Below are 72,089 nucleotides of genomic sequence, written 5' to 3'. Positions count from 1 at the left end.
GTTTTCCTAGTTGTTTTCTTGATAATTTTCAATAATATTAATTTCGCTGTTTGTACGCTCTTGTAGCTAGTTTATCTGAACTTCTACTTTGTGCCTTATCATATCATAACGAAAATTATCAATTATAAGGAAAATAATGATAATAAATAACAACCAGCTAGGTTGTGAATTTTTTAATGATAATAAATAATTCATTTTTTGGATACATTTCTTTTTTGAAATTTGATATTTAACCCCATGCTTTAATTAAACCCAAGGTGCAGCTTGATACAAGATTTGGTGACCTGGCCGTAATTCTTATACTAGCATGCTGGTTATTAGAGAATTCATCTAAAAAGCTCACAAATGATCTATAATCTATAATGTTTTCTGTTTTTCTTGGTAGCTAGACGCACGCCATAGCTTATAAGCTTAGTGACTTTGATTAAAGCAGAAGTGCATATGGTGACTTGGATTCATGAACATGGTGAAAGGATGAGGCTATTCTTTTAAGGTAGAGGGTATCAAAAGTAAGACTGGATCGTGGAAAATCACCTTCTAGATTATTTCAACGCACACAGTGCAAAAACACTTGGTGTGTATTTAGTGATGTGATTGAAGATGTTTTTTAAAAATATTTTTTTTTAGTTTGAAAAACTATGAGAAATTGATTATATTTTTATATGTTTTTTTTATAATTTTTGAAACAACATCAGATTTTTTTTTTATCTCTTTGATTAAATCATAATCATATAACAACAACAATAATAATTTAGTAATTTTTCAATTGAAAAGCACTTGTAACTATATCACCACCAGACATTTACTTGTTAATTAAAGCATATATTGTGTTTATTGATTGAAGGAATAGCATTTCACCATGGAAAGGGACTCAACGGCAAAAGCACATTGTGAAAAAGGCACACATAACAAATCTTCGTGCTCAGAAAAAGAAAAAAAATAATTAAAACAATTCTTCAGTACTGCTCAGAAAAAGAGAAAAATTAATTAAAACAAATCTTCAATGTTTCAAAACAAAGGGTTTTTTTTTTCATGAACAAGCTGGTTATAAAAAAAATTGCATAAACCATATTTTCAATAAATCAGGTTTATTTATAGGACCCGCATCGAATTTTCTTGCTTGCTTGGTTGACTATCAATAATTCGGTGTCGGCCAATGCAATTATTATCAATAATAATCAAGACATGAGAATATATTAAATAAATTTGATCATTTACTCTACTAGCTAGGGCGATTTGCATTTCACTTACTTACCAAAAAAAAAGATTTGCATTTCACTTGTCATATTCATTAATAGTTCTTACACTCTTAGATAAACATTTGGTAAGAAATGGAGACAATTGAGATTTTCATTAATCCTATTTTGAAATGGTAAAAAATTATTTAAAAAATAAATTTATTTTTATTTTCCTTCAATAAAATATTTATCCTTTCTATTATAAGATACTAACTGAATACAAACTTATAAAACGAGTTTGATGAAACTAAACAAATAGTACGCAGGAAATAGTTATTGAATTTCATTATCGAAACACATAGTTCATGAACAGCACAAGAACATAGAGAGTTTCGTGTCTCATATTCGGCACCGAATACTGGAAAAAAGAAAGTTATACCCACGGTCTAAAATAATGTTCATGTCAACAGGGATCTAGTCCCATATGCTTTGATGCACTGTTTGAAAATTGAATTGATAGATCCATATGCTAGAGTATAAAATAATACATAATTAAAGAAATATAAATGAGAGATTGGTAACGAGCCTCGTGTGGCCATGATGTAGAAAGATATTTAATTATTCTAGTGGCAGGAACAAAACGAAAGACATAGTTTTCAACCGGTCAACTATCTTCTGTAAATCGTTGTTTATAGATCATTAGGGTTTATAAAATGTGAAGGAACATATCTAATATTTCAAATTATATAATTAAAACAACAGTTTATGTGCTGTTCCGTCACAGAGCCCGAACATAATTAGTCCTATATCCAAAATAATCAAACGAATTTAATTAATTAATTGAACAAATTATAGCCCATAAGCTTCATTATTATTCACAATATATATAAACATGGATCTAATTATCAATTAATTACCCCTATTTCTCTTGAAGAATCCAACCAACCTATTTTTATAAAATATTAAATCTATACCTAGTGTGTTTTTGTGGTGGTGTGGTTGAGGTTGTAACAGTGGTGTATATTTACTTTTGATAAAAGTAAGAAGAGTGATAAAAAAGATGGTTACGTGGATATTTTGAAAAAATCTAGATTTTACATTAATTTCTTCTCCTTACTTTAGCAAAATGGAGGGGCCGGTTTCCGATTTATTTTTGAATTATTTTTAGATATTGAATTATATTTAAATTTCAATTTATAACATTTAAAATAGTCTTAAACATGAGATTTTTTTTTAAGTTTCTTCTTCGACATAAAGACTTCTAAACATATACAATTAATCAAGTTTTTCCTAGTTGATATATGAAGATTTTATAATTATTTTTCTTAAGAAATTTAGATTCTTTGGAGATTTTTTATTCAATGAGAACAGATTGGATTTCAAGGAGGGTATAGGAGTTGTGGAAGGGATTAAGAATTAATTTAAAAAATAAAGAAAACAAAAAGGTGGTGTTTAAGACTTTTGAATGACTTTGCAGGCATTTGGGAGACCACCTCCCACTTGTAAAAAAGCAAAGAAGGGATCCGAGCAAACCCACTTTCTCTTATAACCCCTTTGACTTCCACCAACTAGGGCATAAGGCAATCATACCATCATGACATGGGAAGAACACTTGTTTGAGTGGGAGTGCATAAACTTGTGGCTTTCCCTTCTCTCATAAGCCCTTGTTTGTGTCCCATCTCTTCTTTTCTATATTGATGCTTGTCTTCCTAGCTACACTCAGCTTAATTATTTGTAACATAATCTCTGTTTGCTTGGGAGTTTTTCCAAAGGGATCTCTTTGAACCACCAACCCCACGAAGACCAAGACATCATGAACTGGTTTCTGATGCGAAGAACCCCGAAGATGCACCACCAAAACAAGTTCATTCGTTAATTAAGAAAAAAAAAACCCTGAAGTATGTATAGACTGATCTTGTAAAGGATTCTCTAGCCAATGTTATGATGCAGTAGCTAGTCCATTATAACTTGTAGCAGTGTTAATTTGTTAAGGATGCCAGATAAAGTGTAAGAAAACTGTGTAGTACACTTTAAAAGAGATTTGGCTGAGCTTGTAATCAAGTCTTTATTAAAATCTTGTTTGTAAAGCCTGTCTCCAACTTCTAAAATCATAACTTTCAAACCCTTGCTTTGGAACCAATGAATTGAGTTAGTTTTTGTATGAGACTCTCATTAATTACAATAACTTTCAGTTAAGGGTGGACATCATATATATTTAGACCTTTCAAAGCCCATATCAACTTTTGAATTATTAAACAAGGCACATAAAACTTTTTTTAATATGAATATATAAAAGTTGTCTATATTAATTTGAGGGGGGGGGGGGGATCGAAGAAGAAAGAAAAGGGACGAATATATAGAGAGGCATGAATAAGTTTTTTTTATTAATAATTAAAGAATAGAATAGTTGGTTTTCAAGTTTTAAGGTTCAATTTTTTCCTATTTCTGTCTTGCATTAAGAACAATAAAATGGGAGGAACATATATAAATCTTAATTAGAGAGTTGCCTTAATTATTTGTCAAATGGAAATGCCCTCATTATTCCTTGTCAAACAATTGTAAATCCAAGCTTTTTTATTAAAAAAAAATAAATTTCAAGCAATGTATAGAAAAAAAAATTAAAAATAAATTTGCTCAACTAGGCTAGGCCCCAGGCCTAGGCGAGCACAGCTCCTACTCGCCTCGGTCAAGAGCGAGCTGCCCTACCAACTCACACTCATGAGCTGGATTGGTTCCAGCTCGCCCAAGCCAACCTCAAGTGAGCTAGCCACAATGCCTGACTTGACTATTTTCTCCAGTTCTCTATCTATATATTTTCATTGGTACTGATAATTTTTATGTGTAGTACACAATTTTCTGTCTCGCACATACAAATTTCTTGCAGGATAAATGTCGTTTTATCACCAATAGTTACATTTCTTGTTATGCTTATCAGTCATGAACACCAATGAAAATTATCGTGAAACCTATAATATTTATTAATGAATATTGCAAACAATAGAAAACAAGAAAGAACACAAGATTTAACATGGTTTGACAAAATACTTACATTCACAGGAGTAAGGAGTTTTTATTTCACTACATGTCAATTTAGGGTTACATAATGCATATTTACAATAGACCCATAGGACACTTCACTCCCCTCGCTCCATTCCACTCCACTTCGGCATATGTCTATGCACCACAAACTACAATACAAATAAATATACTCACCATTCAAGATATGGCACCCTAACTTTCTATCTAATGAGGTATAAACACAGAATTCATAGCACGACATCATACCAACTAATAAGCCAAAACAAATAAGGATTAAAAAAAAAATACCCAAAAAGAGTCCCAAATGTTTTGACTTGAGCAGTTCAGCGCACTTAGGCCTTAATAAAAATGCTTAGGAGCACAAGTTTGTAAGTCTAGACCTGTGCGCCTGGGTTTTGATCATTTTTTTTCTTTAAAAGATAGACAACATGTTGTTTGCTTTAAAAAAAAAAAATAGAGCAAGCAACGTGTCGCCTGCCGTACTTAAATTTAGGTGATTAGATTGTCACCGAAAAAATAGGACATTGGTGTTTTACACCTAAAAATTTCTTTTCAACCATAAGTTGACCCAAAAACACTAAGAAAACACCCTAGAGATCTAAATAAATCGGTTTAAGCTTTTAAATAACTTTAAAAAAATCCAAAAACAAAAAAAAAATCAACCTAAAATCTAAAAAATTCTTGAGGTCAAATCTATTATCTCATGCTTGAAGGTGAAAAAACATCAAAGTGAAACTTTTCTCATCGAAAAGAATTTATTGACACCAATATCGACCATTTTGCCTAGTTAAATTTGGTGTCAATCGATGTTTTTCCTTACAACTTAAATTCGGTGACCCCTTCCCAGGACTTTAATCTAGAAACAAAAGAATAAAAAAATAAAGTTTTGAACCAAAAATGAATTTTAAAAAAACTGAAAGGACTGAAAATGAATGAGTTACACAGTAAAAGTATCAAAGTTAATTTTTTGAGTAAATTTCAGAACACTCATCTAGTTCCTCTGTATTTTTAACTTCGGTTTTCTGCAATTGCACAGTAAAAGCATCATGGCTTTCAGTTTTTTTTAAAAAAATTAATGTTAATGTTAATTAATGTGTTGTTGAAAATTCAGATGACAACAATTTGAATTACTTACCAGATTTCACTATTTGTGCAGTGCATTTGTAGACTGAGCATAAAAAAAGGCTGTTAAATCATTGAAAGCACTATGCCAAGGACCTCATGCTGGTTCAGTATGGAGCTTGTTCAGACACTCGGGAAACAAAACCAGAGCACAAGCTTCTATTTTATACAGGGTTGCTATATGGGCCAGGCTCGCACAGCTGCTCTCCCTGCACTTTAAGGATTAATGGCTTCGGCATGGAGGTAAAGTAATTCAGTTGTTGGAACCATAGTTTTGAAACCCGGCTCGGTTTAGCGGGTCGACCTGGAACCTGGTTGATCCGGGACTGAAACCGGGTCGGGTTAAAAAAAAATTCATGACCCGGCATGACCCGGCGGGTTGACCGGGTGACCAGGTTGACCCGGAAAAACCCGGTTAAAAACCCATTACAACCCGTTGACTATTATTTTTTTTTACTAAAATGATATCATTTTAAATTTTTTTAAATAGGGATTGACCCGGCCGACCCAGTGACCCAGTCAAAACCAGAAACCCGGACCTTGGACTGAGCCCAGTTTAAAAACTATAGTTGGAACTAGTTAAAATTTATTTAGAAAAACACTAGTTTACAGGTCTCTAATTAATTTTTAAAAAATATATAATAAAAAATATCTAGGCCACGGTAAACTATTTGACATTGTTAATCATAAAATTTTTAGACTCGATCTCTTACCTAACTCAGGTTTAAAATTAAATTGTATTAAAGTTGTCTCAATATTACCCAGTTAACTTGGTTAGTTAAAAAATAACTCGATCAACCGGTAAAGAATGAGAAAAAAATAATAAATTAAAAAAAAATCTCTCGACTCAACTCCTTATTTGGTCATGGTTTAAAATTAAATCGTGTGAGAGTTTTCTTGATATGATACAGTCGACGTGTCTGACCCAAAACAATTTAGCCAACCGGTAAAGAAAGTTTGAAGATGAAATTGAGAAAAAAAAATTCATAAGACAAAAAAAATTATAACCAAACTTCTTACTTAACTCGAGTTTAAAATTAAATCATATGAGAGTTGATTTGATATTACCCAATCAATTTTGATGGTCGAATATATCATGATGACTATTAAATAAATTTTAAAAAAAAACATTAAAAAGAAAAATAATAAAATTAAAAACAAAATATGCATCCGAAAAGTAAAGCTGGTGAACCGCACACCAAATATTATTGTATATTTAGGTAATAAAAATGAGTAATATTTCTAAATGAAATGGTAAAAATGATAAGCAAATACTAATCATTAGTCTAATCTAACTTTGTTATTTAACCACTACTATTTTTCAAATAGTATTCAGGATATTTTCTTATATAAAAATAAGTTTCTTTTTGGATAGTCTCAATAATATATATCAAAATATTTGAAGAGGGTTATTCTAATTTAATATTTATGTGTGTATATATATATAATGACCGATTATGGATTATTACATTTTCTTAGTGAAATTCTTTTTTTAAATATACAAATCAATACTATTCTACTTCCTGCTTTATGTGGGGGTTAAAGGGAGTGTTTTGAACATAAAAAAATATTCAATATCTCAGCTACCACTAATTTTTTGATATTATTATTAAATTATGTCTAGTGAGTCAAACTAGAGAATTCCTGACTCAATTTCTTACCAGGTTTGGATTTTAAATTAAATTATATAAAAAAAATTTAATGTAATTCAATTGACTTATCTTGTTCATAAATAAAAAAAATCAAATAAAAAAAATTAACAAAAAAATAAAACAAAAATTAGATGCGCAGATTCAAAGACAAACATCAATGATATGAGCTAGTGTATGAAATTAATTAAGATTGAGCTAGCGTATGAAAATGAGCTAGTGTTTGAAATTAGCGGCTTGACTTAAAAAAAAATTGAAGCCAATATCTTAAAAAAAAAACATTGAAACGATGACTTTGTGCATTGAAGGTTTATATATATATATATATGGATTCTGCACAGTAGAAGTGTTAAAGACAAAAATGCACAAAGAAGTGATTCATTCATGAGGTTTATTGATTCCAAATGATTTGACAAGACAAGAGGGGCATGTGAGAAGATGTTGATGTAGACAAATGACCTGACCTTTCAACCCAGCCCGTCCGAACAGGCAGCTGGCAACTGCAAAGCTGCACCCATGCATCAGGCATCAGCAGAAGCAGCAGCAGCAGCAGCAGCAGCAGGCACACACCTATCACTCTATCTATAGATCGACTTTTTACCCCAAAAAAACGGCTATGAAACCGTACTCCTACGACCACTACAACGTAGAAACGGTCCCCATAACCCCCTAAAGAAGTCTTAAACTCACGACACATGTCAATAACTGTATCAGTCCCCTCTCTGGTTTATACAGTTACCACACATCACAGACATGGATTAGTACTTAAGTTTTTTTTAGGGTTTTGGCAGATTTTTGTGTGTGATAGGCACTGACTCCCACGTTCAAAACTGTCACAAGCTGTCACACATAGTGAGCTAGTCATGTAGAGAGGAAGAGCGAGGGAGATAGAGAGAGATCTCACATGTCTCTTCTTCCTTCCTTTCAAGTCTCTCTCATTCCTTTTGCCTGGTTGGCATCGATCGATCTCCTCGATGCAGGCTGTAAATTTTGTGTCTTTCGAGAGTCTACGGTTTTAACTTCAGTTAATGGAACTGTCCGGAGGAATCAGAATGTATATTGGATAAACTTTAGGGCTATTCTTGTCTTTCAGCTGAGATACTGTTTAATTTCGTTTTGTCTTAGTCGTCTAGGGCCCGAATTTCCCAATCTTGGCTTGATTGTACTTTTTGTGTGAAGGAGCAAAATAAAGGAGATTTTTTTTTAATTAGATTAGATTCTAACTTTAAGGATCATTAAGAAAAAAAAAATCAGATCTAGAAGAGTTCCTGCACAGAAGGCTCAAGCCATAATTCTGCCTACCATTCAAGGACTTCTAGCCTTTTTTTCAATGATTAAGTAAGAATTGCAAGAGATCCGAATTTTTAATCATCTTTGTTTTTCTTTTATTATTTAATTTGGATATCTAAAACTAATTTTCACCACAAAAAAACCTATTTTCGTTTTAAACCATGACAAAAACTAATTTAGGGGTGTTTGGAAACGACCCTATTATATTATCTTAGATTTTAATTTAACTTAACCCAAATTAATATAAAATATGAATATTGTCAAATTTAACTTAAAACTCGATATAAGCATCATACACACACACACACAAGAGTAAAACAGAAAAAAGATATATTTCTAGACTCTGGTTTCCAACGAAATGCAAATATTCTGCGATCCAAATTTTATATTTCCTAGTATTACATTTTTGAGAAATCTAGTTCCGATAATGTATAAGATATCTTGATTTCCAAACACCACCTTTCAAAAAAGAAAAGGAAGAGATGTTAACACTTCAAGATGTGAGTGGTGATTGTTACTTTTGAAATCTTTCCATCATTTACTATTGTTGTTCAGAATCTTTAATGTTCTTACACCCCTGACACTTTCACTTTTAGATTTTAATATTTACCACCATACTATTTTATTGAAAATGGTGCAATTAACTAAATAATTAAAGATAAAATTGAGAATTCATATATTTTATTTAGAAAATAAGCAAACATTATAGGACATCCCAGAAAAGAATTGTAAAAGAAAAGGTATTAAAATGCATTATATAAGGTGGCATAACCATATATTATTAATTAACAACTTGTGCACTGGGACCTTCTTTTCCAAACTTTAGGCATTACAGTTAAGATTATAATTCTACCTTTGCTTTTGCAAAGCACAAAGTGCTTTTTTATGCCTTTAGATGGAAATTATATCCTTTGCTTTTGGTGTCAAAGAAAACATAAGATAGAAAGATGGACAAAATCAGCAAGTGGAGGATGCGCACACAAGTTCAAGAGTTTGCAGGAAGCTATTGAAACATCATGCTCTGTCACCTAATCAAGTGGATATAAATGATATGAAATCTTATAGGACCCAGATGAGGAAAACGAATAGAAACTACTCTACAGAGGGAAGAAGATTTTGAACTATATCCTAATAGTGCTCTAAGGTTTACAACTATGGCGTATAGAGGTTGGATTGTTGCAATTATACCATCAAGTATAGAAACTACTCTACAGAGGGAAGGAGATTTCAAACTATACCCTGATAGTGCTCTAAGGTTTACAACTATGGCGTATATAGGTTGGATTGTTGCAATTATACCATCAAGTTTCACAAGCTAATAATACCAAATTCTGTTGTCGCTATAAAATTGCTTTTTTTTTATATAGTAGACGATAAGATTTTATAAATGTTTGCTAGTGCCATGAAGACAGTGGCCAAACTAGCAAGAAAAAAGAAGAACACAACGGTTCAATACAAAAAAAAAGGGAAGCAAAAGGAAAATAAAAATAAGATGAGCCACATACCAACAAGCATTTAATGAACAAAACTGAAACACCTTGCTAATTTAACCATAGAAGGATCCCATCTGAGCTTCTGAGCAAGTCAATTCCTATGTAGCCAAAGTACCAGATGGTTAAGAACCAGCTCGAAGATAGTATCCTAATTAGTACAATCTCCCAAGAACACCCTCGTGTTTCTAGCTAACCAAATACCCTTTAAAACACCATAAGCCAAATTGAAAATGGCTTTGCGCTGGAATTTACCTTTAACCAAATATTTTCAGTCAAGTAACAGGTTTGCAATGGTATTTGGCATGCACCACTAGAATGCAGAGTCTCATTAAAGTCCCCACTTAAAAATATAGGTTCTTCAAACGCTATCTTTAAGATAATGATATCATTCCATAAGTCACAATGTTCATTCATCAAATTAGCTATATAAACCTTAACCACTACACCTTTAAACATTGTAGTCACATGAACTCCAAATAATGTTATTCATTTACCTTTAAGTTGTATAGATTCAACATTGAAATTACTCTTATTTCATAAAGTTATAACCCTCTTGATTGCAAACTGCCCTTTTTATTTCTAATAGAAAGCCAATATCAATTCCATATTATGAAATCATGTTTTGTATTATATGTCATTTGGTTAACATCCCTAAACCACAACTATTCCAAAAATAAATCATCATAATAATAGAGGAAGAAGCCTTACTCGACATTAAGAAAAAGGTTGTTATTATTATATAGTAGTTCAATCATCAATCTTTCTGGTCACATTGCAATAGATATCTGTTTTTAAAACTCTTAATGATTGAGAAACACCAAACCTTAGTTTCTCTCCATCTTGCAGCATCTCGTAGATTTCTTTGGTTATGTCCAAGCTATCTGTTTTTCGAGGTGATATGTGCCTAGGAAAACATTTGTTCCCTTGCATTATGCATGATTCCACAGAGTCTGGAGAGAGTTCCCTTTGTTCCTCTACTATTTCTTTGATATTGTCATTGGCAGTTAAAAAATTAATCTTTTCATTGCTTTTTCCCATTATTAAGCCTCCTAGTGTAATAGATCTCGGTTGGATGCTATGATTGTCATAGTTTTTTCTTCTATAAAATAACATTCATCCTCCATTTCTTGGAAATAGATCCATAACTCTATTCATATCGGTACCTTGAGATAGAGCATTGTTAATTGCTAACCTTGCAATACATTGGTGATAAATTATAACCACATCATCCAATTATAATTTCTAGCATACTGAATCTTCAGCCCTATTAACCTTATCATTGTTGTTGTTGTTAAGTGACATAACATCGTTTTCATCCTTAGATTCTGATTTAATTATATAATCTACAAAGTGTTGAATTGATGAGAGTTTTAGATGGGAAGATGGTGTAATCTCTGTAATAATTATCTGAAACTACTCCCATATAAGTTCAGATTAACTCTATCATGCAAGGCATTTATAGATGATGTAACAAGTAATACGCGTACACGAGAGACTAGTTATCATTAGCATTACTTAAATCATAGCCAATGACCTTTCCTTTTGCTTTTAAGATATCAAAAATACAGTCTTTGTTTCATGCTGCCAAAGGTAATCCTGAAATATTAACCCATGCAAATCTATCAATGGCCCTGTCCACTCGTATCCATAGCTTTTTTGTAACCATTCAACATCTTCGTCCTTAGTTATGGATCTTCGTCCATGTTTAAAGAAGAATTTGTGACACATAAGTGGTTTACATAGACGTTGCTTGATGTGTTTTTTGTGAAGATTAAAGGTTAGGAAGGTAGGTTGTGAAATTGTAAAAGGTAAATGAGGGCAAAGGTTGGAGCAGGGACAATTCTTAAAGTCATATTATCAAACTGGTGGAGCACGTAGTGGATGTTGGTTTGTAAACATGTTTTAAAGATGTTGTTTTCTACCACAACTCAAAGAAAATAAGCAGAGGTAGAGAAGAGGTCATCATGGTCAGAAAATTTAGTTGTAACTTTTGGAGATGACTTTGATGCAAGCTTGTAGCTATATATGGACACTAGGAAGTTATAGATATGTGTACATTCCATATAATGAAAGGACTAAAATTGCTTTTTTCTATTACCACTTTGGTTTAAATCACCATACCATTGATTTGAAAATGTCTTTTCGTTACAATATGAATATTTAATATGTAGCATTGATCTACTATTTCAAAATATAAAAAAAAATGATAAATGGTTTCTCTGTTTTGAAATGATAAAAATTCATTCCAAAATTATCTTAAAAATATAGATTTATATTTATATACATACCTATATCTCTTCGGCCAAACATGTTTCTTTTATTTTTGTTCATATTTTTTTTTATCATAGGATACTAATCAAATACAATTGTAGAGATTCTAAAAGCTAGTATTACTGACATTCCCTATAATAAGATTTTATGTTTTTTTTTCAAATTTATTTAGTGAGTTTTTGTTTTTTTGTTTTTTGTTTTTTGCATTTAAACCTGTTTTTCAAAGTATTTTTTGCCTGAAAAGCATCAAATTGGTTTTTTAGGTGTTTTTAAATGGTTTTGATGTGCTGATATAAAAAATAAATAAAAATCTAAAAAAATACTATTTTAATGTATTTTCTATTGAAAAATACTTTTAAAAAATATCATACATCATAATACCAAACACTCATTTAATTGATTAGTTGGCTATTTATAGATTGGAATCTTGTATGTATCTTTACATCATGTTTATTAAATCTAAACTATTAAATTCAAATCTAATAGTATATTTAATTCATGATAAGAACACTTAATTTAACTACTTATTATCTTTTTTCTAACTTAATTTAAATAATTTAATTCAAAATTAATGGTGGCATTTAAATTATGATTGATCATGATTGAATTTTTAAACATCAAATGGTGAAAAATGGCCCTTAAAAATACCAAATTTACAATCATTAGCAAATTAAAAAGCAATGAACAGAAGGTAGTAATTGATTTAGCTCTCATAATGTACCAAGTAATTATCAGTAGCTTCTTTAAGATCATCTCTTTGTGATGCTTGACTTGTCGATGAGTGGATTTTGCACCTTTAAAGTGGAATTAAGAGGAAATTATTTAGACCCCACATAAAAATTAGGGTAGAATTAACCTTGGATGATGAGATTAGTATTCAATGAACTGCAACTTTCTTAGTCTTTTTTTTGCTAGATCGCTCTATGATATAGCTGGTGATATTCACTTTATGTTGGCTTTATTGATTAGACTCCTATTTAACAGAAAAATGATTGGAATGGATGAGTATAACAAGCCATTTAAGCTTTCTTTCTTAAGGTTAATGGCTTGTTTGAAAGTGATTCTATTTACCATAATCAAATGGCATCTACCAAACTATCATAGAATTATAAGTTTGGTAAGAATAAAAAGATTGACTAAACATTGTACCTATTCTTGCCGCATCATTATGTCAAATCTTTTCTTTAAAAATTAGATATCACTAAATAGATGCTTGCATTATGTTATGGATCATGTTAAATTTTTGTAATATAAAAAAAATATACTAGTGATGTCAGTTTTTTACAAAAATAAAAAAAATGAGATTCATGTCATTGACTTGACTGAGTTCAACAAGTTTAATTAACTTAATAATATTATTAAAAAAGTATCAATAATAAATAAAACAAACAAAAGAATAACAATAATTAACTATAAAAAATGACCTTTTAATATCACACTCGAGAGAAGAAGAAAGAAAAAATCGTTGGAGACTCATTATCGCTTGATTATGGACACCACTCTACCACCAGATATAACTAGCTCACTAGAACGATTCTAAAACCATTGTGAAAGGTTGCATGATGATATTAAAAGAAGTCGCATGCACAATTAGTGTAACGACCCAAAAAGTAAACCAAATAAAATATCATGAAATGAACATTTCATGCTTATATTTAGTCAATTAATTTAATTTAATTCAAAAATAAAATTTATTTAAAAAAAGATAAATTTAACAAAGAACGACAAATTAAAAAACCTAAGATAAACTAGGTTATTTTTAAAATCACTAAAAAATCCTATAGAAAGCAATAAAAAAATAACAAAGGTCAATCTCCAATTAAATAAATGTTGAAAGATAAAAATAAAAAAACTTAAGCTTAAAAAAAAAGAGAACCAAGCAAACTCGAGCAAATCTTTTAAACCTGGATTAATCTCTTAAACTTACAACTCATGAAATTCTTAAATCCGGGCTCAGTTAAGAAGTTTAATTCCCAACCAATTTAATGTTGAATGATAAAATCGAAAAAAAAATATTAATTTAAAATTTTTACAAAGTTAAAAAAAAATCAAAATCAAAAGATTAAGAATCAAATTTAATAGGATAAAAGACTTAATAAGGATAAAATAAAAAAATTAATTTTAAAAATTTTCTCAAATAAAAAAATAGCAAACTAAATAATAGGAACTAAATCAATAGATAAAAAAAAATAAAAGATGAAATTGAAAAGAAAATCCTAATTTATAAAATGAATTTTTGACGTGCTTGGACTTAATTTTAAAAACTTTTCTATAAGAACTACAAAAGGTAGTTGTAAAATTAAGAGTACCAATAAGTTCCAATTGAAGAGTTATTCATAAAGAAAATAAAATATAGAGACTAAAAACTTTTTGAAAACTTGAAGAACTAGTGAACATTAATGAAAAACTACCACATTTGTACCGTTGGAAGGCATTGAGCTAGGTGGGTCCCCCATGAATAAGAGTTTGATATTTATGGCCAATTTTTTAGGGGTCCAACCTATAATCCTGAGCTAGTCATTCTACGGTAACTAATATACAGCCTCGTGAGCAGCCCTAGTGATTCTCCTTGTCTTATACGAAGAATTCCAAGGTAAGATTATGGCTTTGTATCAACTATCATGTGGTTAAATATCAAACTCAAGTAGTTATAACGTACACTATCGTCCTTGATTTATTTGTTCAAGGAAACTATCCCAACTTATGATTTCTTATTACTACTTGTTTGTTTAGAAAAATAAATATTCATATATTTGCAATTAATTGATGTCCAATAAGGGTTTTATTTATTCATATTCATTCTATTCACCATGTATTTATTAAATTTGATCTAATTTGATGGTCAATCTAGAAAAACCAAGACTCTAAATATATCTCAGGTCGAATTTTAATTTGAACCAAAAAGAATTAACCTGATCAAACCTTATTAACCATAACCTAACCAAACTTAACATAATCAACACTACATAATGTTTTTTTAAAAATAAAATGTTGTAATTTTAATAAAATAAATAAATAATTGACCCGAGTTAACTCGAAAATATAATAACCCAACAAAACTCAGAATAAAATGTGACAATTATGTTTCAAGTACCGAAACACGTTGATTGTAAAGAAGGTCATGGCAACTCCAAACTTTGAAAAAAGAATTGTATTTTATAGTCCTAACATTGGAGAGCTTTCAATTATACATTTCAATGATGCATGTTCTGTACTCTAAAAATCAAATATTTTCTTATTCATTCTCTAATCCTAGATTTCTGGTTCCGCCATCGATCCTATCAACTGATCTTTTATGATCAATTGAACTAAAATGTACGACACAACAAGTAGGTTATCATATTTGATGAGGAGTGAATACTCCATTAATGGTGGGCCAAACTTTTAACATATAAAAGGGTAAGCTGGTATCCAAGTACAAGGAAAAATCAAAGTTGTCACGTATGGACCATTCATAGTTTGTCATGGGATGCAAAGAAAGAAAGAACTAGTATGTATGTATTTAATAGAGTATAATCTTATTGTACATGGGATCGATCTAATGGTTCACAAGACCACAAGAACAGACAAAGACACACAACCCTAAGCAAAAAATGACTACAAGCAGAAGCTATAAACATGGATAAATCAATCAATGGAGAGAACATTGTAAACCTTAAAAGCCAAGATGGAAGGAAGTTTTGAAACGAAGAGGGAGGGGTGATTATGATGATATGAAGAAGCCAAAGCGTCAACTCAACAACTGGCAATAGAGCATCAGCACCACCACCATCATCATCAATCTCTCTGCAAATGAAATAATGAGAGACCGTGCGTGTGTGTTTGCATGTGTGGTGTAGGGTTTTCTGGTGGGGCAAGACCGACAAGCGTGGGGCTGTCTTGTCTTATCAGTGCCCTTTTCAGTGACCCTTTTCTTTTCATTTAAAGGATGATTTTATCATCCTTCGCTTGTTCGGTGCTTCTTCTAAATTTACTTCCCTCTCCCTCCATTATAGGACTACTGTATATCTTGCATGGCTATCGATGGGCCCAGCTAGCTAGGCATCTAGGGCATGGTCAAGGTCTCTTAACTTGTAGTCAAGCTCTTCACTCACACTTCTGTGTTCCTAGCTACCTCCTGTCCATTATGAATTATTGAGAATAAGAATAACAATCGATATAGTAGCTAGAAGCAATAAAATGTAAGCAATGAGTGATGAAGATATGCTAGATTTAACAGTGATATTAATATACTATTAAATTAAAGGTTTAATTCTTTGAAAACGTTAGCATCAATTAATATACAGTGTTTAATGGTTACTGTCAACTGTAAACATTAATCGGCTAATTATTCGAATCCATTATTCATCCTAAATTCTTTTATAACAGTACCATAAATGAACGACTTCAAGACTCACATGACTTTATTTAACAAGAAAAAAACTTTATTTTTAAATTATTATTTACCAAAGAAATTTTAGGATTTTCTACTTGCCTTTTGTATTTTTTTTATAAATACTATAGTTAATAAACTTGGCTCATCCTGATAGATTAATTCAATAACTTGCCGACTCGAACCTAACCCGAGTTGGGTTTTATTTCAAACCACTTTGAAAGCTGGCCTAGTCAAACCTGAATAAAACCAACCTAGTCACACCATGAACTTTTTAATTTTTACTCAAAACAATGTTTTATTTAAAAAAAATTAAAGCGATTTTATTTTAAAATCAAATAAATCTATCATCCTAGCATTGAGCCGGCGTGATAATTATGATAAATACTGCCTTTATTTATATTAAAACTCTAAAGTGAACTCCCATATAAGATAACAGTGAGTCCTCTTTCTTTCTTGTAAGATTTGCTTCACCAGTGTGTACGTGCTTTGGTTGATGTTGCTGGCTGACCTGTCTCGTATCCAGACTGTTAGACTGTACTTCTTTTCTTCAATGTCCAAAAAAAAAGACAAATCACAAGCTTTTTGGCACAAAAACACTCGTATATAGCATCTCTCACAAAAGCTTTGCCTGAAGGGTTCAAAACCTCATTAGAGCAAAAGTAAAATCACCTGAACCGTAAAGGGTTTTCTTGAATGGTCTTGCTGCTGGGACCGATAAATTTTGAAATCAACAATCAATTGGGATTGTTTTAACAAGGTTAATTTAGCCCATTACAAATTGGACTCAGAGGTGTAGATGGCAAGAGAAGGCCTGCTTAAAGCCCATCCATGCTCGGATATAACTTCAAAGTCTGAACATCCCCCAAGATGTTTCCAATGGCAACATTTTTGCAAGTATAAAAGAGGTTTTTACATATAATGCAATCTTGAGTTGTTGGCTGAGGAGGTAAATGGGTTTTGCTTAAGCAAAAAGAATGAAGCTGAAAATGCATTGACCGGGCACGAATACCATGAAAACGAAAACGGCAAAATATGCCCATGAGGGGGGAATGGATAGTTCTTGGGAGGCTGGTAAAATTTTGTTTTCTAAGAAATATGAAAGAAAATCTAATTTCTATGGTCTTGTATCCACTGGTGTATGTGCGTGTGTGTGTGTTGTATAGGTGAACAACAAACATGCAGAAATGAAATAACCACAAAGCAAATGATAAATTACTACAAGCTGATGACCTCTTTACCTTCTACAAGGTGCATGAGCTGATGAGCAAATGCAAGATACAAAGGGTAAAATGAAAAAAAGACTGTAAAAAGTACACCTTATACCAATGCCCAGAACTTCTTTCTGCATATTAGTACAGTTTCAGTCTTCTTTTCTTTGTTTTCCAGAACATGTGATTCGACCTCCCACAGAAACTTTGGAGCTAAATGCTGGACTCTTGATGTAAACGATTCCTCATCTCTGATGATAATAAATCCCTGCACATTATAGTCTTGGTAAGATTCTGAATCAAATGTAATGTGGGATACAGACACAAAAGCGTAAATGATTTTAAATGTCAGGCTACAATCCATAGAATGGTTGATATGGATAAAACCATATTAAGTAACAAGATCAGATCAGATAATCAGTATCTTATATATTCTCTCAGATCTAGATGGCAATAAATTCCAAGGGACGTAAACATTAGCTCCATGCTAGCTTTGTCATGCATCCATGTAACAAAAATGGCCTACAGGTAATGCAAATAATGTGCTAGTGTAACGAGCATATGATGTCTAATATAATTCAGAGAGGCTGGGTATAGCTTTACATCTAGTTGATTAAATCCCATCCATCTCATTCTTCATCCTGGCATTCACCATATAACTTCTCTGATTTTTAAGACTTTGATAGATGAAATATTTTAGAAACAGTTACCTGAGGTCGGATAATACGGTCCATCTCCAGCATGATATCCTCTAGCAGGCAACCTTCTCCATGGTCTTTGTAGTGTGTGAAGAGATGATTGGCATGCAATAGATCATATGTTCGTGGATATGTTGAGAATGGCTCACACCTGAAGTAACAAGTGTGGTAAGCAAACTAGCATATTACAGATCCTTGCATCCACATAGTATAGCTTGAGCACAACTGAATTGATTGAAAATCTCTTACCAATCATGAAAAGCTCCTATGAGACCCCTGTCATAAATAGCTGACAAGGTATTATTCATGCTCATGGGAACTATATTCATCACCCAAACAGGCAGCGAGTTCAAAGCAACAGCATATCCGCCAATAAAAGCATTCATGTCCATGACATTTCGTATATCCGTCTCATTGATATTCATCAGCTTCCAGTAATGGCCAGCTTGATTTTTCCAGAATATGGCATCTGAAGAAAACTCTTCTTCAGTGATACCTGCAACAAAAATGTGCAGAAATTATCATGTCAGATTGAATATTTAACATGGCTTATGCAATTTCCAAGTGTTCAAAGAGATAGACTACAAATGACAAGTTAAATGGGACTACGAATGACAAGGTTAAATGCTAGTCATTCATCTGAAATTTCCCACATGAACCCTGTCCCAGTGATTTTGATGACAGGAAAGCACAGGCAATCCTAGCCAGCTTGCCCCCAAGCTGCTTCCAACTACTTGAAACTATAAAATGTATTTGATATTGATATCTATATCTTCCATTGTGCTCATCATAATGCAGTTTGACTACACTTGCAGTGTACTTGATTTTGAAACAAAAAGCTAATATAGAATGCAAATTTGAAAAAGATACCATACTCAGGCATGACCAGGGATCAGGAAAAGCAGGGATGAACAAACACAACTTTAAATTACTTTAAGCTCATAAAAAGCACATGAGCGCACCAATTTTGCTGAGACTCTTTGAATATACAGAAAGACGTTCTGGTCTGGGAGGCAGTTTCTGAGGATTAGTTTGTGCACTTCTTGGTATGCAGTTCCTCAGTGGTGCTTTCCACGATGGTTTCATGTCATCCACAGTGTCACAGATGTTTATTTGTTTCATCTCTGCATTGTGCAGGAGGCATGACTCATTTTCTTGTTTGACCCAAATTGCAGTTTGAACTTTTCGAGCAATGAGTTTCCAGCACATAGCAGAAGTCAGATTTACCAACTTATCCCAAATCAATGGATAATCTTTATCCTTTCTATAAGCAGGTGGAGACGAATAGACAAAATATCCATTATCTCGCAAAAGACGATTAACTTCTTTGATTAAAATACCACCTGCACTAAAAAAAAAATATTGCAATAAAATAAAAGCCCAATGAATTAAAGAGAAGGTGTAAAATCCAAACATAAGTTAAACAGCCTTTTTTTTAACTAGATAATCTTGGGGGGGAAAATGTCCAGGAGCTTGCAAACACAATGAACAACAATTCATATACTTGCCAGGCCATAACGATCTTTATCAACACATATCAGGGTAGCATCTGCATGTAAAACTTCATAGTGCACTTTCACTAACTGATTTAAAAGCTTGTTTGGTAGCAAAGATAGCTGATGCATTTCATATATACAGCAATCTGCTGGCATGCATAAAAGCAATGCTACGAATTATGAATAATAAACTTGCATAGAGATGCATTTGTAGTTCCAGGTATGATTTACTATTGTTCCTTTGTGTTAGTTACTATATGCAATTAGAAAAATTTAAGAAATCAGAGATCACTTCTTTTGGCTGACTATATCATTTCAATTCGATAAAAGGACTGCAGAAAAATGCATGAAGAGCATGAAGCATTTATCTGAAACACGTGTTTCTCCCTATGAACAATTTTCAAATGCCACAGCTCAAGCGCCATACCATTCTCATGCCAGTCAACACGACATCTCGAACAATGAACCATCTCAAAAGAGCTAGAGGGGTATGGTAGCTGTTTTGTGGAAATGGCAGCAGTCATGGCACCAATTCCTCGTTCTAAAGCGAACTGAATCTGATTTTCATGACCATCTCTGGGAGCAAAAGACATTGTTTGGATATCCAAAGGAAGAAGATAAGCTGAGAAGCTAGCAACACCACAGCCAACATCCAGAACTTGAACAACCCCAGCTGAACGCAGATCACCTGTATCATCAGTTATCATATTTCCTAACCTGCAGTCAAAAAAATAATCATAAGAGATGGAACATTATAGTGCCTGGGTTTTGGAAATATCATCAATTACTGGTATCATTGCCATCGTAGGAAATGATGAATTAACTAGTTTGAATGTGAATAAGTGATATAAGAAGCTTAAGTTCATCTACCTCTCAATGTAATCTGCTGCTCCATGCTTGAAATGAGTGCCACCACCAGGGAACCACCATAGCTGATCTTTCTCATGCACCCAGTTCTGTCCTCCTTTGACTTCAGCAAGATGTGTATGATTCACATTGCTTCTCCACACATAATCCCTGCTGGTTGGCCATTTTATGGGCAATTTATAATCTTCTGGAGGCGGCACCAAGCAAAATAAACGCTTCTCAAGGGGAGGACAATGCCTCTCTAGCTCTTCTCTTCTAGAAAGATCCAAGGATGGGAACAAAGTTTTCACATAAGCAACATCATGGCAAGGAATATACTCGTTGAACTTCAAAGGGCATACATTCATCCCACTTTCTGGGATTATAATTGGTGTTTGTCGATAAGCAAGAGAAACTTTGTTGGTGAATGTGTAAATACCTGCAAGTGTAGAAGATAAAGTTGTTAAACTTGGTAGCAGACCAAAAGTGTAAAGTTTCATATGCAGTCATTACCAACATGCCAAAGGCTGATGCGAATTAAACTATAGTTTGAGGATGGAAACAGACACAATTTGTGCATGTTCATGGTCATATAATCACTTTTTTTACTGCATGAGCTTTGATATTCCAGGTCTAAAGAATTGTTTTAACATCTAATCTGACCCGTGGTTGTTGCAAATCTGGAATGTATGAGTATAAAATGTCAATCCCAAATGCAGCAACGACTATATCCCAAAAATACATCCACATGTGAACAATGCAACAAGTACTCCCCGAGGCTTCCTTTTGATAAATAGCACATTGCATGCAACTAGAAAATATGCTTGATGCAAATTAAAGAATTACACAGCTGCACCTAAGATTGGTCCCATGTAGTGGTGGTGAGGATTTCCTTCTTTGATCCCCACTGAAATATGTCACATCCAGATCTATTTTCTGTCAATATGTCAGAAACTTAGAATGTCTGCAATTTAACATTACCGTACTCTATTAACCAATCTGTCAATTCAATAGATTCTCATGGTGATCTGTCAATTCATTTTCTTAATAACCAATCTAACCCTCCAATCTCACTGGTGAGAAAAGGTAAGAGGCGTCCAGGATATGAATCAATATGCTTCTGTAAACAAAGAAAATGATATCACTTCCATATTCAGAGTATCAAGACATCTACATGTTGTGTGGCCTTAAATGTCATCTTGCAATTTATGAGCTCTCTATTACCTTTTCTAATTGCTACTAGCTTACAGGATTTATTAGCAAAACATTAGTCATCAAAGCAAGGCACTAACAATCCTTAACCAAATAGCCTAAAAATTTTCCAAATGGGTCCATCCAAAACCCACCAAGTTGAATTCTTGCAAACTCGAACACCAATTAAATAAAGAAAAACATAATTACAACCCCAAAATAACAGCAAGAAAAAAGAACCCACAAAATTTAAGCTCAAAGCAAAATACTAAAATGGGACCAGTGTATAAAAAAGCACCAACTTTACATTCCACAGAACAAAATCCATCTCCAAAAACACCATGCAATGCAGAAAATTGCATAAATATCACAATAAAATAAAACTTTACAAGAGAGAGAGAGAGAGAGAGAGAGAACATACCATGAGATGAAGAGGAATTAGAAGAGGAGGAGAGTTGAGAGACATAAATGGAGGCATTGTTATTGCCAAAAAGAGTGCCAGTGTAAAATGAACCCACCATTAATAACAAAGCCACCATTATCATCTGCCCTGATTTTGAATCAAAGGCTGACCCCCATGAGTACCCTCCCATCTCTCTGTCTCTATCTCTTGAAATAGAAACTGGGTTTTGCTTCTACGATTTGCAGGAAGCAAAGGAACTAAATTGGCATTTGCAGATTTGGAGAAAGATCTCCTCTTTGAGCTGTCTTAGACACAAATCTAGGAAACAAGAAGTGTTGTGTTGTGTTGTGAGCTAGAGAGAGAGATCATTGGCTAATCTCCTTAATTTTGGTTTTAGTTTGTTTAGTTATCATCACCGACTTTTTTAATCGGCACATGACATGCACGTGACTTTTGAGTGTTTGGCAAAGTGTTTTTGTGTTATTATATGTTGTTTAAAATATTTTTTTATATTTTTTATATTTTTAGAAGATTTTAACATGTTAGTACTAAAAAAAACTGAAAAAAAATTTATATGATATATTTTTAATTAAATTTTTTTTTAAAAAAAACATATTATATCTTAAGTCCCTGCATCTCGAAACTAGCCTTTAAATAAGGTGTTTTGCATTTTATGACTCGTGATTCCATTAAATTGGAATATGTTCATTAATTCTCGCAAATTCCTTCCAAAGAGATGCCGCCGTCAATCTTCAATAGCCCTTGTGTACGATTTTAGCTAAGCTACTGTTTATTTCAATAACAGTGGTTTTTTAAAAATTTATTTTTCACTTTTTTTATTTATTAATTATTAAAATAATTGATTAACACAAACAAAATTTCTAATCAAGAAAAAATATTACTTGATTTTTAGAAATTATTTTCTTTTTATTTTGAACAAAAAACACTTTTTAAAAATTATAAAAATTTCAAAAATATATTATTATTTATTAATTATATCAAATTTAATCATCAATCTTTTTATTATTATATTTTTTTGTGAATATTTTTTTTAATTTCATCCATTAAAATTTAATCTAAGTTAATTTGTATATCAACTTTGGTTCTCTTTTTTTTATTATTTGTTTTTCTCTTATCTTTTAAAATTTAATCTATTATATTTGGTCTTTATTTTTTTATTGTTATTTATTTTTATTTGAAATAATTTATGAAATTATAAATTTTTTTTATTTCATCATCTTTCAACTTTTTATCTATCAAATTTGATCTTCATTATTTTAATTGTTATTTATTTTATTAGAGACAATTTATAAAATTCGATTTTTTTTAATTTCACCTCCAACTTTTTTATCTATAAGATTTCTTTATTCTTTTAATAAACTTGAAAAAAAAATTAAAACATTAATAACTTATTTTTTATGATATAACTAAACATTAGAAAGTTTTTTCAAACTTATTATTTTTATAACACTATTAAACATTAAAAAATAATTTATTTTCAAAATTTTATTTAAAAAAAAATTAATTCCCACCAAACGAACAAGTTCTGAATAAAGAGAACTTTCAGCAGACCTAAGAAGGTTACACTGTTGGGCTCTATTTCTTCCTCCAACATCTTATCGAAATGTTTTACAGCTTCATCACCAATCCCATGGATTCCAACCCCTCCATCATTGATGCTTCCACATTGTATGTAAATGTTAAGGATAGAGGTTCCTGAGTGCATACTGTATATTCTTCAGGAATGTGAAACAAGCTCCGTCTGAGGTAGTCAAGGATTCCTTCACCCAATTTGTAGTGCACCCAGAAGCATACATGCATCCAGAGGACTGCCTTAGGGAAGTCATGTTCAGGGAGTTTCCAACAGTCTGTTCAATTGGTGATCAAGTTTTTAACTAAAACCAACAGGGGAAGTACCTCGGATTGTTTATTCATGTACTTAGGAAATATTATAAATTGGGATCAGGAGAACCATCGTTTTCATTGTATAAATCAACCTAGGTGAAAACAATGTGCAGAGCAACTGCATGGCTGCACTTGTGTTTGGAAGACAGAGAAGGACCAGATTGATGCAGGCTACTAAAGTACGTAGCCTTGATAACTAACGCCAACGCAATGCTCCTACCGCAATATTCAGTCAACATTCACATATGAAGTACAGTCAACATCCTGTAGGGTGATTTTCCCAGTATACAAGTCACTTTTGTGATCAGAACAAAGAGGGAAACACATCTGATTCAGACTTTCATGAATTGCACTCATCCTTGGAACCCATTTGTCTTCATCGGCTGGGTTCACATTTAAAATGTTCTGCAGCAACCGCACTCGATACATAACAGTATCATTTTTGTCACAAAAATGACCGACACAGGAATGTGATGGCTCATCAGAAGCCAGTCTGATCAGTAGCAAAGATAAAGCTCCATCTACAGGTGTTGGATCTGAAAGATTTTTATCCCCCATCATCTTTACCTCCTTTTCTGTGGGAAAGTGAACCTCTTCACTTCCATTCATATCTGGGACTTTCAAATCTTTAGTGTAATGCCTAATGCATTCAATTTTTGTTGCTTCATGCTTTTCTGCCAACGTCAAAATACAAGAGAACCTTAGATGATAACTTACAACAGTTTTCACCATCTTCAAGTTGTGGCAGCAGCAAAAGAAATCAAGCCATCTTCTCCCTACCCCTGCATACCACTTGATAATATCAGCATCTTCCAGAGAAGTGAGAATGCTGATAGGCCGGGGACGGCCCATTTTATTGGTAAACCCAGCCATCTTAACAGCCTTCCTTACAAGTTCAATAGGTGCAGAGACTTTCATGCACAGTTTTGTCAGATCATCCACGGTTCTCTCAGCATACTTCCTTTCCTCCTCTTCCTTGATTCTCCTTCCTTCTTCCTCCAATGCCTTTCTAGCCTTGACTGGTGACAGATGCTTGTGTACCTGCTCTTGGAACTTGTCATAAGAATCGACCAGCTCTTGTGGCAATTGGTCTCTGATGTGCCTCAGGGAGAGGAAATCACCAGCAGTGAGCATTCGATGCCATGTCCAACGCTCTTCAAGGGAGCCTAAAAAATCTTGAACCACTTCATCTGCCCAAGTTTGAAAGATTTCTCGAACTTCATTCTCAATTTGAAAATCAAATTTGAACCCATCACTCTGCTTCGACTTTTTAAAAACATGACTCAATAATTTCAAACCCAATTTCTTCCTATTCCTCTCCCGAGCATTTTTCAATTCCAAAGCCTTAACTTCCTTCTGTCTAAGATATTTTTTTCTTGCTCTAATGGCTTTCTCCGACATTGGTGGATGCAAGACTGATGGTGGGACAGCCTGCAATTCCATCCCTAGGAAATCAATTTTCTCAGAAACCGCACTATGAATAGCTGTCTTTACTCTATCCACATTCAACTCCAATTCGCCTTCCAGAAATTTCAAAACCCATTTCTTCAGATTCATCGTCAACATCTTCGAACCTGACGTAATCACTAATATCTCATCCAAGTACCTAACAGCATACATCTTTAGCGGCTTATAAGAAGAACTAGACCCTTCAAGGATCTCATTCTGATCGAGTTTAGGATTCTCTTTACTCATTCTTAAACGCATCTCTTGAATTTCTCTATCAAATCCATTGAAATAAACATTAATCAATATTGAACACAACCCGCATTCTTGAGGCAACCCCTTCCCTAAATAACACCTACCTAATTCAATCCTCAACGCACCACAATCAAACAACCTCTTTATCACATCAATCAAAATCCCATCTTTAATTTTCTCCTCTATAAAAAAGCACAACTTATCTACTTTTCTTTTATCAAACTTAACATCATTAAAACAAACACTAAACCACCAACTTGGATTATTCACTGAATTCTTTAGGTACCTTATAGCCGTATGCCGCCCCATATTAACACGTCCACCATAAGAAAACGTGACAAAACGATCATCATAAACAATTTCTAAAACAATCCTAATAGCTTCAACAAAAACCTTAAGTTTCAAATTTGGCAGAACCAAGGTCTCACCTTCATCACTCATTTTGACACAATGAGCCTCAATATCAAACCGATTCTCAAAAATCTCACGACCCATTTCTTCAATTGAGAAACGCTTCGAAACGGAGTGGTAAAGAGAGAGGTTCGGCTGAGTTGACTCGGCCAACTTGTTCGACTCAGTGCAGTTAAGCCCATCATTGCTGTGGTGGGTAATGAGGTTCTGAGAGGCAGTGAGGAGGACTGAAGGTAAACCAACGACGTTTTGGATAAGGTTGGAGAACTTTCCATGGGAGTATTGGGAAAGGACTAGGGTTTTGAGCTGGGGTGTTGTTAGGGGTTTTGTAGGGTTTTGGATTGGTGGGGTCTTAGGATTCTGGCTGGTGTTAGGGTTTAAGGTTAGTGTAGAATAAAGGAGTTGAAGCGAAGAGGTTGTTGGAGATGAAAGTCTGAGATCAAATGTTGTTGTAACTTTCTTGAGGTTTACAAGAAGCATTGAAACATGAAAACAGATGGAGATGGCAGACAGTGTGGCAATGGAGTTTGAGACCTTTTGGTGTGCGTGCTTGGATTGTGAACTTAACTGGAACGGGAAGTGTATCGTGGTGAGTTTTAACATGGTTTTTTTGTTTTTTTTGTAAGAAAAAAGAAATTAATGTTTTTAAATTATTTCTCGAATAGGTATTAAAAATAAATTTTAAAAAATAAAAAATTATTATTATAATACTTTTACAAATAAAAAAAATAAGTGATATCATATTTCAAACAGTTATTAACCGAAAATCAGAATCACTAGTTGTTTAAATTAATCTGAATTCATCCAAGTTTACTTTTATTTCTTAACAAAATAAGTTAAACAACTTTATTTCAAAAAAAAAATAGAAATTATATTGGATTTTAACCAAGTTACAGGAAAAATTGTTGAGTTGATCAAGTTAAGTCTAATTAATTCTAAATTGACTTTTAAAAAAGTTTCAGGTTGAATTCGTCAACTAAATTCTAAATTCATCCAAATTTGTTCATGTTTAATAATTATCATTAATATTGTTAAAAAAATCAGTATATTTTTTTCAAAATTTTATTTATACTTTATTTCTTAAATTGTATTTTGTATTGTAAATAATTTATATTTTAGCCTTTGCATCCAAAATTATAATTTGTTTTTCATTTCCCCACTCCAAGAATATGATGGGATGGAATATTGAACAAAACTGAGTCACCCTCGGATCAAGAAAAAAGTCTATTTAGTGTAGCTAGCAATATTGTTGTTAAATTCATTTTTATAGTTCAGGGGAATTTTTAATTAATTTCTGTTTGTCAAATTAAGTTATCTCTTTACTCGGATTAAAAGAAATGGATGAGAATTTGATTTCTCAAAAACTCATTTAAGCTGATAGTTAAAGGAAGGGGTAAGCACTATTAACCCTAAATCAAAAGAAATTGATTTGGTTGAAGGAAAATGATTGTTTAAACTATAGTTTTTAAACCTGATTTAAGAATTGATTTGGAATAAGTTTTGGGCTACTAATTAGGTGAGTTTGTCCCGAGTTAAACCTATTTTTTTATTTTATAAAAAAATAACAAATGACATCATTTTTTTAAAAAAAAAATCAATGAGTTTTGATTAGGTTTTCCCGATATGACCTGGTTGTGAGTCAACCTGGATTTTTTATTGGATCATAGCGGATCAATTCTCTTCCTATTTTTTTTTAAATCTAACCTAGCTTAGGCTCTAAATTACCCTGGTCATGGGTTAACCACCAGATCAAATCAAGTTTTTAAATAATAATTGAAACCATAGTTATTAGACCCGGCTCGGTTTGGCGGGTTAACCCACCACCCAAGTGACTCTGGGCCCTAGTCAAGTTTGTAAATGATAAAACTTGGACCTGCAATTGGTCCAGTAAAACTTGTGTGACCTGTCAAGTTAATCCATAACCTGACACGAACCGATAAAACTTGCAAGAGAAATGTTAATTTTTTCTTCTAATATTTTCTTTATAAACAGGAAAAAAAAAAAAAAAAGAAGGCATAGCAAGGTAGCATTTCTCTACAAGTGAGAATTTAAAACAAGAGCATTGGAGGAAAATATTCCCGTGATAGAAAGGGCATTGGGTTCAAGTTAAAGGAGGGATAAAAAATAAAATAAAAAAAAGTGTTGCCTCACGCGAATGGGATCATCAAATATTTTTTTATTACTTGACCTAATTTTTATGTATACAATTCTATTATTATTATTATTATTTTAGTTAGTTATTAATTCATATTAAAAAAATTATATAAATATTAAAAAAATTATTTTTTCAATGTAAAATTAAAAATTTATTAGTATATATATTCTATATTCACAGAAAAAAATTATATTTTTTATTATAAATATAGAATATATATATTAAAACCTCAATTTTGTTTTTAATTTTATTAAATTAATCTAAGTGAACCCGAGTAATCCAAAATTTTATCTCTTGGCCAAATAAACCTTGAATCGATCTGATAACCATGGTCGAAACAGAGGTTAACCACACGTGGGATGAGGCAAAGAGATCGAACTCCTTTGGGGCCTCCTCAGGGAACCGGCAGAAAGGCAAAGCCACTTCACTTCCCTCGTCCCTCGGACCATGAGCAAGTAATCCTCCATTTCGAACCTAGATTCTAGCTAGACATCCATAAAAGAGACTGTGGGCTGAAAGCAACTGTCTCTATTCTTGTGGAAGACGACCTCTCTAATATTTAAGGCTATGTCTTGGGCCTGGCTCGCAATATATGGGAACCTTTTCTTGTCGTGGGAAAAGAAACAGTGATTTAACAATAAGTTTGCATAAAAATAAACATAGGGGTGTGATTTGATTTGATTTAATTCTCAAACATTAGGGGTCTAATTAGCCTTTCCTGATCACATGATTCAATGTAATGCAATTATTGAAGCTCAAAGTCTCGCATTGCCATTGTAAACAAAAAATATTTTTGTTTGACGACAAAGAGAAACAAAAACAAAGGGTGTGTTATGATTTCTTGAATTTTGTTTTGATTTGAAAACAGGAATTGAATTGAATTGAATTCTTTCATCAGTGGGAGGAATTCACTAATTACTGAATTGGATTCAACTTCACATAAACAAGTCATTGAATTCCAAGGGGTTGTTACTACGCACACTATGGAGCTTAAATTGTTTGCTTTTGGGGTAGAATTTTGATAGAAAAACGAAAATAAAAATTAAAGAAACATGTATTTCTTTCCTTTCTGTTTTAAAAGCAAAGAAATCCATTTCAAAACAATATCAGAGACACATTTATTTTACATTTTTATTTTTATTTTTTTAACCATATATATATTTATTTATCTCTTCTGTAAAGTTTCTTTTATCTCTAAAGCTTACAAAACATGATTTTGGGAGATAGGAGTTGGAATTTTTTTATTTCATCCAAAACTAGAATCTAATTTTTTCTTTTTTCAATGCTAAAATTCATTAGAGGTTACTAGTTCGAGTTCTACAAATTTCAGTGTTATTGGAGACTTACATGGTCAATAATTTCAGAACCTATAAGATTAGTTAAGATACGCACAAATTAATCCGAACATCAACATTAATAATAATAAAAAAAAACATTGATAAATAATAGTAAAACCGTCGTCCTCATGTCGGCACCCTCTGTGGGCTGAATGCCTGGTCGCTAGAACCTCTAGTTTTGATGCTAATGATGCCCTGGACGAGAGGGCCATGCATGATTAATAGACACTTCTCTTGTCGTGAAAATAAAGAGGGAAGAGAAAAGAAAAAGGGCAAACGATAAGAGATTCGTGACCTTAGAGCCTATACAGGTTTTGATATGTTTGGCAAATGATTTTTTCTTTTCTAATAATTCAAACTCCAAATTTCATAGGATTAATATCTATAAATATAGTAGACAATTATTTTGATAAAAAAGAAACAAAAAATTAGTTTGAATGTATGAAACTAATTCAAAAAATCCATAAGATTAATAAAAATAATTAATGAATATATGATTAAACAGTACAAATTCAGATTCATAATAGTTTAGATTTTGTTGGCATGATTTTTTAATGATGGTGTTTTACTTTAAATCATAATTCAAAAATTAATTTTATAAATAATTTATAATAAGTTAACTCGAGCTTAAATGACTGTAATTAAAAAACAAGGTTAGTAGAAAAGAATATTCAAAACAACTTTTATGGAGAATGGGTGTCGTATAAATTATAATTTATAAGTCAAAAACAAACTTTTAATTTAACCAGAAATTATTTCTAACCAGACATGCTCAGATATATCTTTCTTTAAATAAAAAGAAAATAAAAAAACTTAAATCAGTTTACCATACCAACCATAAGTTTATATCGTTAGGTACAGCAGATAGAGTTGTAACATGTGCTCACCAGCCCCACAAAGCTAATGGTTTGTGAGCTTTTGGAGTCCTGTCCCCCACGGCACAAGCTCTGTGTAATCAGAATTATTCGTTCATACTGCAGTTTTTTCGTTGACTTACTGTGTCTTTCCACAAGAACTGGGGCTCTTTCTTCCCCTCTGTGAGCTGCCTTCAGCTACATTAATGAAGTGGAACGATGGCTAGAACAGTACTGCTCTCCCTACTCCATTTGCGTGAGTCATAATCAAGGCGCATGCGGCCCCTTCAATAATCTTCCATTAAAACACAAACTCGAGTCAAAATGGTTGGCACTCTAAATCACATTCACGATGCTGACGAAAGTCATTCTGGAGCTTAATTACCTCACGTATCTCAGGTTATGGGGTGCTGGTAGGGCCTTCCACTATGGAAGATATATAGACGTTGAAATTAACATTTTATCAGCTTCGAATATTGCATGATCGATTGAATCCAGCTATTCTGCCATGGTTGCCTTTTTGACAGCAAGTGGTCCTATTTGGTAGGGGTGTTCACGGTTCGGTTCGGTTCGGTTTTTATCAAAAAAAGTAACCAAACGGAAATTTTTTTTTTTTTTAAAAAAAAAACCGAAACCGAACCGAAATCGGTTCAAACCGACCGGTTTCGGTTCGGTTCGGTTCGGTTTTTTAGAGCAAAAACCGGTTCAAACCGGTTTGGCTCGGTTTTTTCGGTTTGGCTCGGTTTTGGCTCGGTTTGGCTCGGTTTTGGCTCGGTTTTTTCGGTTTGGCTCGGTTTTGGCTCTGTTTTTTCGGTTTGGCTCGGTTTTGGCTCGGTTTGGCTCGGTTTTTTTCCGGTTTCGGTTCGGTTCGGTTCGGTTCGGTTTTTCCGGTTCCAGACTTAAAAAACCGAAACCGAACCGAACCGGTCGGTTTTTTCAAAATTTTAATCGGTTTAATCGGTTTTTTTTCACGGTTCGGTTTTTTCGGTTATTTTTTTTCCGGTTTTCTCGGTTTAATCGGTTTTTCGGTTTTTTTGAACACCTCTACTATTTGGCTTTATGAGATGGGAGTCAAGGCAAGGGAGGAATCCAATATTATTTTTTCTCAGATGAATCATCTTTCGTTCCTTTCTTTTTGCTCAAACTATATATACTCTTAGTCCTCGAACTTTCTAATACAGTCTCTGGTTCTTTTTCTCTCTCGCAGTTGCATTCTTCAAAGATTTTCCAGTTTTGTTTTAAACCAGTTTGTTTCTTCAAAATTTAGAGATTAGAAATGCTTTTTTTGCTTAGAAATATAATAAAAATAATAATTTTATCTCATATTAGAAACATTTAAAATAAAAGTAATACAATTAAAAAAAATAAAACTCCATCAAAATTACAAATTTGAGATAAATTTACGATTTTCCCATATTCAGATAAAATGATCATGGAATAAATACTGGTCTAAAAATTTACCGTACAGAAATAACACCAAAATATACGACGACCCGAAATCAAAGTTTGAAACCACTTATTTATCCTAATTATACAATGAAGTATTTGAGATTGTAATAAATAATTTTTCATTTAAAAATATATTAAAATAAAATTTTTATATATTTTTTTATATCAATACATCAAAATCATCATAAAATACTAAAACAAATATTTTTTTAAAATAAAAAATAATTTTAAAAAATCATCTAAAAACAAGTGTCAACTACCACCAAAACCACAAAGTCCAGCCAATATTTTTATGATTCTTGAAAGAGGCAAAGGAAGTTTCCCGGAAAAAGGTTGGGAGGACAAGATTTTAACATCGGAGGGAACGCTCATGATGTCTTTATCAAGACTATATTATTTAACATATTATTTATTAAAGAGGACAAATTAATCGACATTAAACGTCATTTTCCCAGCCATAGTAAACCCAAAAAACTATATAGTGGTGCATTTTAATATGTTGCGTAGTTGAAAGTGCTGTATTCTTTCGTGATCCCCACCAATATTATATATGACCAAACATTTAGCCATTAATTTCCCCACCCCTCACTTCAAGCCACAACCGCCCATTTTCAGTGACTTGTAGAGGTTTCAACAACCCTAAAATTCGATTAGGATATAATTATCTTGGCATGGCATGATAATCGCTCGAGAATAACACCATTAAATAATCCAAAGAATATTTTTTTAAACCAATTCGTGTGGCAAATGGTGTTATTCTCAAGCGATTATCATGGCATGTGGGTCGCTTGAGAATAACCCATGAGAGATATTTTTAAACCAATTCGTGTGTCAGATGAATTTTTTCTTAGAATAATCTAAAATCCATTGAATCAAATATAGAGCAGACTACATAGTTATTTTCAAAGCTCATTGGCTATGAAGATTGTAGCTTAATAGATAATGAAGTATATTAAACAAGACTTAACCACCAATAATAGTAAAATATGGCCACCCAGTAATAAGAGTTTTGAACTAAAAAGTTTGCTCTCCCTGTAGTTTCAAATTTGAATTTTATAGTTGTTAATATGATAGCTACTGGAGACTTATATAATTGTTAATTTCAGAATCCTTAAGATTAGTCAAAGTGCATGTAAGCCAGCAATAAAACTCATAGTAATAAAAATATATATGTAATCTAAGTCATTGTTAATTCTTTTTAGGTTGAATTGAGCTTACAAAGGTTTCAGAAAATAGGACTGTTGTTGCATCTCTCGTAAGCCAAAAAAAAAATGTCTTAGCTTACTATAAATCAAAGAGAAAAAGGTTGTCCAATCATGCACACTCCATTGACGAAATATCTCATCTCTGCATAATTGATCGTAAGTATCAAGTTTTTCTCCAAATCATTAAGTATAAATATCAAATCTTTTGAAAAGGGGATAAAAACTCTCAAATTGAAAAATAAAATTAAAGTAAGATAAGGAAAAATACAATATAATTAAATTAAAAATGAAATTGATAAAAATTTTCAAGAATTAATTCAACTCAAAAGTTTAAGCTATTAAATGAGGTTCTAAGATATGATTTTTATTATTATCTAACACGCTCTCTCAATTGAAAACTCTTTAAATGTAAAACTTGCAAAGATCTAAAGTCTATACTACCTTGTACTTCATTTTTATAAAATAAATGGGAATGATGAGATTTAAAATCGTGACTGCTTGAGTATCATATCAAAAAATTAGTTCAATCTAATAGTTTAAACTGTTAAGTGAGATCTTAAAATATAATTTATATCCAATTAACAAATTTGGGATAGCATTAGTATTTGATTAAAGATCTAATTAATTTCACAAGTATTATTTTTAAACAAAGTTTTTAATATCAAAAGAATTCTTTTACAATACAAATTAGTCATATATAATGTATCCAATTTGAAATATTATGTGTTCAAATTTTTCTTAATATAAATAGTATTGAATTTTTTTTATAGTACAAATTAAGTGGTCATTGTAAACTATACTCAATTAGTAAAATCGGGTGTTCAAATATATAAAAAAGAACACAGTAATGTGCAGGCGATTGGCTAATATTAACATATAATTATTACTACCTATGCCATAATTTTTTTGCGATTAAGATTCTTTGTTTTTATATTGGAAAGTCTACAACGGGAACTATAATTTAATATGGACCGATCCAAGTTTCGCAGATTGTCAGCAGGAATAATGCTGCTCATAATTTTATGGTTATTAATAAATAATTAATTATCAGATTTAATTTTTTTTTTCTTGTCAAATGGGATCCCTTTAGTATTGTCTAGCATAACTTTTCCTTCTGCTTTTTAGTGTAACTTGTCTATCTGTTTTTAAATTTTTTTAAAAGTATTTTTTATTTAAAAAAATATTAAATTATTTTTTTCTGATAGTTTTGATGTGTTTATATATATAAAAAAAACTAAAAATAATTTATTTTAATATATTTTAAATACAACAATCTCAACCATCATCTTAAATAGAATACTCGTCATTTTACACTATATTAAACTAATAACTTTTTGGACATTACTAACGACATTCTTTTGTCCATGTGATATGAAAGAACCCTAATATTTACTTGGAATATTAAATTGAATTCATGAATAATTAAGCTTAATTAGAATAATCATATAGCAACGGATCAAGAAGGGAATCCTGTGTTCATATAACTTCATTTTTTAAAAAAAAAAAACATTAATCAGTAAAAACGGTGTGGCAAATATCCACAAAGTACTATTCTCGAGTAATTTTGTATGATCAACCCGTTTCCACTGTGAGCTAAAGCTTCACGATAAGAGGGTTTGCATCAAGGCCTAAATTTTACATCTAAAAATTATAATGAATAATTGAATGTGTTGTCTTGATTACATGAAATTCATTTTCATTTGTTTTTGTTCTTTGAAGACAAGAAGCTATGATCGATATTCCAATAATTATTTTAAAATTCTTGGCTCCATTTAAAAAGAAATACTTATATATATATGGTTTTTTTTAGATATTGGTTTTAAAATGTAAACTCATGAGATTGAAAAATGCATCATGCATCATCAATAATTAAGGGATGGTTTGTTTTTGTGTTTCCATGTGTTTTTCAAAATGATTTTCTATTATGTGTTGCTTGATTGATGTTTTTAGATATTTTTTAATAATTTTGATATATTAATGTTAAAAATATAAAATATAAAAAAAATTTATTTTAATATATTTCCAATTAAAAAATATTTTTTAAAAAAATACCTTACACTTTTGCAGCAAACACACACCAAATCAGTCCCTCACGATTTGTGCTATGACTGTGAGAATAATTTATTAATTTCTTTTCTAATTTTTCTTTTATCTTTCCATATTAAAAAGGGTTCTATTTCATCCTGATAAAATATAATGAAACGTTATTCTTTAAAATAAGTTAAAATAAAATCTTCATTTCTTATCTCAACACTTATGAATTTCAATTAAAAGTTTGATGAAGGCCTAAAAATCTTAAAAATCTTAAAAATAAAGTTTTCAGATTAAACAATCATCAGTTCTAATAATCTTATTCATTCTCTCTAATAATGATATATTTTTAGCATATACTTGCCAATAGAATCATCATTAATAGTTGTCATTGACATATTTCTATTTAGTGGATTTTATCCCGAAAATTATTGGATTCAGAAACCATTATATATATGGAGAATTACCTTCTACAAAGAATTTCTGCTTTCGAGTCATCTATTCAATTGCTGGTGGGAGCTGGAGACCAGCTTTAAGGTACAATGACTCGATGCTTGCCTGTGACCCATGCATCAGGACGCCAAGCTCCCTCCTTCCTGGATTTTTCTTGCACTGAAATTTCTTCTTGTTCTTCGATCTTCCACTTCAATAATATCCTAATTATTATTTTCTCATTCATTTAATTTAATCTTCAACAGAAACTTTTGCTTCGATTGTCAACCCCTTGTATGTGACCGAAGGTTTTGGAATTCAACTCTAGGTTACTTTGTTGAAAATTGCTATAATTTATTTCATCAAATTAATATCCTGTCTACGAATCTGAATCAGACCCGATGCAGTAATTGACATGAACGAATTGACTCTCCCTGACCTAGCAATCCCTTACATCAGCTAGCTGTCAATACCCCATTGTTGGTGCTCGAAACCTTATCAAAAACAGTATGATTTTAATGTGCAACCTGTCTGCCTGTGCCACTAGGCCCAGCCTTCAACGATACGCAATAATATTCATCCTCGTTCAGAGAGATTCATAACCGCTGTTCAAACCCTAATTAACAATAAAAAAGCAATTTAGTTGAGAATCATTATCTAGTAACTGCAGCACTATTGACAGCTCTGCTCCTGATGAACCTGCACACGAAGCCATGTTCTGAGACAGAAGATGGCGTTTATTTCCTGGCAATTCTACTCCTGATGAACCTGCAGATGGGGTTTCTAACTAGCCTCCTGCACATGAGGGTCTAAGCCCTTAGTTACTGTTTTATTCTGAGACAACTCCTGATGAACCTGCACACCGGGCTTCTTCTGATTAATGAGAGTTTAAAGGGGTGTTTTAGAAATGTACAAGGGATTGTTTTTCAGAGTAGTTTTTATTTTAAAATATTTATTTTTTATTTTTTAAAAGTTATTTTTTAATATCATCACATTATAATAATTTAAAAATATTAAAAAGATATTTTTCCAATAAAAAACAAAACAAGTTTAGTTAAGATAACTTTAATACTATTTTGAAATAGAAAATTGAGACACAAAGTTTCGATCCTACTGGCTTCTTTCTAAGTGACCGTTTAAGCTTACGTGAAAAAATAATTTTTAAAACTAAAAAAAATTAAAAGTATAAAATGTTCTGATATTAAAAATAAATTTTAAAAAGTAAAAAATATATATAATTTTAATACATCGAGATTGTCCAAAAGAGGAGAGACATAACAATAATAAGGATAGGGCATGTATATTTTTTATTTTAAAAATATATAAAAATTTAATATAAGGTGATTTATAGCAAGATAAGTAATTGTATAGCAAGATCATCAAGCGAAGAATTTTAGCATTACATTTCCGCACATAATTACGAGAAAACAATTCTGATTTTTTTTTTCTCGTATTACGGTTGAGGGAAGTACAATTTTCTAAACAAGATCATCCATCACAACCGTCCGATTGACTGATCTTTTTCTTTGATCTCTTCTCCCTAACTAACCCCACAAAACCTAGTACACAATTCAATCCCAAAGAGAGAAAAAAACAAAAAAACAGAAGATGAAATTCAAGGGACATTTTTTTAAGAGCAACCATCATCACATGATTTATAGTTTATGATATAATTATCACACATGATCATGATCATCTCCGCAGCTCCATCATACGACAAAAGTCCTCAAAGCACACGAACCCATCTCCATTCTTATCAACCACTGCTATCATACGCCTGCAATCCTCTAACGTGCACTTTTCGTCGCCAAATGCCTTGTAAACGTTTAATAATTCGTCTGCCGTTATCTTCCCGTCACGATCCGAGTCGAAAAACACGAAGGCATCTCTCAGCTCATCGTCCCCAGCCGGCTCGCAAGCCGTGCCGAGACGACTCGCAAGCGCCTCGACACTAATATGGTCGACCTCGCCTAAAATAACGGCCATCTCCTCGCTGCTCGGCGGCTCGGCTCCAAGCCGGGTAAGAAGAGCCTCCAGCTCATTTCTTGAGACCAGGCCGTCGTTATCCCTGTCAATTAGCTTAAAGGCCTGGGTCAACTCGAAATAAAGATCGGCCGAGATATCGGTCCAGTCACCCGATACTTGTGGCAAAATGCTGGTAGGAGTCCGAAAACCGGTCTTGGCTGCAGCGGAGGAGGACGCGGAGGAGGAGGAGGAGGATGAGGCGGTACCTGAGCCAAACGATGATGGATCTGATCTGGATACCGTGGATCGGTCTTTTCTGGGGCTGAAAAAGTTTTTCGGGCTGAGTTTTTTGATGAATTTCATAGCGAAATTTAGAGAATTGATAGGGACACGGATGGAGAAGATTAGTGTAGAGAAGACAGAGAAGAGAGAAATAATGAAAGGAGGTGGTTGAGGGGCAAGAGAGCAGAACATGAGTGTTTAAATGGAGTGTGGTGAGTCTGGTGACAGCCATTTGAGGCAGCTTCCACGAAGCTTCCCTGGAAATTGCACACTATTTATATGTGTCTCTCTCTCTCTCGCGCTCTCTCTTTTCGGTGTGCGTAGTGGCTGTAAATTTAATTATATATTATGTATTTATAATATAATGTTTTTATATGTGGATGCTCGTGGTATTATTATTTTCTTTTTGTCATTTATGTGTATACTGTATTGTTGTATTTTAGTCGGATGAATTTTTCTTTGGTATGACAGATGGAATGTTGATCAGTTTGTGAATTTATTTTTATATACTGTGTGAATTGTTTTATATAATTTTTTATTATTATTTTTACGTGGAGAAGCGGATCGAACCAATTACTAACTTAGTAAAAAAATCTTATTGAAATTTAAATTTATTACAACTAATCATTTTAATTGATAATTATCATGATTATTATTAACTGACATGCTAAGTTAATAAATCTTAATTTCACTGTAATTACTTATTTTTATAGATAATTATCATCATAAGTTAGGGAATCCTGTTAAAATTTAAACGGATTGTTATTAAGAATAAGAAAGAATTTAGTATATCATCTATTTTGATTTATGTGGGATAAATATTATTTAAGACTTTAGATTAAACTAAAAAATAAAATAAAAAAACAAATATATTTCAACAAGTGACGCTGTTTTCAATAATATAACCTGTTGGGTTGTGCTATGGACACCGCGTCATTAAAATAAAAAGAAATCATTATTAAAAAGAAATTCTTGGAGATATGATTTGCTGGAGAAGCTGGGACCCACCTCCGCATGCCTGGGCAATCACAAGAGAGAGAACCGAAAAGAAGACGTCTTCTTTTTTTTTCTTGAAAGTTGATTTTCTTTAAGATTTCTGCACTGCTCCCCCCCTGTTTTCTTGTTGCCGTGTGCTAAAGATTCTTTCTATCAAAGGTTAGCTACAGAGCTCTAGGCCTGTTGGCACTGCCCACGTGTCATGGTTTTTTAGTGATTTACAAACAGCTACCCGCGCTGTGCTCGAGGCCGTAACAACACTTTAAAAAGAGTAAAACAATATAAGAATTTGGTAAATGAAAGAGATAGCATGTATTGTAATAGCAATGATCTTTAAAGTAAAAAAAAAAAAAAAAAACAAAATACCATCGAGCATATGATGCTTACACTTATATAATTAACTTAATTTAATTAAAATATAAAATTCATTTAAAAAAAACTACATTCAACAAAGGTTGAAAATAAATAACCAAGTTAAACCTTGTAACTTTCAAAACAACAAAAAAGTTCCATGGAAAATGAATAAATAAATTCACAAAATGTAAGAAAAAAAACTTTAAAAGATTAAAAAAAACTAAGTAGGTCCGGGTGAACCTAATAAATCTAAGTTAATCTCTCAAATTTATAACCCATTAAATTATATATCAGGACTAAACTGAGAAGCTCAACACCTGCTATGGAGTATGAAATTAATAAATTTAATCTAATCAAAAAAAGTTAAATATAACAAAGATAGAAAAAAAAACATTGAAGGAACCCTTGTTATTTTAAAATGATAGATAATTTCATAGAAAATAAATAAAAAGGTGTTGAGAGATGAAATCAAAAAAGTTTAAAAAACAAAAAAAAAAAAAGAGCAAGCCTGAGTGAACCTTATAAACCCAGGTTAAATTCTGAAACCCACAAACCGTAAATTCTCGACCGAGGCTGAGCCCAAAAGCTCAAAACTTGCAGATTTAAAATGTTGGAGGATGAAATCAATTAATTTAATTTAAAGACAAAACTCCTTTTGAGTAAAAAAAAAGCTCAATCTAACAAGCACAGGAAAAAACCCGAGGCAACCCGTGTTATTTTAAAAGTAATTGAAAGATCTCATAGAAAACAAATTAAAAAAAATAAAAGAAGAAAAAAAAAACCAAAGAAGTCCGGATAAACTTCATAAACTCGGGTTAATACCTTAAATCAGCAAGCCATAAAATTTTATACACGGGTTCGACTAAGAAGCTACACACCTAACCAATTAAATGTTGTAGGATGAAACAATAAGAAAAATCAATCTAAAAAAATCATGCAGGGTAAAAAATTAGCAATGATAAAAGAAATATTATATTTGATAGGAAAAAAATCCATGAAGGATTAAATTGTAAAAAAATTATTATTATTATTATTATTATTTTAACCAATTCCTTTCAATTTATCTTGATAGAGCAGGAATGTACAAATTCTGACGTGGAGAACAACAATACACAGCTAGCCACACAATTCAAAGGTTCCAATCTCCTCTTATGCAAATTATTCACAAACAGGAATGAAAGAAAACAAGTTCTCGCCAATGAAAAGGAATGAAAGAGAGCGGTCGCATGCCCACAAAATGAACGGAAGTGAAAGCAACACATAATTTAATAAGCATGTGCAGAGGTTTTAATAAAAAAAATCAATATATATTCACTAAAAAAAAATAGTAATTAAAAGAATGAAAACTAGATTTAAAAGATAAAATATGAGGGTTAAAATTAGAAAAAAAATCTTTAATTTCATTAATTATTTTAATAAAAAATATATATATTTAAGAGAGTAGGGATCAAATCTTAAAGACAATAACCTGAGAGCCTGATTTGATTCTTTGAAAGATCAATATAAAAATCAAGTAGGAAAGAGAAAAAAAAAGCTTTTACATATGTCAAATTAATCACAACTATGCAACATGCATCATTATTTTGTGGAGAGGACGCGGAGGTGCTTCGGTCGATGTTTTGGAAGTTAGATTTTGACCACTAGACGATGCTGCATCACTATTTAATTATTATTTTTTTGTGATTATTTGTTTGACTAATTCTGTATTGTTTGCTATCTTGTCTCAACATTACATACAATACAAGCAATTGAACCTTCAAAATTCATTGTGATCACGGTTGAATTGTCTGTGAGGCGGATTTCTTGAGTTATTCTTCGAGGAAGATGCTAAGCATTTGTTGCCATGACTTTTTCTGGGATCCTAAGATTTCAAAAGCATACCACCAACGGTCCGAAGAAGTTTAGTTTATTTTAAGAAATAAATCAATAGAAAGCGAAGAAGTGATTTTGAAGAAGCAACATATATAGACAATTAATAATAAATAAACAAAAAATAAATGTTTAAAATGACTACTCTGTCAATAACTTAAGTCATTAAGTAAGGTCACATGATATAATTTATATTATTCTTTAACACACACATCTTCAAGTGAAAGCCCTTTAAACTTGAAATTTGCACATGTTCACATTACATTGTGCTTAATTTTTATCAAATAAATAGGAATTGTGATATTCAAATTTATGACCGTTTGGTTATTAAGACTCTGATACAATGTCAACAAACCATGTTAACCTAATAGCTTAAACTATTAAACGAGATCTGAAGTCCAACACACTCATGCATTTGTCTCTGTTTATAAAATTATTGCTAGATTTTTATTCAGACTTGTCTGGCTGCGATTTGCGCCACCATTTCCTATTCTCAGAGAAGGTAACAAATTAACTGCTGAAAAGAAAGAGAGGAAGAGGGAAGGAAGAGGGTTCCATGGAGATTCGTCTCATGAATTTCTTGGACACAACTTACAATTCTGACTTGGAAAAATCAACTTTGAGACCTCCATTGGCAATTGCTGGAGGCCTTCCAAGTTGCCACCACCAAATCTTTCATTTTTGTTAAAATAAAAAAAAAATTTATTTATCATTTTTAACATCCATTTCTTTTGACTTTTTGCGTAGACTTGTATTGTTGACAAGCAACACAAGTGAAAAGGTACGCCTAGCTTTCTCATTTTGGTTTCCCATGAACCCTATAAAGAAAGAAGCCTTTCCCTCAATTACCGCATATGTCGAGTGCTTGTTTTGTTTTAGTTATCGTGATTGAGGTTAAGATTGTGGTTGAATATAACATAATTATATTTAAAATTTAATTATAAAAGCTTATATTTTTTGTATTTTTTAATTTTTTTATAAGTTTCACATATAAAACTCAACTTTCACTTTTAAAACTTTACGAGGTTGAATATACTTTTATAATTTGACCCAATTTTCTAATTTCAAAGCATAAAAAAAAAGAGTGAAAACAATGATGCCAGTTGAAGGTGTGTGTCTCATTTTATATATATATATTAAAATTCTGTATTTTTGTGGGTTGGTGGGGATAAAATGCTAGGGAGTGAGTGTATTCTTGTTTTGTGACTCGTTATTAATTTTTAAGTTGGTTTTTTGTAATATTTATAAATTTATCTTATCAATATATTTATGATATATTGAGAATATTATCATTGAAGTTTTGATGTGTTTTTAATATATATATATATATATATATATATATATATATCTCTTGTCTTTTTATGTGATGTTTCTTTTTATATAGTTATTATATCTTTTATTCATTTCATAGTCATTGACTCTTTATAAAACATGTATATACTCATATTTTTCTCCAAAGTTAATAATTTTTTAGCTAAATAAATGGAATGTTATTTTTTTATTCGATAAATTCCTTCTCTAATAGATCAAATTAATATGATATGAATCTTGTTTATATATATATATATAATGGTTTAGTACAAATGACAATAAAATTCAAAAAATAAAAGAAAAGAACTTTGCATGTCTTGCTTTGTATTATAACTGAACATATATTTGGAAAAAAAAAAAAAGCAATGTTGACGGACATGATAATTAAAAAAAGATATTTGAAAAATTAATTCAGGAATTAAAAATTGTTCTTTTAATTTTTTCACGTGACAACTTTATATATATGTAGAACTTTGGGGGTAAATTTTGGTTTTGAAAAGTACCCGAATGAAACATCAATGATCAAACATTTACACCTAAAATTTAGCTAATCACAAATCTCTCCCTAACTTTTAACCGAATCTCAAATCAGTCTTTTGAAAGTTTAAAATCATTCAATTCTATCATCTAGGCAATTGGTATTTCAACCCGGTCCTCCTTCCTGTTTTGTCCATGGAATGTGAGCTTAATTTTTATTTTTTATTTTTTTTAATAGCATGAAAAGGCACTAGACACGCATGGTCTCCATATAAGGCCACCAGTAAGGTGCATGCATGGACAAATAAAATCAAGAAGAAAAATGGAATTCAATCTCTTCATTGATATGCTACCTCCTAAAAAAATATAGATTATTCTAATTATCAAAGAACACATTACTTGGATTATATTGATGATATATAGTTTTATCATATACGAATCAAAATTAAAATAGTCCCCAAGAAGTGTAGCGTGATGATAAAGATCTGCATAGCAGATCTCGAGTTCGAGTGAGGGCGTGCACCTCTTGTAAGAGTCCGGGACAGCCGGGGTTTTACTCGCTCACATGGATCCACAAAATACATTTAAAACAATATTCACATTATACTAACGAGATAATCCCACCATAGTCATATATATCAAAATTAAAAGTTAGGATACTTTTACGAATAAAACTATACACTATACACGATGCTGATTAATTAACTAAACATTTTATTGGAAAAATGAAATTAAGCTAGGAGGAGCGAGGAGAGTGACCCCATAGTTTGACCTAAAAAAAGATTTTATCCCATCACTTTCACAACTTGCTGCTATATTATTATTTACTATAATGGGAGGAGGAAATCTAAAGATGGTTGGCATTTATTCTATTTTATGCATAGGTAGGAAGGAAAAACGGGGAGAAGGTTAGAAAGTGGACAAAGGCAGGCTAGCTCCACAATTACGGCAAAATTTAATACCACGCAATGAACTAAAAAAAAAAAAACATATAATACTTACTAGGTGTTAGGTTCGAATCTCCGTCCATTTTTTTTCATTAATTAATTAACTAGTTGACAGCATAATAAGTATATATTTTGTAATTTTTTACCATGACAATATATATTTATTTGATATCTATAGATTGAAAACTTTAATGTATATTATTTTAATGATGAGATAGCATATATTATATTAACTAATATACTAAACCGTGTGGGGGATTTATTGTTCCCCAACACACAAAACACCGTGGATTACAACAGTAATCCACAATGATTCTTCTCCCTCTTTTTTTTTTATAGCTTTTCCCTTCTTTTTTTTTGTTTTTTTTTCAACTTTCTTATTTTTTCTTTTTTTTCATTTATTTTTTTTCAAAATTATTTTTGTTGATTTTACCTTTTAAAATTTTTGATTTGTAATTTTTTTCTTTAAAATACTATGGATTGCTATAATGTTTTTCCACTTAGTTTTTCTATTTTATTTCTTTATTTTTTAAAATTATATTTGTTGATTTTTTTTAATATTGAGCTGATTAAGAATTTAGCTTTATAATTTTTTTCTTCAAAACACTGTGAATTGTTGCAGTGTTTTTCCATGTGATTTTTTTATGGTTTTTTTCAAAATTATCTTTGTTGATTTTTTTAAAATATTGAGTTGGTTAAGAATTATAATTACAATAAAACTAAATCATTGAGGAAAGCATTGTAATTTTTCTCACAAAACACTGTGGATTGCTACAATATTTCTCTAAATAGTTTTTTATTTTATTTTATTTGGAAAAAGCGTTATAGTTTTCCTCGCAAAACATTGTCAATTGCTGCAACGTTTTTTCTCATGGGTTTTTTTCCTTCCCAAATTATCTTTGTTGGTTTTTTTTTAATATTAAGTTGGTAGAGAATTTAGCTTTGTAATTTTTTTTTCTTTTTATTAACTGAAAAGCTAAATCATGTGGTGAAAGTACTGTATTTTTTCTCACAAAACACTGTAAATTACTACAAATCATTTTGTTCAGTCTCTAAGTTTTGGATCACCAACACAATTTTTTTTTTCGTCATGAAATATTTGCTCCATCATACCTTTAATTTCTATTACTTATCTAGTGCTGGTTCATAATTATGAAATACATTTATTTTATAAGTCTGCGGCAGCGCGCGAGCATGTGATCTCGTGCATTCTAGAAGATGATACGGTAAAGAGGCACGATGATTAGGAAAATAACAGTTTCAGAAGAAAATCCCTTATTTTTTAAAAAAACTTTTTTGATAAAATATAAAAAGTAAAAAAATACCTTACTTTTAACAGCTTTTAGTTAATCTTTTAATGATTGTTTATATTTTATTTAAAAAAAATTAAAACAACATCTATAGTAACTTAGATTATCAACTCATTCCTTACCCATCCCTGAATTACTTCATTGATCCGGCTGAGTAATATAAACCTGTTTGTTTTTTTATTTTAAATTTAAAAATATAATAGAATAGTGTCGTGTAGGACGCACAACTGTGCATTCACACATGGGCAGCTCCGCGAGAATAATAGTAAAACAAAAGGGAAGTCGCTTTCTTTTGTTTTGTGTTTTTTATTTGTTACTTTGGGGCATGACAGCCCACAATATGGCTAATTGGGTCCTTGTAAACTCAGTGGGTGGCACTCACAATGGGATGTCAATTGGGTGTGAGAAGAAGCATCCAACGAGAGGAAAAGAGAAAATGGTGTTTTCTGTTTTGACTTGTTCATATCCACTCCTTTTGTTCTTGTCTTTGATGATGAATTTGAACTAGCCATCTGCCTCATCATTCGTGTTCTCTACTTTCTCTTGCTTAATTTGCTTGCTAGCCCTTGTATTTTTTCCTTTAAATGTATTTTTATCATCATATATTATACGTCAATAATTTAATTTGAACCTAATTTGAACCTGAACCCGATAAACACTGATTCGAATCAATTCAATTTTATATGTTTTTTTTTGGATAAAATTATATAATTCATAGATATTCATTGAGATCTATGCTTTTTTTTCAATAAACACTTCATCACATTTAAGTTTTTAAACCGGAAGTAGCATATTTCAAGGTATATTTTCAAAACAAACAGCTAAAAATAATTGGTGGAGATTAAATAGCATGAAAAATCATATTAATAGATGGAATTGTAGTGTAGGGAGTGCATTGAGAAAATTAAATAACAAGAGACCACATTGACAATATAGAATCTACATAAACTAAAAATTATAGTTAACATTAACCCTCCTTTAATCAATGAAACGTGAAAATCAAATATTATTGTCGCTATTTTTTAAAATATTTTTTATTTAAAATAATAATATTATTTTATTTTATTTTTAACATATCAAAATAATTTAAATATATATATATATATATAGATATATAAAACATTCAAATAATTTCTAAAATATTTTTTAAAGTGCGAAAAACAAACTCACTTCTTCCAAAAAAATTTCCTGCCTCGATTAAAGAGTTATTGGGCGTGCATAAAGGTTCCAGGGAAAAATGATGTTTCCTCCTTCAATGATTTTCATGATACCTGTCGGTTGACGTGGTGATTGATCATGTCAGTCTATTTTCATTGTGGGTTTTTTTAAAATTACAGTAGCAGTAATAATTTAAAGTATTTTTATTTAAAAATATATTAAAATAAAATTTTTTAATTTTTAAAAATAATTTTTAATATCAACCCATTAAAACAATTAAAAATTATTAAAAAAATTTATTTTAAACCAAAACAAATTAAAACAATTTTAAAATATAATTTACACCACATTTTTAAACAAATCCATACATTACCGACGCTTTCAAGAGGGATTCTCGTTTTGGGCTCATGGGAGCTTTCTTGGGAGATAGATATTAAATCATTCATTATAATGACTTAAAATTTTGAATTAAAATGATTTTTTTAATATTATGAGTTTAGACAATTAAATAGTTATGAATTCAGTTTTATTATTTAATTAAATTATAAAAATATCTTACTTTATAAATTATATTAAAAAATAATATAAAATTATTATTAGTGATTCACCTAATAATTTAATCTATTTGTGTCACTATTAATACTAACTCGTACATGTCATGTTTTATATATAGTGTACTAGCTATTTGTTCCATATTTCACCGTAGGTAATAATTTATTTTAAAAAAATAAATTGGGTATGCAAGCTATTTTTATATGTTTTTATACGTTAAAAATTAAAAATATAAATTAAAAATTTTATGCAAGTATCTAATCAAATAAATCGATAATCATTTATATAAATAAAAAAACAAATCATTAATACTAACTAAAAGAGAAACTGAAAAAAAATAAGAGATAGATGTAGATGTAGATTAAAATATTTGAATTGTAAAATGAGATATTTTCTTGTTTATGTGTACTGAATTTATTTATTAAAATCAATATAAGATTATAGAAATGAAAACACATATAAAAATGATTGAATAAAAGAAAAGAAAAATATTATGCAAGGTTGAATATATTAGAAATATTATTTCAAAATAAATATTAATTTATAAAATAAAGCTCATATGTATAAAATAAAATAAAAATTCTTCAAGAATTAAATACAAATAAAATTATTTTTAAAAAATATTTATTCAAAAAGACCTGCAAAACTTGTTATCTATGTTTTGAGATCAGGATAAACCGATAGAAAAAAGATTGAAGATAACCACAAAATCAATATTTCTTAAAAAATAATAATACTATAGAATGATAAAATCATAAAAAAAATAAAAAAAAAAGATACCGAACTGCATTAACTTTTCAAACTCGTTACCCGTGTCATTAGATCAGAAGCATCACAAATAAAAAAACCAAGAAGTCCAATCCCCAACAAATCAAACGTCGAAGGATGAGACCGGGGGGAAAAATCAATCTCATAAAAAAATATAATTAAAAGAATGAGGGTGAAAATCAAAATAAAAAATAAATTAGAGGGCATAAAGAAAATTTAAAGAGGGTTAAATTAAAAGGAAAAATATTTAACAAAAGAAAAAGGAAATCAAAAGAATGAGAGCTAAATTGAAAAAAAAACAACATAAATTTTGATTGAAGAATAAAATTTTAAACCAATAAAAATTTAACAAAAGAGCCAGGGAAAAAAATCATAAATAAAAAAAAATAAGGATCGAATTGGAAAAATAATATATGACAAAATATAATTCAAGAACTAAATTGAAAACATAATATTTTTTATATATATAAAAGGGCCAACCAAGAAAATAAAAAATAAAAAATATAGGGATTGAAATTGAAAAAAAAAAGACAAGTGTCTGCTTTTTCTGGAAAAAAAAGAAAAGAAAAATGAAAAAAAAAGGATCATCAGCAAAAAACCACCAATCATTTGCCGCCACACTAGCAGAAAAAGAACACAATAATACTTCTAAAAACATGATGAAATGGTAGGTTTATTCAACGGATGACGTAGTATATACCAACAGTTTTTTCAACAAGTTAAAGCCTAATTTTAATGGTTTGAATTACTCTTCTATCATCTATGAATATTCAAATACATAAACAATGTCTCGGTCCAATATCTCAACTTAAATATAAGGATTCAGCTCCATGAGCACTTGAAAAAACGCATTCGATTAAAGAATACCTATCCCCCTTGAATAATAAGCAAGAACATGAGCAACGTGATTCAAATATTCTCGGCAACTTTTCAATGCCATTTCCTCTCATCAACATGAGTTTTAAATGAATAAACGATATGGGACAATCAGATGCAATTTGCTGCTATCGTCATGCTCTCCACTGTTGTGATTTCGGCAACAATGGCGATGAGGTCGTATAAACATGTGTAAAATGAAATTTACGTGCGAGAGAAAAAGGAGAAGAGAATGGCCGCCTAGCCATCTTGCCATGTCAATTTGTCAGACTCTCCTTTAGTCGTTCGTTCTTGGTTTCGTGTGGTTTTGTTTTGAAATGGCTGGCTTGACTAGATTGAAAGAAACAGTACTGGGCACAAAGCAAAGCGAATGCTCCAACAACGACAACTCTCCAAACAGAAGTTTGCCCATCAAAATTAACAGACCTTAATTTTCACTAGTGTTTTTTTTTGGAATTTATTACATTATTTTTTTAAAAAAAATAATATAAGTCATAAAATATTTTAAAAAATCGATATAATTTAGTGAGTAGCAGATGATACATACTACTCTCTTAAATTGCTAAATCACTTGACATAAATTTGCTGAATTTTGCTATTTTTTCGGACTGTGATTTTTTTTTTCCTATGTTAATATCCAAAAAAAAAACTCTTTAATTTTTTTCCACGAGACAATAATGGACCTGTACGCATGGGGGTGTCCGATCGACTAGAATGAAGCCCTTCAAATCTGAATGCAATGCAACACACCAAGGGCTCAAAGCGATCAGATATCTTCGCCTAGCAAGAGTGATGAAGATCAAGCCAACAAGCTAATGGACTCAAGTCGCCAGTGGACAGGAGCTCTCCCGGCAAATAAACTTCAAGTCAACACACATTCATGAACATACACATGCATTCATAGAGAGAGGGTCGAATTCCATCTCGTTTGCTGAAATCTAAGCATGTGGATTACAATTGTTGCATAGTATGTGCACAAAATTAGTTTACAACAGCAATAGCCTGATGCTGCCAGATTGCTTTGAATTGTTTTCTATAATTCACTACTAAGAGCAACCTTTTCAAAGTGAAGATTGAAAAGTGTTTTTTTCTTAAAAATATATTTTTTTTTATTTTTAAAAATTTATTTTTAATATCAACATATTAAAATATTATAAAAAACACCCAAAAAAATTATTAATTTGAAAAAAAAAATCAAAATTTTTTTCAGAAACGCTTTTAAAATAATAATAAAAAAAAACAGATTCTAAATCTCGTCTATGGTACTCCACTTGTGACTCCACTTGTGACGGAAGCCTTTGATTGACAGCAAACCGGGAATCAACTCCACCCAATATTTTGGTACAGTAATGCAGAAGAAACTCAAAGTTAACCATCCACGACATGCTTCTCCTGAATGTCATGAACGACAGAATCATCTGTGTGATCAAGAGTGGAAGCTGATTTATGCAAGGAATCTGTTGCAGGGGAGTCGTCTTCGTCTGCAGCAGAGTCAGATTCTGAGCTAGCATCCATGTCCTTTTCAGGACAATCAAGCTGAACACATTCAGGAACTTCACTATTGTAATTCTCCAAATCATGGATCCTATTGGGATGTGCCAAATCTTCTTTCTTTACAATATTCAACACAAACCCGTTATGGATTCTTTCAGGCTGCAAAAAATCTCCTTCAGTGACTGTAATGCTAGAACCACCAGTAGAATTTCTATTGCTAAAATCTCTCTGATCAAACTCACTTTCTGAATTTCTATCTGGGGTTGTCACTCTTGAGATCTGATTATATGGATCCCTGCCTCCCATCTGAGCCCCAGGCGAGTTAGGATGAGCCATGAAGCCTTTCCTTAGCTCAGAATCTACATCCAGACTTTGGACAAAGTCAATGAACTTATTTGCAGAAGTAGTCCTCATCAAAGGCCCGCCAGATCTTGTCCAAGAATTCAAATCTACACTTTCAGATTCACTATCACTTCCATCATGATGTAGGTTGCGTTGAGTTCTCAAATTCCTACCAGTAGAAGTTCCTCCAGCCACACCAACTCCTTGATGGAATGTTGAAGCAACATCAGCAAGGAAGTCTTCTTCAAGTGAGCCTGTTGAGTTCTCTCTTGCGATGCAATTCCAAGAAGGAATTCTTTTTGAAGCACTAAATCTCAATGTGCTCGCAGAGCTTGCTTGGCCATGAGAAGCAGCAGCAGCTCTCTCAGCACTCCTTTTGAGTCTACGCATGTGGTTCAGAACAGAAACACACTCATCAAGAGCAAGCTCAATACCACAATTAGCTTTTATGGCAGAAAGCTTCTCCCATGTACACCTTCTGCCTTGGTTTGATGCCTTTTGAAGCTCCAAGTGATTTGGGTTTTGAATAATTTTTGAGTACTGCATCATAAACAAGAATTGAATTCAAACAGCCAGCAAGTCACACCATGGGAAAGATTGTCTTTTAATTCACTATGCATAATTCTGTTTTCTTTTTTTGACAATGGACCACAGAAATATGTAATTAATTCACATGCCATACAACGCACGGAAATATGATCAGAAGATATGGGTTTTAAATCATATATGGACAGATTGATGAGCTTTTGATTTCACCATTCCTACACTAATTAAGAAACGTATATATACACCTTACAATTCTAGGTTCCATGTTAATTGATATCATGGTTTCAACTGCCACCTTACTGAGGTGTAAAATTTTCATTTGACATGTACCTGAGCGAGTGTGGCAGGCATAACAACAGTAACATCACCTTCCCATTCTTGAGCAAAAAGCTTGGCAAGTCCACCTAATGGAAAACCAAGTTCCAATACCTGATTGCATCTGTGTTTTACCTCCATCTCAGCGAGATGAGCAAGCTACAAAGTTAAATGCCAAAATGGATTATTTTTGTTTCATCAGAACTGTAAAAGATAAAGGCTGAAAAATATGAAAAAGAAGCACTCAACTTCAAGAAAGGACCAAGAAACAAGAATTATAACTGGGAACAAGCATTATAACTGAAATATCTCTATGCAAGTACACCTTCTGTTTGTAAAGGCTACCAGCTTAGACGATCACTACCCCAGATATTGCGTTTTGAGTGATATTCAAAACCTACATCTAGAACTATTAATCTACACCAACAAAGAAAACATTTTGTTAAGGAAAAAAGTCAAATCCCCAATCCTTTTGCATTCCCTAACATCAACTCAACCAACCATCAATTGAATCGCTAGAATCACTAGTTAGAATCACTAGTTATGAGATCCTAAACCACTGCAAAGCAAACATGACCATTAGTCAAGTCTGTTGTATGGAGTTTATATGAAGAGTTCACATGTCATGAGTGATTTACAAAGAATTTTCAGCCTCTAACTGGAATAGCTATACATTAAAAAAGAAGATGACTAATGGTGAAAAGGACCAAAACGATGAACTGGAGAGTCAAAATCCGTGAGGCATTGATCCAAATAGTTTAAATAGACAGAAATTTTTTGACTCACACTCCATCCAGGCACCGGAATAAAAACCAAGCATTTCCAAAGTAAATTAACAACCACGCTGGTAAAGTTCAATGACAAAAAAGAAAAGCAAGCATCTTGAGAAGACTTTTGATGTTCAATGACAAATATAATAACAAATACACACCAAGAGCAAATGAGACAGAAGAAAAGGTAAGTTTAAAGCAATGTGCGCATTACCTTGGCAGCAAAGCTACCCCCATATGCCCTGACTATATCCTTCAGTCTCAACAATGGAGCAATGTGAGGATTCGCCTGACTTACAATAAAATGATTGACATTGAATAGTTCCTTCAATTGTATCATTGGTAAATCAATCTCCAGGCTACCATCCCTCCACCTACGCATAGGTGCATCAGATCCTTCCTCGGGATCCAGATTAAAGGGTGGGTGATAAGGCACAAGTTCCCCACTTCTGTCCTTTGCCATTAGTTCCTGGGCTTCAAAAAGGCCAGGAAAAGCACAAGAAGCAGTGACTGCACTCCATATAACAACATGAGGGGAAGTAAGGTAATTAAGGCATCTAGGGGGCTCATGCTTCCTAGGTGAGCAAACTGTGATCCCAAGAATTCGACCAGTCATGTCATAAGCTTCTTGAAATGTAAGATTACTTGTGAGATGCCTTAACATCCATTGCAACTGCCGGATTTCGTGAACAGCTCCTTGTCTCATGACCCTCTTCACAACTGTGAAAATTCCACCCAATTGGTCAAAAAACTGAAACGAGTGCCAGGAATCCTCAAAAAAACTTTGCAGCTCTGGCCACGATCTGGTGGCAACAACTGAACACATAATTGACCCCACACTAGAACCAGCAATTATTCGGGGCATAAGCTTGTGCTCCACCAGTGTTTTAACCACACCCACATGAAACGCTCCAAGTGAAGCACCTCCACTCAGAAGCAAAGCTGTTCTCCCAAAAGCATGTCTTGTTTCATGCATGAAAGCAAGCTTTTCTTCCAATGAAAGCTCCTCTGAATCGGAGTCACAAACCATTCTTAACTGAGTTGAGACCTCGTCAATATATTCCTTTATGAGCTTGGGCACTTGAAGCCTACCCTTGTGAAGCTCAGGATTACACATGTTACCGAGATTTCTTACAAGATCAGCTCTCATAAAAAAGATTATATCTCTAAGACATCCCTCTTGGCGACGGTGGTGGAGCTCTTGAAGCTTGTTCCTGACTAGTTCTTCATCATAGAGATCACATTCGTGCATCTTTGGGGTCTCTTTATCAAGCATTTTAGCAGCATGAAACCACTCCTCGTATGTCAACGCAGTTCTCATCGTATTCCTCCAAAATTTCCTCCTATATGCTGTTTCGGCCCTCAATTTAACATTCGCATATCTTTTCAATAAAAATGCAATTATCGTCATCATGGCCAATATCCCTTGTGGATTCCTTGGATGAAACCATGATAACATAGGCGCCACAAATTCACCAAATCTATAAATGTAATTCAACAACACATGAAAGATTTTTTGCCTCAAATGTGAGATTGATTTACAGAACAGAACTCTGAAAGCAATTGTCCTACCAATGATCGATGAAGGTCCGATTTTGAAAGGGTCAACACTGGCCTCATTGCTTATATCCATATCTTAGCTAAAACCAAAACAAGAAAGTGGTCTGCAATTGGAAGCGGGGCCTTCTTTTGTCAAAGCTCAAATCTAACAACAGAATTAGCTTTGTACGAAACAATTATGAAACAGCTACAACAGATGGTCACTAAGGAATCAAATTTCACAATTGTGAAAGGATTGTATGTCAAGACTTTGATTCTAATGAGAATGAGACGGACAATAAAACAATTGAATCTGTCTCTCCCCGGATAGGATGGCAATATATAGAGAGACAATGAAGTAAATAGAATAAAGATATGCAATCCTAATGCAAAGGGACTAGCTATCACAAAATAAGAAGATATTGACAAGTAACAAAAATCCAACCCTTTTGATCCTGTACTGTGTCAACAAGAAAAACAGAATCTTATAAATCCAGATTGCCAGAAGCCAACCTTGCCATATGGCTTTTCAATAACCAAACCCTAAAACCCCTAAAAAAACTACATCCATCTCAAAAACCAAAATACAAAACTAACAAAAGGGTCTCAATATCACCACCCAATAAATAGCAATATCCACTTGAAAAACAAAATCAAACCCAAGAAACCAAGAAACCAAATTCAAGAAAGAAACCCAACTCGAGAAAGTGGAGAATGTACAGACTTGAGACAAACAGGGAATGAAAGATTGAGACTTTGTTTTCGTTCGGGAAGGAAAGAGAGAAGGGTGAGATGAATACAATAAATACAGGATCGGAGTCTTGGGGAATGTTAGAAGAAGATAAGGATATCCATATGGTTACGTAAAGATTGAGCAAGGAGGGGGTGATGGCTCTGACATTGACTTGTGCAATCGAAGGCGGATAAGGGAAAGAAAACTATACTGAATGATGACTCGACTGGAAGAAAAGAAGCATTTGTTTTAACCATCGGATAATTGGAGTTGAGTATTTAAAATGTGATTCGGAGTAGAATGGTAATTTTTATTTTAAAATATATTAAAATAATATTTTTTTATTTTAAAAAATTATTTTTAATATTAATATATCAAAATAATATGAAAATATCAAAAAAATATTAATTTAAAATAAAAAAAAATTAATTTTTTTAAAATTAATTTAAAATATAATACCAAACACATTAAAAGTATGCTAGAAAAGATTTGGTTACAATAACGGAAGCTGTTTAAAATATTTTTAATTTAAAAATATATTAAAATTATTTTTTTTAGATTTTTTTAATATTAAAATTATTAAAAAATATTAAAAAAATATCAATTTAATAATTTTTTAAAATACAAACACATAAAAACGGAAGTAAAATCACTCTCGGAAAACAACGGGTGGTTTAGACGAAACAATTTCTTATACTTCTTCTTTTCTTTCTATTATTAGTTGACAGTTGTTTGTTGCTTTGGATGCCTTAAAAAAGTAAAAGAAATATTTCTTGTCTAGTTCTATTTACTGCCACAAGGATAGTCTATTTTTTTATTGTTTAAAAAATAATTTTAAAATATTTTAAATGTATTTTATTTTATAAAAGAAATTGATTTTTCGCATTTATTATCATAAACTCAACTAGGTTAAGTATTTTTAAATAAATATGGAAAAAACAACAACAATACATGAATATTGTTTTAAGAAAAGGATCAGGATAACCTAGAAAAAAAAGTATTTTTTTCAAAATAGAACAACAATATAGCTTAATTTTTAACCCATCCATAAATACAAAAGGATAAAATGAAAAAAAAAAGATCTAAAAAGATCAATCTTAATCAATTAAAGTTAGCATAACAAACTTATAACCCCATTAATCAGGATTAAGCCACCCAAAGTTATCACGTCAAACCTACGATTCGGGTAATGATATTGAAATAACCCGATAAAAAATCAAGAAAATAAAAAAACCATTTAAAAAAAAAACAACGTAAATCCGAGTTAACTTTTCAAACCTGTGACCCTCCTGAAGTTCAATTCTCAATCAATTAAATGTTAAGGGATGAAATTAAAAAAAAATGGTTCCAATTATACAAGAAGATTTAAAACAAAAAAGAATGAGGATCAAAATTGACATAAAAATATAAACAAATTAAAAAGAAAAATCAACTTAACAAAAAGACAAATAAAATAACAATAAAAAAAATGATGACCAAGTTAAAAACAATAACATATTAAAAAATAAGATTGAATGATTAAATTGAAAATAAATTAAAATTTTACAAAAAAAACAAGAGTAAAAATTAGAAATCAAAATAAGAAATAACAAAGTGGTGAACCCTATAAATTAGAAGATATCTATGAAATTTTGCATGACTAGCAAGAAAATCGAGGGGAGGATACAGAAAATAGAAGGGAAAGAAAGCATCAAGATGTCAAAACATGTCATTGTTGATTACACACATCATCCAAAAAAAAGACATTGTAACAATTTTAATGACTCGGTGGAAAGGGGATTTTGGCCGTCAAGAAGAGTAACATATGTCGCCCAAAGAGTGTGGGCACCCTCCACATATTTTTATTTTTTTATTATATATAGTCAAATATCAAATTGTCCACCGGATAACCTGATAATAACAAAAAAAAATCAATATGAAAATACAAAAAAGCTTTTGGTTGCTAAATTTTAATTATTGTTTTTTTTCTTCTATAAACATTTTGGTCTTTTCATTGTGCCTTTATTTTATTAATGTTTTTTTTTATATTTAGTCAAATACCAAACATCCCATTATCTAATTTGATAATAATAAAAACACCATTGTGAAAATACATAAAAACCCCTGGATGTTAGTTTTAATTTTTTTTGCTTTCAAGAGCATTTTAGTTGTTTCAGTATACTTTTAAAATGAAAAATGACTTATTTGTTTATGATCAATTTAATAATAATTAATAAGTCTTGTGAAAAAACTTTAATGCACCTAATAGCCGATTCAATATATTTAGGTGTTAAGAAAAACGATGTCATTATACTAATCCAATGAATAGTGCAAATGAGTATATGCCTACGATGTTATTTAAGAAAAAAATAAATATAAAACACGCTTGCATTATAAAATTATAAATATTTTTTTAATTTTACCATCTTTCATTTTTTATCTTTTATATTTGGTTCATATTCTTTTTATTGCTATTTGTTTTGTTTGAGATTATTTTTTATATTTGTTTTACAATTTCATCATCCATGGGGTTTTTTATGTCAAATTTGATATTTATTCTTTTTATTGCTATTTTTTTTGTTTTTACAAGTTTTTTAAATTGATATTTTTTTATGATTTTATCCTTCAAAATTAAATTGGTTAGGAATTAAGCTTCTTGATTCAACTCGAGTCTAGGATTTCAGAAGCTGCGAGTGTTAGAAATTTGACCAAGTTGAGAATGTTTGCTTAGTTTTTATTCTTTTTTTTAAGCTAATATTTTTTTATCCTTTTTTATGTATTTGCTTTGTTTTTGTTTTTTGTCTTACTTCTACTATGCTAGTCTCGGATTCATGATCAAAGTCAACAGTTTCAAAAGTTAACGCGAATTGATTTTAATTTTTGTAAAATATATTTATTTTAATTTCAGCATTCAATATTTAATATATTCAAAATTGATTTTTGTGTTTTTTTTCCTTTTTCTTTTCCTTTTAAATGGTTATTTTTTCTATATTTTTTGTATATAAAGTTATCTCAATATTATATCTATTATCATGATGTTTATAAGTTAATCTAATTTAAATGAGGTTTTTTTTTTATTTTGCCTTTCAGCATTAGTTTTTTTTATACTCTTGGATGCATTTAATTCGGTTTTTTTAACCTTTTTGTTATTATTTTATTTACTGTTGTTATAAATTTTTATTTACATTATTTAAATTATTAATTAATAATTTGGTAACTCGGGTCTCAGATTTTTTTCTATTTCCGGTTTTTTACATAAAAAAATAACCGGCTGCTCAGGCCACAATTCTACTAAATGTCTAAAAGATTGCAGAAGAGTGAAAAAAAAAAAGAGAGAAAGAAAAATAAAATAAAAAAAACCCCGAAAAGGAGTCCACACGAAGCTGGGACGTTAAAATGAATTGTTGGAGATTATATTTTTAATACATTCGTGTTTAACAACTACTAAAAAGGACTTTTTTTCTCAATAGAGAATTAGGGTTTTTTTTTTAATAGAGAATTATTTGCAATGTATGGAGGACATGATTTTAAAAATATATCAAGAGTATTTTTAGCTTATTGAAAATAATATTGACGTATGATATTGTCAGGTCAACAATGGAAAATTATTTCAATAACATGTTAAATAAATATTTAATGACGTGCAATTGGATTTATTTAATAACAAAGAAAGGAAGTTATCGAAAGATTAAATGGATAGAAAATTATTTTCAAGGCATATATTTCCTCAAAATAAAAATTTAATATATAGAACACATAAATAGAGTCGAATAGATACCATGGGCCGTGTTTTCTTACTGGGCTTGGTGATGTTTTGGGTTGGGAACCACTGTTTTGCAATCATGGAATTCTTTTTTGGGCTGGATTCTAGTTTATCCATTTTTAGGGTTCTTAAATCTATTGGACCGCGGTGTTTTTAGTGAATGTCTAGAAGTAATTTTTATTTTTAGATGCGAATTTGTTTCCCTTCGGAAAAAAAATTGATGTTTTTATAATGTTTTTGATAGTTTTGGTGTGCATATATCAAAATTAAATAAAAAAATCTAAAAAAAATTATCTTAATAATTTTCAAGCAAAAAATAATTTTAAAAAATATCATATATCATAATACTAAACACATTAATTAGTTGCAATTCCAATCATGTTTTTCCGATCACAGGCATGAATTGGTCTTATAGTTGTTAGACTTGGCTTGTTATTGATTTTAAAAAGAGCAATAGTTATTGGATTAACTCGTAGACTATTAGATCAACTCATGTCTATTATTTTTGTTTAAAATCACATTGTTTTATTTTGAAAAGAAATCCTTAATGCCAACCTGATAAAGTTTGATCGAGTCAATCGAGTTATGAGTCTACCTCATCAGGCTGGTGTCAAAATCAGTTTAGCTCGAAACTCGGTTTGAATTAGATTCTAAATCATAGATCTTGTGAGTCTACCTAGTAGATTAGGTGCAATTTAACAAAATAATGATGATTTATTCGATTCTCTTATAAAAAACTTGAATTAATCCCCATGGAGTTTAAAATTATACTTTGACAAGGGGAAGTATTTTTAACTTCACTGAAGTTTATTATATTGGAGTCCTCCATACTTGGTGGCTATACAAAGCACAAACATGACGCCATTGTGGATTGCTTGTTGACTTGTAGAAGAAACACAAACTTCTTGTCTATTGCAAGTTACTCCCATGTGAATTTCACAAGCATTGCTTGGATTAATTAAATAGCATATCCCACGAAAGCAACATGTGAATTTCACAAGCATTGCCTGGATTAATTAAATAGCATATCCCATGAAATAATTTATATATATTTTTTTACCGACTTCACATATAATTACATCTTAAGCTTTGATTCTTTCAATATAAACTAACCTGTTTTTATTTATTTATTTATTTATAAAGACTGCTTTGTATTTATTTTATATTAAAAAATATATTTATATTAAAATTCATATAAATTCCATCGGCTTGAAATTGCAATATTTAAATTGGCATATAGAAGAAGAAAGGAAACCATATCTTTGCATCTCCTATATTCATAGTTTCATACACAAAAAGGAAACCACTTACGACTTTGGCAGTATCGAGAAACATGGTTGCAACTGTATTTTTTAAATTTTTTTATTATTTTTGTTTAATTTTTTTAATATATTAATATTAAAAATAATTTTTAAAAATAAAAAAAATATTATTTTAATATATTTCTAAACTTAAAATATTTTAAATTATAACCGTTGTTATAATCCTAAACACCCCTTAATCAACCATTTTATTCACATTCACTGGCATCTAACTAATCTAGAGCAAGTGTGTATCTGGAAAAATATTACTACAAGGCTAGTCCAACACCTCCAATCACACCGTCCGGCGTCCGATCCCCGGCAATTGCGGTTGAACTCATGACTGGTCCCATGTTCAGCAACTTCAGAGTGGGCCCGCTCAGGAAAATCCTACGCGGTTTCATCTTCCATGCCCCCCCCCCCCTCTTGCACTCCTTTGGGCTTACAATAGTCAACACTCGAGAATCCTCAACCACATCTTGTCGCCAGCTAAATTCTCTACCGACCACCCAATCAATTTTTTTAATTTATTTATGTAAACACATTTTAAAAAAAAGTTGGATGTAATGTTAATTAAGTAATGAACGTTTTTTGTTTTCACAGTAATAATATTTCTTAACCAAATTTTATGAAAGAAATCGAATCGAAATTGATGTGTTTATGAGATATTTATTTCCTAAATCTTTATTTCGGAATCAAATCCAATAGGAAAGCAAGCAAACTTATTTTATTATGTGATGTAATTTATTTTTTTATGTGAAGCAAATATCTTTTCAATCTTTCTGGGAAACACGTTTGTTTCCTCCGTAACTTTATGGACTTTTTGTTTTTATCATTTCACAAACATTTTAAAAGAAATTTAATTTTTTTATATTTTTTATTTGTTTTAAATTAATATTTATTCGAGTGTTTTTAAAATTATTTTGATGTACTGATATTCAAAATAATTTTTATAAAAAATATATATTATTTTAATGTATTTCTAAAAAAAAACACCTTGAAAAACATCCACTAGTAAACATCTTTTCAGTGCCGGGTATCAGTTTACCGCGGCTTTTATTTTTAAAAGTATTTAAAAGGATATTGTCAAAAATATTTAAAAAGTTATTATAACACATCTTTAATTAAAAAAATATAATTCATATAATATTTAGCCTGCATATTTTTGGAGTTTCTATTTTTCTCTTACATGAAAAATAAAAAATAAAAGTCTTCCCTCATTTTTCCCGTCCCATTTTTTTAATTTCTTCGACTGTATCTATCCTACCGTGTGTGTGTATCTATACACACACACACACACACACACCATCATCATCATCATCTTAAGAACATTCATAAAAGTTGAAAATAACAATATCTTTCACAAATATATGGATTTTTTTTTTGCGTTGGAGTCCATTTGTTTTTATATTTTTTAAAAAAATTAAAGTTTTATGTGAAAATTTTCAAACAAAACACACTTTAAAAGTATTATGAATCTACCTCATTAATTTTCTAGCTTAACAACCAATCTAGACATAGAATTAAAAAAATATATAGTTTATCAAATTATCGGATTAACTTCCAGGTCATCATTTTAATTTAAATTAATCATTTTTATTAAAACAATATCATCTGATTTTTTTAAAAAAATACCTTGAAATTGACCTAATTAAATCAACCGAGTTTTATTAGATTAATATCTTTTTTAATTTAACTTAAAACTCAGCACAATTTAGGTTTTGAGTCATAAATTTTCCGGGTCAACTTGTCCAGCAGATCAATGCTTGAAGGGTTAATGAGACATCTAAAAGTCACTAATTATCTGCATTGGATTTTGTATCATACAGTATTTGCATGTCAAGTGTAAAGAAATGGAACAAAAATGCTGCCATATTATGAATCCTACCATCCTCAAAAGGAAGAACCCGTCGTTTCCATTAAAGCCAAGTCAATACCTAATACAAGTCAAAGCGCATCTGCAAATCTCATTCCAATATGACATCCTTCTTGACAGTTGAGATTTAAAAAACGAAGTCAATAAGAAAAAAACAACCAGACACAGCCATAGCACAGCTTTGGAATCCATGATACCTTCTAGTGATCTCATTTCTTTCCTTGTACCAACTTGTTTTCAGGGTGGCACCTTGCAAATCCTCCTAAAACCAGTGATGTCCATCCGAAAATAAAAGAACAGAAAGGAAAAAGCTCTTCTTATTTACTTTCTTTTGTCTCAGAACCAAATCCTTCTTCTTTTAAGATTTTAAAGATGATGCCTACCAAGCTTGGAGCTGAATTTGACTCTGATTATCCCTTCTCATCTGAAAGTTCATGTATGAGCAGCAAATCGTCATCATCCTCATCATGTTACCAGAAAGAAGATAATAGCTACGAGGCAGGAAGAGAGCTGAAGAGGAAAGTAAAGAAGCTAAGATCATCCAAGCTTGCAAGATTGCCCAGCTTGAAGCTCATCACAAGACAAGCCAAAATTCAATCTGATGATGTTTCTGTCCTGTCTAGTGACGCAGCAAGCTCACAACATTCAGGCATGTCACCAAATTATATGAGGACCACCACTTCTTCAAATGCAAAGAAAGAGAATTTGCAGGCAAGTTACACCCCCCCCCCCCCCCCCCTATTTTTTTTAAAAAGGAAGTTTCGGTAGCAGTGTTTCAAGTAATTGAAATGTTAAATATAGTAAGCCAAATTATTGCCTTTTCCATGCAGAAATCAGCAAGAACTTTGGCAAGGCGATCTAGTTTTAAGCCAGCAAAGAGTTTGACAAGGTTGTCTAGTATAAAATTCAGGAGACCTTTGATAAGGAAATCTTCTGGAGGAACTGACCTGAAGAAAAAAATGAAGAGGTCAAGATCAATCAAGCTTGCCGACCGATCTTCCATTGTTTTTGCAAGTGATGCGGATGCATCGGTGGATTATTTGGAGGCAAAAAACTGTTCTGATGGGAGGAATGTTCATTTTCAGGCAAGTCCCCATCGTGAATCTACTTTGATTAGCAACAATGAGGATAGGAAAAAATCAAGTAATTCAAAGCAGAATTTAGCTTCTTCTGGTAACAACTCTATGAGAGTCATGACAAGAACTTCCACATTGAGAGCTGTAAGGATCTTCACAAAAGTGGCGAGCTTCAGAACAAAGCGTTCTCAAATTCCAGACTCAAGCATCCAAAAAACCACCTGTTCTTCGGCCATCAAAGACTCCAAGTTTCCAAATCATCTTGAGCTGCAACCAGGAGGAAGAAAATCTGAAGGAAATTCGATCATGAAGGTTTGTCCATATAGCTACTGCTCCCTTCATGACCATCGCCATTCCGATGTACCTCCGCTTAAACGCTTTGTATCAATGAGGCGACGTCTGTTAAAGACCCAAAAAAGCATGAAATCAGAGAGTCGATCCTCTCTAAGAGCGAAGCATTCTGGTATTTCAAAGAAGGGAACACAGACAAGTCAATCGGCATCTTGTGGAGACTTGGCAGTTCTAGAAACAGCCCATGACAAGATGGCTGTCTCATCGTCCATTGGCAGAAAAGCTCGACAAAGAGCTGAGTCAAAGAGTGCTCACGGAGGAGATGAAAAAAATTACGGAGATGTAATAAGTGTCACTGAGAACCAAACTCTTCCAGAAGAAGCTGATGAAGGTAGAATTGCTAGTTTGAACTTGAATGTATTTAAAGGTGATTCACAATTGAACACTGCAAAGGAAAATGCTTCAACAAGTGTAGCTGATGAACGAGTCAATAAACCCCGAAGCCTAAGCCTGAATAGATTCGTGGAGTCCACAGAAATCGACAATAAGGTCTCTTCTGTTTCCATTGGTAAACCATCGCAAGAGGAAACAGCATCCTGTGAAGAAAAGAACCAAGATGCTGTGCAAGATTATCGGTTCCTTGGTGCAGATTCTGAGCATGATTATACAGTGGATACAGGCCACAGAAATCCATGGGAGAAACAGAAGCCCATGGGATTGTGGAACCTAATATATCAGCATATGGCATCAGGTGTTGCTGCAGAAGATGGAACCCGACCACATCTTAATAAAGAAGCCAAGGAAGAAGAAGAAGAAGAGAATACATTGCCTGGCATGAGCAAATCTGGTTCTTTTCAGGATTTTTCTAGTACAGATCACAGCATTGGTGAGGAAGATCATGATGAACGCAGCCGGAAGATTCAGCAATACCAATGTGATGCCATTAAGTTGGTGCAAGAAGCATTTGATAGAATACTCTCAGAAATTCCAGACCAGCCAACTGATGATCTATCAGTTACTAGTGACACAACTTCAGACAGGAGGATTGCAGAAGACGATCATGGTGAAGACAGACAATTGAACATCTCAACTTCCTATGATTCATGTGGAGACAGCATGGTGCAGGAACCAGAAGAAACGAGGCTCCAAGCTGATAATGCCTTCCAAAAAGAGAAGGCAGAATCAAGTGTGGAAAGCAAGTCTAACCAGCAAACGCCCAAGAGCTGGAGTAATCTGAGAAAAATACTCATCCTCAAGAGATTCATCAAGGCATTGGAAAAGGTGAGGAACTTCAGTCCACAGAAGCCACGGAATCTAAATGTAGAGGCTGACCCAGAAGCAGAAAAGGTTCATCTGCGTCATCAAACCATGGGAGAGAGAAAAAATTCTGAGGAATGGATGCTTGATCATGCACTTCAACATGTTATTTCTACACTAGCCCCAGCTCAAAAGAGAAAGGTAGCTCTGCTTGTACAAGCATTTGAGAAAGTCACCCTGCCTACAGAAGTTGGTACTTCGCCAAGGTCCAACATAGAAGCTTCTTCTCAAACAACTCCAGTTCAAACCAGCATCGGTGCCTCTGACTGCAAAGGGTCTAGAGAAGGAAAAGAAACTATATTTGGAATCACTCTTTGTAAGACATCAAGCCTTGAAACAAGCTTCAAACAGAATCAAGACCAGGCCAGTGACTTCTACAAAGTGGATGAGCACATTCAAGGTTCTTGTTCTGAGGTGAAAGAAACAAGTTTAAAAAATGGATGCATTCATCTAGCATCGAGTCCTTCGTCTTCAAAGAACACTGCTGCAGAGTTGAAGAATGAATTTTTTGCTTTCAATCTTGGTAATGGTGAAACTAATTCCACTGTTAAAGATGATGAGCCTGATTTCGTCAGCCACTGTTTGGTGGAGGATACAGATTCCAAATTATGTGACAATCCATTGCCAAAGTCAGCTGATGTTCTACGAACTTCTAGTGAGGAACTTGTGATAAATGGGGAAACCCTCCAAGAGGATGCCAAAGAAGCAAGTGCAGTTTCTGCCTCAGAGGTACATGATCGTGATTTTGGATTAAACGGCCAAAAGTCAGACATCAATAACAAAAACAACGGAACTTGTGATGAATCAGATGAACCCAAAAGCCAAACCCTAAAAGATTACGAGGGTTCCATTGCAAATACCGATGTGGTTTCTTCATCTTCAGTTTCTGTGCCACTAAAGGAATCATCTGAAGTTGCTGGAGAAGAAAATAAGCTCCTCCAAGGATCCACCCTGCCTGACGATTCAGAACCACGTTGCACAACTGATGCTGCACATGAAAAGCAGAAACATATGAAGTTCTGGTTCTTGATATATAAGCACATGGTATCAGGCAATGCGACATTACTTGAGGGAGCAGAGAACGAAGAACAAGGGGATGGTGGCAACCAATTGGTTGTAATGAACACATTGGATAATGATGACGCGGGCAACCAAAAGATTAAACTCCAGCAGATTGAAACCATTAGACTGGTAGAAGAAGCAATTGATCAAATCCCTCTTCCAGAATTTCAAGAAGATTCACCAGATGATCAATCAGTTGCCTGCGACATAATTCAAGACCAGGACCAGGAGCACACAGAAAAGAAAGCTGGGGAAGGGGAGGAACCTTTGATCTCATCTTCCTTTGAGGGCACCAATGAAAGCTTTGAAAAATCTGACAGCACAAAAGTAGAGGAGAGCACCACACTGTATCAACAAGAACAGCAGCTCAATTCTGATAACATCAGTGCACAAGAAAAGGCAAAACCAATACCACCAGCAGGAAACAAGCCAAAGCCGGCTATGCAAAACTGGAGCAATCTGAAAAAGGTGATCCTCCTCAAGAGATTCGTTAAGGCATTGGAAAAGGTGAAAAAATTCAATCCAAGGGAGCCACGATTTCTGCCCTTGGACCCTGCAAGTGAAGCTGAAAAGGTTCATTTAAGGCACCAAGACACGGGTGAAAGGAAAAATGCTGATGAATGGATGCTTGATTATACGCTTCAACAGGTTGTTGCTAAACTGACTTCGGCTCGGAAAAGAAAAGTGTCATTGCTTGTAGAAGCCTTTGAGGCAGTCACCCCTATTGGAAGTTGAAAAATACATGATACAGCAGCCCTTTGAGTTATTCTGTAAGGTGAAACACAGCCCTTGTGTTTCCTTTCTGTTATCAGTTCAAAGCCAACAATGTTGCCCACATAGAGCAGCCACTTGATTTCTTTTATTGAAAACAAAAATTGAAGTCATAACGAGTTTACATCTCAGTGTTTGAAAAAACATGCACGTAAGATAACAAGAAGCTGTTAGCCGATAATTATTCACTTTGTCGCATCAGCGATACAGGTTAAATTTCACACAGGAGAAACCTCAGTGGATTTATCATGCATACAAGTGATAGCATTCTAGCAATAGATGAAAGCCATGAATTCAGTAAAGGAGCATAGACTACTATCATTATTGTAATTCTAAAACCTTATGAATGTTTCTCGTGGAGACTGATTAAGAGTTTTGTGACCAAGTGATGTATCTTGTATGGTGTACTTAACAGGATGCCTTCATTGTCAATGAGTCAAAAATAAAATACAATATATGGAATTTTGACCATGATGAATTCTTGAAAGCAAACTTGATTTTTTTTTTTTTTTGGGAGCTTTAATGGCTAGATTCTCTTCAAACTCAGCCAAACCAGTGGCCAGAATACGATCTGCTAAACCATTACAAGCAAAAGGTTGGACATTACTGTTATCCTTTTCTGGACAACTATTACTGTAATACATGATGAGCAAACTACTCCATAAAAAAAAAAAGTGAGTAAATAGTAAATCAATATGTAATTAGATGCCTGATGAACAGGACAGACAAGTGATCCAAATGGGTACCCGGAAGTATCTCCATGAGCAGCCAACCAAGGCTCAACCATGGAAGCACCACAGCTGTCAAAAATATGGCTTTGAGCACCAAATCTTCCACAAGTAGCCAAATTAGATTGTTTTGCAAACCAATTCAAAACCTTGAACCCATCTTCAAAAGCCTCCGGATACATGGTCTCTGGTGCCAATCTATACCCAACAGCCACGACAATAACATCACACAATTTAACTATACTCCGATAAAAGGTATCGCTTCCTACCGATTCATCGCTTCACAAACCCACCACCGTGAAACTGCAGCATCACAAGCAACTTCCGGTCCGGTAAAGTTACCTGGGGGAGGAAAATAGCTGCTGTAATCATGGGTGTAGGCAATGCGGAAGTGACAGAAGTGTCGGGAAGGAAAACGCGGAGGGAAAGAGAAGAGAAGGGGTCGACATGGATGTCTTTGGTAGCGACACTGTCAGTAAAAGAAGGGTTGCTAGCGGGGATGGATTCATGGGGCGGAGACGTTACTCCAAAAGGGCTGGGTTGCCGAGTGAGAGAAGTTTGGGAAGGGAATGTAGAGTTTCACGATTAAGCTTGGCATTTTTTTTCCAGAGATTATCCTTTTTTCACGTCTTTACAAGCAAACTGATTGATTGTTGACTGTTGTGGGGGTGATAATCCTACCGTGTAAAGCCAAAGGAAAGTCTTACTTTTCATAGCTGAATTTTATAGTTACTATTTCCAAGACTTCTAGACAATTGAGAGGCCACCATGCTTGTGCAAAGGTTGTTAGCTAACCAAATATCATGGCCTAACAACCCCTGAATCCTGATTGCAAAGTAAAACTTACGGGAGCTTGCGATCCCCATCAACGCAGGACACAAACATTAGGGTTCCATTCACATATTTCACGTCATCACCTGTAAAAAAAATTGCATTTGTGGACAGATAATAGAGTAGCATCTACGGGGCGGCATAAGAAAGCTCTTTCGGCAGAGTTGCTGGAGTTGAAGGGAAAGAAATGAACTCCAGATCACATTTCAAGTCTGCAGATAGGAGTAGAAATTTTTAGTCAATCTGCTCATTCTGCAGAACCAGCAATCGCAAAAGCAGAGATAAAACTTCCGCAGCAGTTATTTAACTTGGATGGTATCAAGAACCTTAAGGATACTTGGCAGGCCCGTAAGTTTTCCATCGTCCACGGTGTCCATTGATATGTGCTCGGTTCAACATATCCCACGTACTGGTGCATAGAATGCATTCAACAGCTGGTGCTTATTCCATAACGAGATTTGTCTTAATTGATGATTTCATGCTCGATCAAAACTCACTCTACGTGAGAAATCTAGATTGTGAAACATCCATTATAAGCTAAAAACAACCAAATAAAGAACAATCCTTGAACTAAACCACAGAATGACAAATTACACATTATGACAGAAAATTGTAGGGATTGAACCAGCATGAACCATGAAAAGTTTGAGGCAACTCCAAAACTGAAGTTATCTACAGAAAACGGCCTCTCATTTCTGCAATAGATGAGCTTAGAATGTGGCCAGGGCATGCAAGGTAAACAAGCTCCAATTCTTTTGCTGCATCTGGAAATCTCCTGTAGAGCTTCCTCAACCTCATGCCCAGCTAAAACCATTCATCCAGCTGAAAAAGAAACAAAAAGAGAATGATGCCTGCACCTAGGAAGTAAAACACCAAAAATATCTATAAGAATAACATGCATCTCTGTGCCAGTATCATATCAAATTTGAACCAACCACCCCCCTTACTCCATGCAACAGCCTTTTCACACAAAATCCCCATGTTCATAACCTTCCAAAGATGTACAAAATGGGAAACATGAAAAAAATTCAGACATGTTACATATGAGAAAACACGGCCACAAAATTTAACAAAAACAATTTCATGAACTGCCAAGGAGGAGAACAACAATTTATTAAACACACGGTAGAGAATAAAGCAAAATTGTACAGCCAAAAAGACATCCAGTACAAGACCTCAGTTTTGGAAATTGCTTCTGCTTAAACTACATGAAAACATTACAAAAACTACAAACAGTACTTCAGATGCCGTAAAGTTAACAAAAGCAGTCATTTAGGAACTACTACCTTAAAATAAAACGTTTAGGACTTTCTTGTCTAATCTTCTTCTCCATCTTTGTCCTTCTTTTTCTTCTTCTTCTTCTTCTCACTTTTATCAGACTCACCATCAGCTTTTTCATTATCAACGGTTGCAGCCTCTTCAGCCCCTTTGTCTTTCTTCTTTTTTTTCTTCTCAGACTTCTCAGTCTCCTTTTCTTCTAAATTTCCCACTTCAGCATCCTCCTTACTCTTCTTTTTCTTCTTTTTCTCTTTCTTCTCATCTTCACTTCCCTCCACTGGCACTTCCTTTTCAGCCTCGCCACCCTCTTTACTCTTCTTTTTCTTCTTCTTCTTCTCCTTTTTCTCATCATCACTTCCCTCCACAGGCTCTTCCTTCACCTTCTTATCCTTGACACTCTCTTCATTTTCAACTTCTGTTTTAGTTTTCTTAGCAGGAACCTGGGCAGCAGGGCTATCAGAGCTTTCATTCAATTTGCGCTTGCGCCCCTCACCATCTGCCCCATCCTTGTTCTTTTTCTTCTTCTCCTCTTCACCAATCTCCTTCACAACTGGTTCAGCAGCAGCAGCAGCAATTCCAGCTACCATAGAATCTCCGCCAGGAGGCAAAACCAGATTTCTCATCCATTCATGAGGAGTGTTCTCATTTGGCTTCCCATGCTTATCCAACTTCCCCTCGGAAATCAACTTCTTCTTTATCGAAGCCCTTGGCCCCAACCCCCATTTCCTCGGATAAGTATCCCTATCCATCACAACCCTCTTAATCTTTGCCACAACACCGTGATCACAAGTAGCCATAACAGCAGTTGTCATCTCCGCGATTCCCAGGGCAACAGCCTCACCCTTAGTAGTCATCAACACAACTTCCTCACCAGCCTCTATATCGTTCTCGAACCTCAACAGCCCCGGAATCATCAACTTAGCACCATAACAAATAGCATTCACAGCAGAATCCTTAACCACTAACCTCTTATAACTGGTCAAAAGCACTTCAAGAGGCATAATAGCTCTCCTCAAGTAACTCTCATCACGATAATTATCATAAACCCACTGAGCATCCATAACATCATGCATAGTAACCATATTATCTTTCTCCCCTAAGATCCCTGACCTCACCCTCCTCAACTCTTGCATATGCGCACCAACACCAAGAATCAACCCCAAATGCACACACATAGTCCTAACATAAGTCCCCGCCTCACACGAAATCCAAAAAACAACCAAATGCCTATCTGCATCATATTCCAACAACTTACTCTCATAAATTGTCCTAATCCTAAGCTGTCTTTTAACAGCAGAAATCAAGGGCGGCCTCTGAAAAACCGCCCCAGTAAGTGTCTCTAACGCTCTCGCTACTTTCGCAACGTCAGGAACCTTATCATGCAATCTAGCAATACAAACATACTCTTTTCCAGCACCTTGTTGAGATTTAACAAGTCTAGTAGCTCTATCAATACAAACGATTAAATTACCAGTAACTTTAGGGTCTAATGTGCCACTATGACCAGTTTTTTCGACACGTAAAATCCTCTTAATCCAAGCAACAACTTCATGTGAAGAAGGGTTTGCTGGTTTATCAAGATTCATAATACCATACCTGATGTATTCGGCAAGTGGACGCTTGAGTGGTGAGTGACCAGATGGAAGTGGAGTGTAGTGTCCAGTTCTTACATTGAGTCTGTCATAGTTTTTCAAAAGGATTGGCCACTGTGAAGTGTCGATCGTTGGGGTGAAGTTTTGAGGCTTGATCATGAAATCTTTGTCAGTGTCTGTTGTTGGGTTAGCGTCTGTTTGGGTTTCTTGGGTTTTTTTCTTGTGTTTTTTCTTCTCAGAGCGAGAAAGCTCGACTTCAGACATGGTGGTGGTCAATGTTAGTAGAGAGGGAGTGTCAGTTTCTAGGGTTTTGGCGGACGCTTGTAAAGGAGAGGAAGGGTTTAGAGATGGAAATGTGGATTTATAGGGTTAGGGTTTTGGGGGGCTTCGGGGGCTAGGGTCTATGATGGCTAGTTTAGATGGGCTAGGGATTCTGTGGCTGTTAGGCTCAGTTGGTGCAAACCAAATTGGCCCAGAGGTTTGTTAAGACCGGTTTACTTGGGGCTAGACTCAAGTTAGGAATGCAAATTTGCCCAATCAAGCACATGCCCGTCTGGGCCCGCCTACAAAAAAATTACAAATATTAAACTAAATGCGGTCCATGAGAATTAATTTAAAATAATATTAAATTAATTTAAAATAATATTATTTTAATTTTTTAAAAAATAATAATAAAATAATGTGTTTTGAAAAATAAAATAAAAATCAAACAAGTTTAATAGTCAACCGGTTTATAAGTTTACTCATCATTTAATGTTATGACAATTATCCATAATTAAGTCATATAATTATATGAGGAAAGAGAGTATAATTACAGTTTTTTTAATATTTTTTTCCTGAAAATTTCAGGCATTTACTTGATTAAAAGCCTATTTTGTGTTGCTGTTAAATTGTTATATTAAAATTTTAAAAATTTTTTGTTTTAAAATAATTTTTTTTATTATCTTATGACAATTATCCACAAGTCATAGAATCCAGACTCCTTTAGGTCATGAACGAATATGGATTTTGAATGGCCAATCATGACAAACTTTAGTCTAAGTTTTTAATAAATAAATAAATAGTATCATTGTTATATTATTTTATTTTTATTAAATATTTATAAATATATCGCACAAGTCTCCCGTGATACATAGGAGTCACACAATCAATCATAGTATCATTCAATATATCAATCTACATGTAATTCAAATGCAATTCTAATTGTTTTCTATGGTTAAGACGCATGACGTACTTATGTGTTAATTTTAACCAATAATTAATATTTTTCCATGTATTAGAAAATTAATACATAAAATTAATGGACCTTTATTGCCACGTATGCAGATAGAAAAAACTAAAACATTGATATTAACATAGATTTATTAAAAAAATATTTTTAATTAAACCAATATAAAGCCCATATCATAAGTTTCAAATTAAAATGCACGTTGAATATTTCTCAGTGAAATGTTAAAGAAAAAAAAACAAGAAGATTATCTCTTGAACTAAATCAACCCACATCAAGATCCTTCAGGTTTTTTAATATTTTATTATAGTACAGGAATTGTATTATGTGAACTCTTATTATTTTTCAATTAAGTTTTTTTCCTTAATAAAATTATAAAATTAAGTGATATCAAATTCAATATATATCAAGAAAATAAAGATATTATATATTTTTTAAGATTTATATTACATTTTATTTTAGTCTGAGGATAAAAAAATTTATAAATCCAATTTCAATCAATAAAGAAATTAAATACCAATACCAAGCTGTAAGAAAATCTATAAAATTACACTAAATTAATCAGTATAAAATCTATACTATTCATGTTTTAAACACAATAGGAATGACACAAATAAACATACTGATACCAACTATAACAACACTCAATTTTT

General features: G+C 32.4%; 6 protein-coding genes across 6 annotated transcripts; 1 reads left to right on the top strand and 5 right to left on the bottom strand.

Moving 5' to 3' along the window:
* Nucleotides 1-17,607: 17,607 nt before the first annotated feature.
* On the bottom strand, nucleotides 17,608-22,657 carry LOC133689926 (probable methyltransferase PMT6). The gene is made up of 7 exons (XM_062110032.1): nucleotides 22,278-22,657; nucleotides 20,690-21,104; nucleotides 20,247-20,536; nucleotides 19,286-19,666; nucleotides 18,573-18,819; nucleotides 18,336-18,474; nucleotides 17,608-17,893 (listed from the first exon to the last, which is right to left on the bottom strand). Exons 1-7 carry the CDS (start codon nucleotides 22,447-22,449, stop codon nucleotides 17,735-17,737), a joined length of 1,803 nt encoding a protein of 600 aa, XP_061966016.1. The 5' UTR covers nucleotides 22,450-22,657; the 3' UTR covers nucleotides 17,608-17,734.
* Nucleotides 22,658-24,206: 1,549 nt separating this feature from the next.
* Nucleotides 24,207-26,827, bottom strand: LOC133688846 (nuclear intron maturase 3, mitochondrial). Its single transcript, XM_062108468.1, has one exon. It carries the CDS (start codon nucleotides 26,754-26,756, stop codon nucleotides 24,393-24,395), a length of 2,364 nt encoding a protein of 787 aa, XP_061964452.1. The 5' UTR covers nucleotides 26,757-26,827; the 3' UTR covers nucleotides 24,207-24,392.
* A 10,291-nt stretch (nucleotides 26,828-37,118) lies between these two features.
* LOC133689890 (probable calcium-binding protein CML36) lies at nucleotides 37,119-38,260 on the bottom strand. Its single transcript, XM_062109988.1, has one exon. The coding sequence runs from the start codon at nucleotides 38,176-38,178 to the stop codon at nucleotides 37,432-37,434; it is 747 nt and encodes a 248-aa protein (XP_061965972.1). The 5' UTR covers nucleotides 38,179-38,260; the 3' UTR covers nucleotides 37,119-37,431.
* Nucleotides 38,261-49,501: 11,241 nt separating this feature from the next.
* LOC133689382 (triacylglycerol lipase SDP1-like) lies at nucleotides 49,502-54,563 on the bottom strand. Its single transcript, XM_062109225.1, has 3 exons — nucleotides 52,286-54,563; nucleotides 51,317-51,460; nucleotides 49,502-50,980 (listed from the first exon to the last, which is right to left on the bottom strand). Exons 1-3 carry the CDS (start codon nucleotides 53,702-53,704, stop codon nucleotides 49,973-49,975), a joined length of 2,571 nt encoding a protein of 856 aa, XP_061965209.1. The 5' UTR covers nucleotides 53,705-54,563; the 3' UTR covers nucleotides 49,502-49,972.
* Nucleotides 54,564-61,271: 6,708 nt separating this feature from the next.
* LOC133689701 (calmodulin binding protein PICBP-like) lies at nucleotides 61,272-65,903 on the top strand. Its single transcript, XM_062109693.1, has 2 exons — nucleotides 61,272-61,973; nucleotides 62,093-65,903. The coding sequence occupies exons 1-2, from the start codon at nucleotides 61,635-61,637 to the stop codon at nucleotides 65,741-65,743; spliced, it is 3,990 nt and encodes a 1,329-aa protein (XP_061965677.1). The 5' UTR covers nucleotides 61,272-61,634; the 3' UTR covers nucleotides 65,744-65,903.
* A 1,987-nt stretch (nucleotides 65,904-67,890) lies between these two features.
* On the bottom strand, nucleotides 67,891-70,558 carry LOC133689702 (H/ACA ribonucleoprotein complex subunit 4). Its single transcript, XM_062109694.1, has 2 exons — nucleotides 68,625-70,558; nucleotides 67,891-68,160 (listed from the first exon to the last, which is right to left on the bottom strand). Exon 1 carries the CDS (start codon nucleotides 70,470-70,472, stop codon nucleotides 68,655-68,657), a length of 1,818 nt encoding a protein of 605 aa, XP_061965678.1. The 5' UTR covers nucleotides 70,473-70,558; the 3' UTR covers nucleotides 67,891-68,160; nucleotides 68,625-68,654.
* Between the last annotated feature and the right edge of the window lie 1,531 nt (nucleotides 70,559-72,089).

This window comes from Populus nigra, chromosome 3, assembly GCF_951802175.1.
Source record: "Populus nigra chromosome 3, ddPopNigr1.1, whole genome shotgun sequence".
Lineage (NCBI taxonomy): Eukaryota > Viridiplantae > Streptophyta > Magnoliopsida > Malpighiales > Salicaceae > Populus > Populus nigra.
The sequence above is the reverse complement of the archived record's forward strand: the minus strand, read 5'-3'. Positions and strand labels throughout refer to the sequence as shown.

What these genes read in the sequence shown, in the direction of transcription:
- LOC133689926 (XM_062110032.1), bottom strand. Translation starts at nt 22,449, where the DNA reads ATGGGAGGGTACTCATGGGGGTCAGCCTTTGATTCAAAATCAGGGCAG. An exon ending in TAATTCCTCTTCATCTCATG is followed by an intron (nt 21,105 to 22,277) that starts GTATGTTCTCTC and finishes CTACACTTGCAG; the next exon opens with GTATTTACACATTCACCAAC. An exon ending in ATAGGAGCTTTTCATGATTG is followed by an intron (nt 18,475 to 18,572) that starts GTAAGAGATTTT and finishes TTGTTACTTCAG; the next exon opens with GTGTGAGCCATTCTCAACAT.
- LOC133689702 (XM_062109694.1), bottom strand. Translation starts at nt 70,472, where the DNA reads ATGTCTGAAGTCGAGCTTTCTCGCTCTGAGAAGAAAAAACACAAGAAA.
- LOC133689890 (XM_062109988.1), bottom strand. Translation starts at nt 38,178, where the DNA reads ATGTTCTGCTCTCTTGCCCCTCAACCACCTCCTTTCATTATTTCTCTC.
- LOC133689701 (XM_062109693.1), top strand. Translation starts at nt 61,635, where the DNA reads ATGATGCCTACCAAGCTTGGAGCTGAATTTGACTCTGATTATCCCTTC. An exon ending in CAAAGAAAGAGAATTTGCAG is followed by an intron (nt 61,974 to 62,092) that starts GCAAGTTACACC and finishes TTTTCCATGCAG; the next exon opens with AAATCAGCAAGAACTTTGGC.
- LOC133688846 (XM_062108468.1), bottom strand. Translation starts at nt 26,756, where the DNA reads ATGCTTCTTGTAAACCTCAAGAAAGTTACAACAACATTTGATCTCAGA.
- LOC133689382 (XM_062109225.1), bottom strand. Translation starts at nt 53,704, where the DNA reads ATGGATATAAGCAATGAGGCCAGTGTTGACCCTTTCAAAATCGGACCT. An exon ending in GGGGTAGCTTTGCTGCCAAG is followed by an intron (nt 51,461 to 52,285) that starts GTAATGCGCACA and finishes TTAACTTTGTAG; the next exon opens with CTTGCTCATCTCGCTGAGAT. An exon ending in TGCCTGCCACACTCGCTCAG is followed by an intron (nt 50,981 to 51,316) that starts GTACATGTCAAA and finishes TTTATGATGCAG; the next exon opens with TACTCAAAAATTATTCAAAA.